A 51,692-nucleotide genomic window follows, 5' to 3' on the forward strand; every position below is an offset into this window, starting at 1 on the left:
GTTTGGCTGAGAGAGAGTAACTGGCCTAAAGTCACCCAGGTGGCTTGCTTAGCTAAATTGGGATTTGAACCCCAGTCTCCTGCTTTCTAGCTTAATCATTTAGAAGAAACTGGCTCTCTGAAATTTCCTTTTCTTGCTGTATCCTGCACTTTCCCCAGGGTTGCTCATATCCAATGGTCTCCAATAAATGGCCTTATTGGACAAGAAGGGGAAAAAAAACCTAGCTGGTGGATCTAACAGAACTGTATTTGAACATCGTTCTGGCTGAGAACTTCATAAGGAGAAAATGGGTGCCTCTTCCATGTTTGGTGCTACATGTTGAATGATTGCTAATTGTTTAGTATCTTCCATAATTTCATCAAATTTAGAGGTTATTGGATGGAGTTAATAGGCAGTAGATAGGGAAATAAATGTCTTCTCTATCTTCCTGCCTGCATAAAGAGGGATACATTGGTTTTAGAATCTCAAAGATATGCCATTAATAATCTCAGTTATGCTGCAACCTCATAAGCTATGATCACATTTGGATCCATTCTACATCTGAGATGTTTCCAACTTTCAGAGCCTTTCCTGTTTTCTCTATTAAACGTTTCCTGTGTTACCGTAGTGAGACCATATCTTTCACATGCCACAACCCTCACTCCTATCTTGCTGTGCTCTGTTCCAGGTTACATATCTGGGACAGCAACTAAATTCAGCAGGGTGATGAAGTTCAGGGAAGGAATTGCCACATTTATTTGTTAGTTTGTTTGTTTGGCTCCTCAACTCATACACAGGTAACTCTCAATGGCTTACAGCATTAAAAATCCACAATTTAAAATCTATACCATCCCCATGGCAGCAACAATTTTTTTAAAAAACCTTTTTTTCCCTTTTCTTTTATATAAAACATTCCATTATTCATTAAACAGTGTGTCATCTTAGTACACTTTTTTTGTGTTGTAACAGTTAAAGCTTACCACCATATTCATTATTTCTATCTACTCTTAGTTTAATATTAATACTTAATACTTAACATATCTATTATCATAGCATTTCTCTTCTTAACTTATTTAACTTTACTATACATTACTTTATTCTCTAACCATTGATAAAATAAATCCCATATATTATAATAATCAGATTCTTCCCTCTAATTGCAACTGTTAATCTATTCATTTCTGCACATTCTAATATTTTCTTAATCACATTTTTATCTGCAGGAATCTCTTCACCTTTCCAATTCTGTGCAAATACAATTCTAGCTGCAGTTATTACATGAATAATTAAGCATACAATTTCTTTACTATAATTCCCTGGTAAAATCCCCAACAAGAATATCTCAGGTTTTAAGTCAATATGCTGCTGTGTCATCATCTCCAATCACATACGAATTCTTGCCCACTATTTTTTTGCTTTTACATATGTCCACCACATATGATAGTACGATCCCAGTATCTGATGGCATTTCCAACATTTAGTTGATTTATCTTTAAACATTTTTGCCAGTCTTTCAGGTGACAAATGCCATATATAAAACATCTTGTACAAATTCTCCTTGTATGCAGTAGACATTGTTAAATTATAATTGCTGTCCCATAGTTGCTGTCATTTATCTAACTCTATTGTATGTCCCATGTTTTTGCCCATGCTATCATTGTTTCTTTAACTTGTTCTTCTTCTAACTTAATACTCAATAAATAGTTATACAATTTTCTTATCACTCCCTCATCTGTTCCTGTTAATATCTTATCTAATTCTGTCAATACCCTATAAAAATCATGTTGTTTTGCATCTTTTTCATATCTAGATTGTATTTGCAGTTGTGTATAGCACACCATATCAATCCCCTGCTTTTCCAAATCCTATTTCATTTTAAATCCCCCCTTTTCTAACAAAATATCCTTATATCTGAAAATATTTCCCATATTGATAATATTTGGATGTATTAGTGCTTCCATTGTCGAAAGCCAAACTGGTATCTGCAAGTAATGTTGTTCTCTAATTTTCTCCCATACTAATAATAAAGCATTTCTTATATAATGTCTTTGAAAGGAACCATGTATCTTATTTTTCCCATAAAAAGGCATGCCAACCCAATTGCAAATCACGTCCCTCCAATGTCAATAATCTTGTATTTCTCAGTACAATCCATTCTTTCATCCATGTTAACACTGCTGCCTGGTAATATAATTCCCAGTTTGGTAGTCCGAACCCTCCTCTCACATCTTGTAACAGTTTTAAGTTGATTCTCGCCTTCTTCCCCTGCCATATAAATTTCATTATTATTTTATTCAAATTTTCAAAATATTTTTTCTCCAATTTTGTTTGGAATAAAAACAATAACCTTGGCAATATGTTCATCTTGTTTGTTGCTATTCTTCCTATTAACGATAATTGCAAATTTTTCCATCTCTCCAAATCTGTCTCAATTTGTTTTATTAGTTTATAATAATTATCTTCCTTAATCGTAACACATCTTGCTGTTAGTTGAATCCCTAAATATCTTACTTTCTTTGTAATCTGAATGTTTAACTTCTTCATTAACTCCCTTTTCTGCTTCTCTGTAACATTTTTCACTAATAACTTAGTTTTCTCTTTATAAATTTTCAATCCTGCCTCACCATATTCTTCTATTCTTTCTAATAGCTTTGGCCCTGTTTCTTGTAGATCTTCTAAGATAAACACCATATTGTTTGCAAATGCCTGTAATTCAGGGGTGAAATGCTCCCAGTTCAGACCGAATTGCCCGATCCAGTAGCGATGGCAGCGAGTGATTCGGAGAACCAGTAGCAAAAATCCCTGCGCCCCGCCACCATGCCCAGCTGAGCCGCGTGATCACCAGAGGCTGTTTTTTTTACTTTTAAAACCATTTTTTCTACAACCTCTTCAGCCGAAAAAATGCTTTTAAAAGTTAAAAAAAAAAGCCTTTGATGATCACGCGGCTCAGCTGGGATTATCAGAGCCTTTTAAAAGCATTTTTTCTACAACCTTTTCGGCCAAAGAGGTTGTAGAAAAAAAAATGCTTTTAAAAGCCTCTGGCAATCCCAGCTCAGTTGCCTGATTGTCAGAGGCTTCTAAAAGCATTTTTTTCTGCAACCTATTCAGCCAAAGAGGCTGTAGAAAAAAATGCTTTTAAAAGTTTTTTTTAAAAAAGTTGGCCACGCCCACCCAGTCACATTATCCCCCCCCAACCCCACCAAGCCACAGAACCGGTAGTAACAAATTTTAGATTTTACCCCTGCTGTAACCTAACTTTAGTTAATAATGTATAATGAATAGATGTTTGAATGCTACCGTAAGAATAGTACCAATAATCAAGCTTGCCATTTGTTTATTCTATTAAAGATGAAAATTATGTGTCCCTGCAAGGCTTGCCTTTTATTGCTATACTAAAGGTCATGTGCGTAACATGTCAATGTTTAAGTTGATATTTGGAGGCATATACTTCTTGTGATAGAGTAGACCTGGAAGAAGATCCAAGAGATAAGCTGAATTTCTGAATGAATCGTCTGTTCAGTAGAAATTTACACATCCCTTGCAAGTCATCATTGAATGTCTTGTTGTTGTGGTCTTGGTCAAGTTGTAAACATGAAGAAATGAATTGGTCCTAAGTGCATCATCTCAACCTTGGCAAGCACTAAATAAATAAGGGGGGGGGAGTCTGCCTATCTTTGAACTCCCTTGATACTCTAAAGCTCATGAAGTTTCTAAGTGTTGAAATGCAAATAAGCAGAATCCATTCTTGTAGCTCTCTCTTCCCTTAGGCTAGAAAGCCTGTTGGAACTATTGAGTAATCAAAACTGAAAAGTGTTAATGCTTTTAAGCAAACAACTGTGACAGCAAAGCTATATGCATTGCTAATATAGAAAAGCTGTGGCTGGATCTCTGCCAGATGATATCTCGCTATTTTAAAAAGTGTTGCATTACAGTCAATATGTGTGTTACAGTCAACACCACTCTGCCATCAAATACCTGCCACTTGATAGAATATACTCTTTAGGAGAAAAGGCTACAAACAAACATTTGATCTACTATTTCTGGTACAATGGCTATTTTTCATACAATGGCTGCCTTCTCTATTATTTGCCTGTCATGTTTATAACCTGTGATTTATGCAGTGTGGAATTCTGCCCTTGATGAATCCTGTCTATCAGGAATAAAAAGGAAACATTTTGCAGTCCTTAAGTTTTATCTTCATCTTCTTGGGTTACTAAAATGTGTTAATGGTCCATACTTCAGAACTTCTTTACTGCATTATAAGTATATCAAACTCAAACCACTTGTTTCATAGAGAACTTTTGGTTAACAAGAGGATACAGACAGCAACTAAATAGTCTTGAAAAAAAATCTCCTGAAAAAAAGAGTTTAGTAAACTTACATGTTGTCATAATGAATCTTAGTCCTCAACTGGCCATAAGTGGTTATTATAATATTTACAAACAGAATGCACGTGCTATGAATCTTTAAAAAGAGGAATTTGTGCATAATGACATGATTTTGCTTGAATATTCATATTTAATTACATGAATATTAGTTAAATAAATGTATATCCTGCTTTTGTTTTTATATGCATTTTCCTTTCTAGAGAAGTGCTTAATGATCACCACTCTTCCTTATGTAATCAAGTTACACCTTGTTAATTCTCTCAATTCTGTTGGTTGACCCACATCGTATATGGTACCTGGCATCAATGTGCTGGCAGGTATTTCCACTGGTAAATCATCAGGTTCCTGACCTCACATTACCTTACTATAGTTATTCTTTTAATAAAAAATTAAAAAGGAAACTTGCATGATGCAGATGTTAGTGCCATTTTTAGGATTCTCTTTATTTACAAGAATGCTTCTCTTAGGTGCTCATAGGACAGGTGCACTTAACCTCAGTGTAAGCTGAAAACCTTTTTAGATTTCAGGATGGTTTCTACCAGTCCAGCTTAGATGTTTCCTTTTTCTTTGTGAACCAGGATTTCCAAGAAAATCCTGAGCTCTTGCCCCTTATCATTTTAAGTTTAAGATCAAATTTGCACAATGTTTTTAATTTAATCAATGGTGAATCCAACAAATCACCCAAATTTCCAAACCAGCCATTTTTCAGTTATAAGAGAGACTGTTATATATCACTTGGATCCAAGTTTAATTGTTCAGTACAGGTAGTCCTTGAGTTATGATCACAACTGAGCCCAAAAGTTATGTTGCTAAGTGAAACATTTGTTAAGTGAGTTTGCCTCATTTTACGACTTTCCTTGCCACAGTTGTTAAATTAGTAACATGGTTAAGTAAATTTGAATTCTCCATCAACTTTGCTTGTCAGAAGGTTGCAAAAGATGATCACATGACCCTGGGACATTGCAACTGTCATAAATATGAGTCCGTTGCCAAGTGCCTCAGTTCTGATCACATGATCATAGGGATGCTGCAACAGTCATAAGTATGAAAAATGGTCATAAGTCATTTTTTTCAGTGCCATTGTAACTTTGTTCACCAAATGAACTGTTGTAAGTCAAGGACTACCTGTACTATATTTTAAGTTGGTCTTCCCATTTAATCCGAAGAAAAGAATGGCATTTTACGTTTACTCTCCCTTTACTCTTTGACACAGCAATGGATATTTATTTATTTATTTATTTATTTATTTATTTATTTATTTATTTATTTATTTATTTATTTATTATATGTATTTATATGCTGCCATTCTCCCGAAGGACTCAGGACAGCGAACACAAGTTAAGAAACATGTATAATAAAATCCCATTTTAAATCAAATAACTAATTAATAATAAATAATAAAACCCAGAATCAGAGTCAGCCTATTTGCTTGAACAGCCAAGTCTTCAGGTCCCGACGGAAGGAGCGGAGATCAGGAGCCATCCGGAGCTCGGTAGGTAATTCATTCCAGAGGGTGGGAGCACCCACAGAGAACGCCCTACTCCTGGGCACAGCAAGACGACATTGGCTCGCCGTCAGAACCCTGAGGAGAGCGGCCCTATGTGAGCGAACAGGACGGTGAGAGGCAGACAGGAGAAGGTCCTGCAAATATCTCGGACCTAAGTCATTTAGGGCCTTATAGGTGAGAACCAGCACCTTGAAACAGACCTGGAGAACCACTGGTAACCAGTGCAGCTCACACAGGAGGGTGTTATATGGGAGTAATGAGGGGCTCCCGTAACAACCCGTGCGGCTGCATTCTGGATCAGCTGGAGTCTCCAGGTGCATCTCAGGGGCAGGCCCATGTAGAGGGAATTGCAGTAATACAAGCGGGAAGTAACCAGGGCATGAATGACTGTGCGAAGATCATCTCGGTTCAGGAAAGGGCGCAACTGGCACACCAGGCGAACCTGTGCGAAGGCCCCCCTGGTCACGGCCGTTAGATGGTCTTCTAGGGACAGCCGAGCATCCAGGAGGACACCCAAGTTGCGAGCTCTATCAACGGGGGCAAGTTTTTTCCCATCTATCAAAAGTGATGGGGCCTCTGAAACCCGAGATGCCGGCATCCACAGCCACTCAGTCTTGGAGGGATTGAGTTTGAGTCTGTTTCTGCCCATCCAGGCCCGTACCGCCTCCAGGCAATGGGACATTATGGAAAGGGCATCTCTGGGATGGTCTGGGGTGGAGATGTATAATTGGGTATCATCAGCATATTGATGATATCTTACCCCAAAGCCACAAATGATCTTACAGTGGCTTCATACAGATGTTAAAGAGTAGGGGGAAGAGAACTGACCCCTGAGGCACCCCACAATTTAGGGGCCTCGGGGTGGATCTCTGCCCTCCCGCCCATACAAACTGAAAGCGACCCGAGAGGTAGGAGGAGAACCACTGTAAGACAGTGCCTCCCACCCCCAACCCCACAAGTCGCTGCAGTAGGATACCATGGTCGATGGTATCAAAAGCCGCTGAGAGGTCAAGTAGGACCAGGATGGAGGAACAACCACCATCCCGAGCCCGCCAGAGATCATTCAGAGCGACCAATGCTGTTTCCGTGCTGTGTCCGTGTCGGAAACCTGATTGGTACGGGTCAAGGTATTCCATTTCCTCCAGGAATTGTGATTTAGAGCATCTGTTAAATGACATTCTTCTAGCCAACTGTTTCTGTTTCCCCTTTATTTTCTAAGTCAGCAAACGGATCATTTCTGGCCTCCGGAGGGCCTCCGGGCAGGTTGGGTAGGCCGTTTTTGCCCTCCCCAGACTCCTAGAAAGCCTCTAGAGCCTGGGGAGAGCAAAAAACAGGCCTTCCCCACCACCCCATTCCCTCCGGAGGCCGGAAACAGCCTGTTTCCCTACTTCTGGTGGGCCCAGAAGGCCTGAATATAGGCTGGCTTGCATGCCCACTGATATGGCTCCACATGCCACCTGTGGTACGTGTGCCATAGGTTCGCTATCATGGGTCTAGTGGTTAAGGCACCAGGCTAGAAAGCAAGAGATCATGAGTTCAAGTCCCACCTTAGACATGAAAACAAGCTGGGTCAGTAACTCTCACAGCCCAATTCATCTCACAGGGTTGTTGTTCCGAGTAAAGTGTCTGTGTGTTTCATTTATTTATTTTGTCAAGTACGTATTAGATAATACAGTGGTGAAATTCAAATTTTTTTACTACCGGTTCTGTGGCTTGATGAGCATGGCTGGGGAAAGATACTGGAAAATCCCCATTTCCACCCCACTCCAGAGGAAGGTTACTGCAAAATCCCCATTCCCACACCATTCTGGGACCAACCAGATGTGGCACTTGCCAGTTCTCCGAACTACTCAAAATTTCTGCTACCAGTTCTCCAGAACCTGTCAGAACCTGCTGGATTTCACCCCTGAGATAATATATATCAATATAAACATGAATTGAATACATAAAATGAATATAAATAAAGGGACCATTAGGACAAGGATGGCAGGCACGCTGATGCTCTTATGCACACCCCTTACAGACCTCTTAGGAATGGGGTGAGGTCAACAGTAGACAGTCTTAGGTTAAAATTTTGGGGGTTTGGGATAAAACCACAGAATCAGGTAGTGCATTCCAGGCATTGACCATTCTGTTGCTGAAATCATATTTTCTGCAATAGAGTTTGGAGCGGTTCACTTTAAGTTTGTATCTATTGTGTGGTCATGTATTGCTGTGGTTGAAGCTGAAATAGTCATTGACAGGTAGGATATTGTAGTAGATAATTTTATGAACTACGCTTAGGTCATACCGAAGGCGGCATAGTTCTAAATTTTCTAAGCCCAGAATTTCAAGTCTGATGGCATAAGGTATTCTGTTTCGAGCAGGGAAGTGGAGGACTCTTCTTGTGAAATATTTTTGGACACGTTCAATTGTATTAATGTCTGATATGTAGTGCAGGTTTCAGACAGATAAGCTGTATTCGAGAATTGGTCTAGCAAATGTTTTGTATGCTCTGGTTAGTAGTGTAATGTTACTGGAGAAGAAGCTACACAAGATTAGGTTTACAACTCTTAATGCCTTTTTGGCGATGTTGATACAGTGGGCTTTGGCACTTAGATCATTAGATATGAGTACTCCCGGGTCCTTGACAGAGTGAGGGTCATCCACAAGGTCGTGTCCACTCAGCTTGTATTTTCTGATTCTTTTTGCCAACGTATAAGACAGAGCATTTGTTGGTTGAGATTTGGAGTTGCCAATTGTTTGACCATTCCGACACAAAGTCAAGGTCTTTTTGAAGGGTAGCAGCATTGTCAGCGGTGTTAAATAGTTCTACATCATTGGTGAAGAGAACGCAGTTGCTTATAATATGATCGCAAAGGTCATTTATGTATAGTATGAAGAATCTTGGTCCTAGAACACTGCCTTGGGAAACACCATTATTAACAGGTGCAGGATTTGATAGGGCGCTCCCTATTTTGACCACTTGTGATCTGTTTGACAGGAACGCAGTTATCCAATTATGTAGGAGTCTGGAGATGCCATAGGATTTTAGTTTTAGAAGTAGTTTGTCATGTACCACTGAATCAAACGCTTTACAGAAGTCTATGTAAATTGTGTCTATTGCTTTGCCCGGATCAAGATTTGTAGTCCATATGTTTTTGCACTAAAAATCTCGATCAGGGCAAAGTGTTGTATACATTCATTGCCTTGAGTTATTTGTAAAAAATATTTGTATTTATTTTCCATGATTAAATAAAATAAACTTTCTATATTCATGAATTGCTTTCCATAATGAATCAATCAATCCAGTGTCCATTGTAAATTTCCTATAGCTTAGTTCAAACTACTGTGGTGTAGGTGTAGTGGTTCAGAGGAACCGGTAGCTTTTTTAACTACTGGTTCGCCCGAACCAGTAGCTTTTTTTTAACCACTGGTTTGCCTGAACCAGAGTGAACCCGTAGCATTTCACCCCTGAGGTGTAGGCTGGGAATTGCTTCTTACCATGCCAGCTTGGAATTCTGGGAGTTGTAGTTCTTATTCCTTGTGACACTCCCAGATTGGAGAGGACTGGCAGACCATAATATTTTCCAGAGCATGTTCTGTCACATACAGGGCAATTATTATCAGGTCTTTTGGGTTCACCTTTGCCCGTTAGTATTTTTTGTATAATAAATAACCCAATACTTCCCTGTGGTTGCATATTAAGATTACAAGTATGGAGCAACCTGTCTTTCAGGAAACAGAACTGTATACCATTACGGTACTGATCTTGTGATAAAGGACCAAATAATACAGGAAACACCAGGGCTGTGTTGACATAGTGGTTTACTGAATTAGCTCAATTGCCTAGATTTGCAAAACAAATTGAAACATATTGTTGGATTTGTCCAATAGAAAAGCCACAAATTAGCCAACTCTAAAGATTTCCACAGCTATTTTTACCCCTCTGTTTTAAAAACAGTTTGAAGCCAACTCTGATAGTCTTCACTGCTGCCAATCCTGAAACACTGTGAACAGCTAGAGAACAAATGGAGTGTAAAAAATCCCCATTCAGTTGATGCGAAATCTGCTGAGACTACAACACCTAGAAAAGAAAAAAAATCCCTCCAAGCTATGCTACTCCAACAAAATAAAACATTTTTCTCGCATTTTCTCGATATTGCATTTTTCTGGCCCTTTGCAGAAGCATCTGAATGGAATTTATGAAAGCTGGCTGGATGACCTTGGGCCAGTCACTCTCTCTCAACCCATCCCACCTCACAGGGTTGTTGTTGGGGAAAAATAGAGGGATTTTTAGATTTAGATTTTATTATATTTTTATACCGCCTTTCTCCCGAAGGACTCAGGGCGGTGAACAGCCATAATAAAACAATATACAAGACAAATTTAAAAACCATATTAAAATAATTCAATTTTGGACAAATTTAAAATTCCCATTCTAAAACCCTTATAAAACCATATTAAAAACCCGTATTTAAAACCCAAATTAAAATTATTGTCCCATCAGACCGGCTTGCTGGAATAACAGGGTCTTCAGCGCAAGACGGAAGGCACGGAGGTCGGGGATCCTTCGTATATCCAGGGGCAATTCGTTCCATAGGGCAGGAGCCCCCACAGAGAAGGCTCTCCCCCTGGGAGTCGCCAGTCGACATTGTTTGGCCGAAAGCACCCTGAGGAGGCCCTCTCTGTGGGAACGTATCGGTCAGTGGGAGGCAGTCAGTGGCAGCAGGCGGTCCTGTAAATATCCAGGCCCTAAGCCATGGAGCGCTTTAAAGGTGGTAGCCAACACCTTGAAATGCACCCGGAAGAGCACTGGGAGGTTTGTTCACTGCCTTGAATTATTTATAAATTAATAAAGGCAGGAAATACATACATGCATACATACATATATTACATACATACATACATACATATGTTGGAAGAAATATTCATCTGGCTCAGTTCCAAGCTGGGAGGAAGACACTGGAAACATGGAGGCTGATTGGAAATATGGTTTAATGATGAACAGAACCAACAGCATTTATGGTTCTAGTGCAGCTGACAAATGGAGTTCAGAGTGGGGAGTTTTTATACCTTCTTTGGGCTTTGTATTTGAGCTTCCTGTTCCTGTGCAAGAACATGTCCTTTAATTAAGGTGACCAGACGTCCCGCTTTTGGCAGGACAGTCCCGCTTTTTAGCAATTTGTCCCGCGTCCCGCGGCGTTTCAAAAAAGTCCCGATTTTTCATTCTGCCTCCTCAGTCCCACTGCCTCTTGAGCCCCAGCTGATGGCTAGAAGAAAAAAAAACTGTTTAAACTCTTGCCCGGGGCTTCAAAGGGCCGCCCTACAGGCAATCAGTGTAAAGAGTTCCTGAAGCAGTTTTTTTTTCCCCTAGCTAAGCTGCAGAAACGAAACCGAAACCAGGATCTTTGGTGGAACGTGACAAAATGAGGCAGAGAGAGATTTATTTTTATTTTTATTTTTCCTCCCCAAAAAAGGTAGGTGAAAAACTGCAAACAATGGGAAATTTAGGAGGAGAGTTCAAGATTTTAAAACACAAAAGAAAAAAAAGCTGTATTTAACTAGGGAATTGTAATAATTGAATTGAGATACTATTAATTGTATATTGTGTTGAAAGCAGAAATGTTTAAGTTGTGGTTCAGAGGAATATATGGGGGAAATTATTTGGTTTATTATTATTGGTAAATATAATTAATTGATTTGTAAGAAATTGGATTGCATGGAAATAATTGGAATATTCATGTTCATATTGATTAATATACAAAAAAGATAGTTTTATAACTAATTGATTTATATTAAAATGTTGAATTTGTATTAAACAACTGTATTACATAATTACATAATTAAACAATGTGAGGATGGATATAAAAATAGATGACAATGGAAAGGGGTATAATATAGAATAGAAGGGAAAAATTGAATTTGATTAAGATTAGAGATGAGGATGAAGGGTAATATTGGTTTTTTAAAAAAAATAGATGAGGAATAAATATGGCAAAAAGGAAATATAGAAATTGTAAATTTAATTGAAGTGACTAAACACTGTTTAAATTTGTGAACCGGCCAAATACTCTGTTCAAAGAAAATAAATTGTATGTTTGTATGTGTGTTTCTAATTACTGCTATTTATTCATATTTGTTCTCTTTTATTCTTTAAAGTTTAACCATTCATTCTTTATCTTAATATCTTTATATTTGTTTGGGGTTGGCTTTCTTCCCTTTCATCTTTTTTATTGTACAGCAATCTTTCTCCTCAAACCTACCACCTCTCTCTTTTCTTTCCTTCTTACTTTCTCTTCCCCCCCTCTTCTTCTTCTCCCTACTTCCTCTTCCTTTCTCCTTCTCCTCTCTTCCTCCCCCTCTTACCCTCACTCCTACTCTAATTTCCCTTCCCTTCCTTCATCCCTCTCTATTGCTGTATCCTTTTATGCATATGGACTACTCAGAGGGCTGAAAAAGTTATTTTTGACTGGTCCTCACACTTTTGACCAGTCATCGAACTTACGACTGTCTTCACATTTTATGTTTTTTGCCCTATCTTATCACCATGGTGAAGAGAAGCAGTTGTGAAATGAGTGACATGGTTGTTAAGGATGCTGCATGGGCATAAATGTGAGGATGGTCATAAGTGTGAGGACCAGTCAAAAGTGCGAGGACCTGTCAGAAATGATTTTTTCAGCCCTCTGGTTAGTCCTTTTGTGCATATGGACTACTCAGAGGGCTGAAAAAGTTATTTTTGACTGGTCCTCACACTTTTGACCAGTCCTCGAACTTACGACTGTCCTCACATTTTACGTTTTTGCCCTATCTTGTCACCATGGTGAAGAGAAGCAGTTGTGAAATGAGAGACATGGTTGTTAAGAATACTGCACGGGCATAAATGTGAGGATGGTCATAAGTGTGAGGACCAGTCAAAAGTGTGAGGACCTGTCAGAAATGACTTTTCAGCCCTCTGAGTAGTCCCTATACACATAGCCATGGCCACCCGGTCACATGACCAGCTAGCCACGCCCACCCAGTCACATGGCCTCCAAGCCACGCCCACACAATAAGTCACGCCCACAATGGTGTCCTTCTTACCAATGTTAAAATCTGTTCACCTTACCCTATACACATAGCCATGGCCACCCGGTCACATGACCAGCTAGCCACACCCACCCAGTCACATGACCAGCTAGCCACACCCACAAAATAAGCCACGCCCACAATGTCCCTCTTTACCAATGTTAAAATCTGGTCACCTTACCTTTAATATTCTATTGGCTGTTGTCAGATTCCTATGGGGTCATGTAGGGGTCATAGCCGGCTCTATAGGCAAAAGAGGAAATGCAAATCCTAGATGTCTGAGCTAATTTTGCCAACCTTTGGCTTATTGGATTGCTCTGGGATGGCGAAATGAAGGGGCTTATTATGTTCTGAAATGTTCTAAGCCTATTGTGGCTTAATGGCTTTCGCCCTGTGTTGGATCTTGGGTGAGGGGCTGCTTCTAATTCTATCATTCTGCCTTTGTTCCAACTTTGCTGCAAGGAGTTTCAAAATATCCTGTCTTAAATGGATTTCTGCCTGCACTATTTGCTTTGCTTATGAATAGAGCTACCTAGATACTTGTCTTCCTCTTTCAATAAGCACTTTATCTCTTAGGTGTTGGCATCTGCTGCGGACTATTAAGAAAGATTTGGGGGCTGCTGCCTGCCTCTAAAAACATGTCTCCATTTTTCATTTAGGAAAATATAATATTCTGCCTTTTTTTAATATTCTTCTAAATATTTCATTCTTCTAGGAGGAGAGGCTTCACACACACACACACACACAGAGAGAGAGAGAGAGAGAGAGAGAGAGAGAGAGAGAGAGAGAGAGAGAGAGAGAGAGAGAGAGAGAGTGAGTTTTAAAAGTGACTACAAGCAAAACAGCAGAATTTATGCGACCAAGTATTGTTCATCGTACTTCCTAACATAACTATTTGTTGCCATAGGACAGAAGAACACACCACATTATGAATTCAAGCTGGTTTAATAATTTGCAGATCCTTACCTATTTCCTAGTTATATAGCAGGCCTTTATAAAGGCACCTAAGAAAGGATCTTTCCTGAGACACTTGAGTCAGGATACAGTTCCTAATTAATACGAGATAGTGTATTTTAGTTTTGATAGTGTGTTGTTGGGGTTGTTTTTGGTTTGTTTGTTTGTTTGTTTTTGCTTTAGAGGTATGAATACTTTTTCATTTGAATTTTTGATTAATTAATTCATAGTCTGCCTAGAGTCATGTTGTTTGAGATGGACAGCCATATAAATGTTCTAAGTAAAAACAATTCATAAATAATAGTCAGAGGGAGCCAGGGAAAGATTGACTAGAATTATGTTTGTTTTTCTCTTTCACGGGAACCGATCAGAGCCAAAATGCTATTTGAGCCTGAGATTTGGAGATTGCCTTCAGCTCCGAAACTCAAGGGGAAGCAGGGTAAGGCAGGAGACCTTACCAAAAGAGACGCTTGTTCATCCACATGCTCAGAATGTAAATAAAACCATGGCTTTGCTGAGATTATAAATTCAGCAAGGGCCAGAAACACATTAAGTGATCCTGCTTTTGCATTGCTCTACTTTCATGGGGTCACTGAAGTCTAGCATTTTGAAGGTGCCTTCCATAACCTCCTCAAACATGTTATTAGGATTGTAAGCAGTTGTGGAGAGTAGAGCAGGACAAAGAAATAGGTCAACTTTTAAATCTCTATAGTCATGTGATGTTATGATACTGAAGTAAATTGGGAGTGGGAAGGACATCACCCAAACCAAAACAAAAGTTTCAAAGGACAAGAAATGTTTCACCCTTGTTTAACAGGGAACTATATGTGGTTTTAGTGACACAGAAATGAGGAAATACATCTGATACATATTTTTAGTAAGAGTGTGATTCTTGACATGTAGCTGGCTAGGAAGGGTTGGTGAGCAAAGGGCAAGGAAATATATATAGTTATGGCAAAAAAGTGGCTTTTCCCAGTCATTTGGCCACAATTTCTCCTTTACACTGCTTGAATATTTCTAACTTTAAAATATAATATTAATTTGACATATGAAATTATGTCAAATTATGTCAATTAAATTGTTATATATCTACATATATATAAAAGCGAAATGCCATTTATGCATCATCACAAAATATCCAGAACCGTAAAGTCTACAAACTTGAAATTTGCTACATATGTTCCTCTTGGCTTCTAGGTGCTCACTAAGAAAGGATGTTTCGAAATGACCATCAGAGCATTAGTATTTCCTATATTATTATTAACATGCTCTGATGCTAAGGAGTTCTACTCCCCCTCCCCACCTGAAAAGAAATCTGTTCCAAATGCAAAACACAAGCAGAGGAGACAAGTTTCAGTTTTACTTTCACAGCAGCAAGCAGGGGGATAGGATAGGGGAGGCTTCTATGGGGCAAGCCTGAGGTAGAGAAGGGGGATAAGATAGAATAGGATAGGTTTCTGTGGGGCAAGGCTGAGGGAGAGAAGGAGATAGGATAGGGGAGGCTTCTGTGCGGCAAACCTGAGGGAGAGAAGGGGATAGCATAGGAGAGGCTTCTGTGGGGCAAGCCTGAGGGAGAGAAGGGGATAGGATAGGAGAGGCTTCTGTGTGGCAAGCCTGAGGGAGAGAAGGGGATAGGATAGGAGAGGCTGGTTGTCACTACTCAACACTGTAAGTGTCGATTTATCAAGCCCAACCACATAGTTTAGTAGCGGAGCATGGGTATTCAGATAGTATTGTTATATATATTGTTCTTAATGTCACATACAGTAACAACAATGAAAACAATTCTTAAACTACAATATAAACTAACTGTGGCATTAATATTTCAGTTAATATTTTTCCCAGTTTTTCTGGTATCTATGACAAAACGTGTAATCTATAAATATGTTCCTTCTGCTAACTAAATTATTTTCAAAGTGATATACCACAATAAAAAATAATACACTCAAATGAAGGGCTAATGTTTCATCTTGTCTTTTGGGATAGAGGACATATCAGAAATAAAATCTTTGCAACAATGCATATAGAAAAACTAATAATAACAAGGAAACCTTAATTGGTGGTTTAAACTTGAACAGTTAGCAGCCAAACTCTGTCCATGACTATTGTTTTAATAAAAATCATAAGTCTTATTCCCCATATAAAGTGGATTTACAAGGGTAATCCCTATTCAGATGACTCATGAACTGGGGGAGCAGGATTGAGCTGGAACTTGCTATCTTTTCTTATTATCAGTGCACTTGGTCTTCTGTTCAAAGCCACAACTGTTCAAAGGTTATGAAAAAAACATGTTCTACATGCTCACAGACTTGATTCAGAAGATCAGATTAACAAAATAAGGAATGAGAGCCTGAGATTGTATATTGATTTAAATGTGATTGACATAGTAACAATTGACCAGATACATACATCTTTTCCAACTTGCCATCTCCAGATGTGAAAGGTTTTTCCAAACAGAATGACCATTAATTGTAAGCTTAAACATGATTTATAAACTGCAGTCCCTGAGTTCTCACAACACACTGAGCCAAAACTGAATAAAACACATATAATGCAGTGGTGGTTTTCACTTACCTTACTGGTTCACTAGTGCACATGCGCTTGTTTCGCTTGTGTGTGCGCCACTTCTGCACATGGGCAGAAACTTCTGCGCATGTGCAGAGTGTATTTGATGACGTCCGGGTGGGTGGGCAGGACGAACCAGGGCAAACCGGTAGCAACCTACCACTGATATAATGGCTTAAAATAAACTGTATACCAATAATCAGAATTTATCAAATTTATTTTTGCATCCCTGTGACTGTCTGAATAGAGCTATTAAGGAAACAGTCCATCAAGAAACTACAGTTATATTAGATCATAAAACCTTTGGGGGGGGAAGGAAATTCACTCACAAACTCCAACAAAGGAATTTTAAATATTTTTTTTTTCAGGGTTCAATGTTGTTTCCAAGTTCTGGATCATTAGCAGTATCCCCAAATATCTCCCCTATTAAACTTTTCCAAACTGACATTGGAACTTATAAATTCTCAATTCCAGATCCATGGTATTCTTGTTCTACCTCTTAGGCGGAGTAATTTATGTATATTTATCACTTATGTATGATTCCTATTTAACTATATTTGCAAATGTTTGCAAAACATCAAACAAAGGCCACCAGAAAATCATTCTCTATCTCTTTTCTAACCAATGGTAAAATTGATCCCATATCTTAAAGTATTCTGAATCCTCTCTTCTTTAATCATCAGAGTTAATCTATTCATTTCTGCACAGTCTAATTTTTTTTAAATTACTTCTCTTTCCAAGGGTATTTTCTCTGATTTCCAATTTTGTGCAAAAACAATCCTTGCAGCTGTTATTACATGTATAATCAAATAGGTATTTTCTTTACTAGTTTTCTCTGGAAGGATATCCAGTAGGAACAGCTCTGGTTTTAAATCTATACGTTGTTGTATCATTTCTTCCAACCATGTCTTAATTTTGTTCCAATAGTTTTTAGCTTCTGGATATGTCCACCACATATGATAATAAGATCCTGGTAACTGGTGACATTTCCAACATTTAGCTGATTTATCTTTAAAAATTTTTGCCAGTTTCTCAGGGGGCATATGCTATCTGTAAAACATTTTATATAGATTTTCTTTATATGCAGTGGACATTGTTAGTTTGTAATTCCTTTCCCATAACAGTTGCCATTTGTCTAAATCAATTGAGTATCCAAAATTCTTTGCCCAAACTATCATTGTTTCCTTTACTTGTTCTTCCTCTAACTCAATGCCAAGCAAGAAATTATAAATACTTTTAATTAATTTGTCCTCTGTTCCTGTGAGTATCCTATTTAACTCTGTCTTTTCTAAGTAAAAACCATGTAATTTAGCATCTTTTTCATATCTTGTTTGTATTTGCATGTACATATACCAATCCATCTCAATCCCGTTGTTCCAGTTCTCGTTTCCCCTTCAATTTCCCCTTATCTGTTAGTAACTCTTTATATCTAACAGCATTTCTAAAATTAGAGATATTTGGGTGTATTAAAGCTTCCATTGTTGATAACTATATTGGTATTTTCACATAATATTTGTCTCTAACTTTCTCCCATGCCAATAGCAATGCGTTCCTTATATAATGTCTATGAAAGTATGTGTGTACCTTACTTCTACCATACCATAAAAATACATGCCATCCCAATTGTAAATCATGACCTTCCAATGTTAATAGTCTTATATTTCTTAATTCAACCCATTCCTTCATCCAAGTCAATGCTGCTGCCTGGTAATATAATTCCCAATTTGGCAGTCCAAATCCTCCAAGCAACTCTAATTCTTGTGGACTTCAGCTACCAGAATTCCCCAGCCAGCCATGATGGCCAGGGAATTATGGGAGTTGAAGTCCACAAGTCTTAAAGTTGCTGAATTTGGAGACCTCTGACTGAGACAGACCACTTGATCTTTGAAATCTTGTTTCAAAATCCTATGAGTCTTGTGTAATACTAGAAAGAAGAAATGCATCGGAGAACCTAGGCTTTCTCTGTGGACTGAGTGAAGCAATATTTTCAGTGAAATTGACTGCTGGAGATTTACATAGAAGAGGCACACCCAGGAATGCTGCTGGCTGCAGTGGGAGTTACCCTTCCTCCATTACCTCGCTCTCTTCCTCCATGTGATGTTTTTAGTCACACCCATCTTCAGACCTGAACTTTTGGTAGCGCCTGATTCCACTTAGAAGATACTTGCTCTTATTTCAACGTTTCCTCTCTGCCCTGCTCCCACAGATGAGGATGCATTTATCCCCCTATCACCCACTAAAGCGAAGCTTGCCTTTAAACTGTTCAGATCTGACTTTCTAATGTGGACAAGCAAGTGGAATCTAAGAAGAGCCGAGTGCTTCTGCCAAGATACTGTTTTCCACCCGTTCCATACAGGTGAGTTGGGCAGCTAGTTGAACACGTGGACAGCTATGGGGAAAAAATACCCTAGCTTTTCTTTTTAACAGTTCGTTTTCCAAAAATATGTATAACTTCCTTTTTCTTCCTTGCCTATTTGAATCTGGCTTTCTTCAGAAAAGTGGTTTTTAAACGGGGGGTAATTATTAGGAGGGTAATTTGGGCATATCCTGGGTGTAATGGAGCGATTTGTAATTGTGAGTTGAGGATCCTTTTTTTTGACTGCCACTGCTGAGACGCTTGTCTAAAATAACAGTCTTTTTTTCTGTTGGGGATAGTGTCATTTAGACCAGGAAAAGGGCTAATTAGATCAAAGAGTTTCTGCTCTAGAATTTATAGCAGGAAGATAATTTTTATTCTTTTATAATTTCTCTTTTAGCTGCAGCTGGTTTAGTTCCAATCAGACAGCTAAATATTTGGTGAAGCTTTATGCAGCAAAATAACGCTTGTATCAAGATCCAGTCAACTTAATACTTTAGAATGTTTTAGTAACAGAAATCACATCTACTCTTATTTTCATCCTCTTCCAGACTTCATAGATAAGTCTTGTTTCTTTTTAGGCAGCCATTTAAATGTGTATGTGACATTTCACCTTATCAAAAGAATGAATAACTCACTGGACTGTAACTAATTCAGTAAGAACAGTTTTCAAGTCCATTAACTATTTTATAGTTCATGAAAATGGAATGCAGTTGTTGGACGTGTGTGGAAAATTTGAAGGGCAATATATGATTTAGAACATACATGAAAACCCAAATAACCTCTGGTGGAAAATTGTAAAGTAGCCATGTCTTTCTCCAGAATCACAGTGCCTCCCCTCTGTCTTTTGTCCAATCTGCTTAATGATCAAGAAGCAGGAAATTGGTATCAGTTTCATTTCATTGTTGTGGGCTATTTTTATTGCAGTAAATACCCAGCTTTATTTGAATGTGTACTTTATTTATCACGTAGGCAAACAGATGCATTTCACTGTACCTGCTGAGCCAATGGTCTCTCTCTTAAGTCTACTTATTGTTCTTTCTTCATATACATCACAGTTTCTTTCCAAATTCTATCAAGGTACCTTAGTTTTTAAAGTATAAATTACAAGGTTACAAAGTTATCTGAAGGTGATAGTTTTCATATCTTACGGGAAGTGTCCTCAATCTTTTTGGGTTCTGGGTGACCACATTGAATGGGAATTTTGAGAACATGATATAACCACTCCCATCCAATTGCTGCCATTTGGGCATGATGGTAATAGTGTAGTGTGGTGAGGTTGCTGCACATCACTGTTTCTCAAATTTGGCAGTTTTTAGATACATTATGTGGGCTTCAATTCCCAGAATTCCCCAGGCATTCGTTTTGGCTGAGGAATTCTAGGAGTTGAAGTTCACAGATTTTAAAGTTGTTGCCAGTGTTGAAAAACATTTCTCTACATCATCCTCGCTAACTTCTGAGAGTGTTCTCTTACTCCTTAAGCCTATTGTCACCTTTCCTTTCTGGCAGATGTTCTAACCAAACCTAGCATGTTAAATAAAATGAAAAAGGTCATGGAATTTGAAAGGCACCAGGGAAGCATTGCTGGACCTAGTGATAGCACTGGTTATCACAGTGAAAACAAAAGTGATAGGAGTTTTGTAAGATTTATAGCAACAGTTTGCAACTTTGCCAGACTTCAGAAAAGTAGAAGGCCAAGGCAAAAAATAAATATGATTTAATTTATTATTACTGTTCTTTGCACACAATCCACCAGATAGTTATTACTGATTTTGCTAGTTTTGACTATTAGACTATTGAATTTTCCTCAAGGATCTTGGATAATTAATGGTATCACAATATATGTTCTTTTCTAAGTAATACATCTTTCTCTAATTGATGAATTGAGGCTCATTTGCGCTTTTCCAGGAATAATAATGATGCCACCACCAATAATAATAATAATAATAATAATAATAATAATAATAATAATAATAGTGTATTTTAAATTGAAGTTAGTGATTCTTTTGCTACATCTTGAAAGACACACAAATGTCAGGGTTTCAAGTAACACCCCCAATGAACTCAAACTCCGAGGCTTGAAGTTCCTCAAAGCTAACTTTTATTAGAGATGTCATATTGGCACATCTGGGAAAACCCAAATCTGAAAGCTTCCGGGTTTTCCTCACCCACAAGAAAGTTCAAGACCTTACCCACATCTCCACATGTCCACACAGCTCCAATCAGTTCTTTCCCAAACAGATTCCAATTTGTTCTTTGCACAGCTGCCGGACACCATGGCCTTGAACTTCTCTTAGAGAAGTTTGTTATGGCTATCTCTACTTCACTCATGCAATCCCCCCTCCCAACTTCCCACGGTATGATTGTGGCAGGCCTGGATCCTCAAGGCACACAGGTAACATGGCTTCCAGGCATGAGAACAAGTCGATTATGGCACAGGGTAGCCTACAGGCAGGAATGAAATTCAGCAGGTTCTAACAGGTTCTGGAGAACCGGTAGTGGAAATTTTGAGTAGTTCAGAGAACCGGCAAATGCCACTTCTGGCTGGCCCCAGAGTGGGGTGGGAATGGAAATTTTCCAATATCCTTCCCCGAGGAGGGGAGGGAATGGAGATTTTTCAGTACCCTTCCCCTGGAATGGGGTGGGAATGGAGATTTTGCAATATCCCAAGTCACGCCCACAGAACCGGTAGGAAAAAAAATTGGATTTCACTCCTGCCTACAGGTAGTGCTCAACTTACAACCATTCATTTATTGACCATTCAAAGTTAACGATTGAAAAAAGTGACAACCATTGCAGCATTGCCACAGTCATATGATCAAAATTCGGATGCTTGGCATTGGCCATGAAAGCCAACTCGGTGATTTTGGCCCAGTCACTCTCTCTCAGCCCAACTCACCTCACAAGGTTGTTGTTGTTCTGAGGAAAATGGGAGGAGAAAGAAACATTAGATATATTGGCCACCTTGAGTTATTCATAAAAATAATAAAGGCAGGACATAAATAAATAAACTGACATATATTTACAGCAGCCGCAGCACCCCAGGGTCATGTAATCGCCATTTGCAACATTCCCAGTTGGCTTCCAGTAAGCAAAGCCAATTGGGGAAATTGGGTTTGCTTAATGATCACTTGATCCACTTAACAAATGCAACCATTCATTTAACCACAGGGGCAAAAAAAGTTTGTAAAATCGGATGCAACTCGCTTACAATGGGCTTGCTTAGTAAAGGAAATTCTGGTCCCAATTGTGGTCATAAGTCGAGGATTACCTGTAGAAAATTTCTAAATAAATAACATTTAATGGTTTCGCATTTGTCATTTGGTGGCAAGTTTTTGGAGGAGTTTTTATGTCTATGCACTGAAAAATGGTTGGGTCCTCCTTAGCACATTCCAGATCTAAAACAATATGATAATATCTGAAGCACAGACAGTTTGAAAGGACTCTAGCAATGTTTTTATATAATTATAAACTCTTTTAGCAAACAAAAAAAATTCTCTAGGATAGTGTGTATCATGAGGAATTCTGGGGATTGTAATGAAACAACATCTGGAAGGCTGTGAATCCTCATATTTAGTTTTTTGTATGGGAGGTGGCTAACTCTTTGAGATAAATCGTTGGGAATCATCTAAGCAGCAGAAATGTCAGGTGTTTTTCAGGTTTAATCCCACTGTGGTTATTCTGCAATCCTATACACATTTGGTCAGAATTATATCGGGGCAGCACTATAGTTCCATGGGCTTTCATAAAGAAATATGCAGTTTGAAAATTACTGCATTATCATCATGGTATTGCAAATAATTCTGTTGACTCAGATCATGCAGAGCTCAATAATCAGAAAACAGTGTGGGAGAGGCTCCAAATTCACTGGAACAGTCATGTATGTAACCATGCACGGACAAAATGGCAAATTATTAACTTCCTTTATAAATAAGTGAGGTAAATTCCAAGAGGCTAAAGAACATCCTGGTTCAATTTCAATTAACAGGACGTTTTTTTATGAACTCCAAAACAGGGCAATTTGTTCTGCTAATTATCCATATTTAAGAATTCATGAGAGAGCCACTTATTGTAGTTATTAAGGCATCAGGATAGAAACTAGGAGACTATGAGTTCTAATTCTGTTTTAAGCACAAAGCTAGCTTTGCGTTCTTCGGCCAGTCACTTTTTTTCAGCCTTAGAAAGGAGTCAATGGGAACCGCTTCTGAGAACCTTCCCACGAAAACTTCAAGAACTTATACAAGGGCTCTCCAAGAATTGAACATGAAGAATTTAGGATTAATTGAAGGAATATAGCAGGGGTGGGTTCTACTTACCTTTACCACCGGTTTGCAACGGGATCGGGCGTGCACGATTGCTTTGCTTGTGCGCGCGCCTTCTGCGCATGCGCAGATCACTGATGACAACATCCGGGGTGGTGGGTGGGGCCTCCCGCCGGCTTTACTACCGGTTCTGGTGAACCGGTCCAAACCGGGGGCAACCCACCACTGAAATATAGGGAATATAATACCAAAGCCTCTTTGGTTGTGCAAAAACCACACTTTTTTCCTTAAGTTTTAGCAGGAAATTATAGTAATTTTATTTTAAAATACAATTAAAAAGATAACAAATACGAACTAAAAAAAGGGGGGAAAAAAGAAAGTGTAGAAAAGAAAAAAATAGAATAGAAAAGAAAAAATAAGAGCATAGTTTTAAAAGGAAAAGAAATATTGTATATAACCCAACTCTTATCTGTAACAAATCTCCAAAACCTCATTGTTCAATCCTAGTTAGCAAAAATCTATTAACGGTTACCAGAGATAACAACATACCGTGTTTCCCTGAAAATAAGACCCTGTCTTATATTTTTTGAACCCCAAAATAAGCGCTTGGCCTTATTTTTGGGGAGGTCTTATTATTTTGGGGCACATGGAGCAAGATGGGGCTCCTCTTGCCATCTTACCTGATTTCCAGTTCTGCGTTTAAATATTTTTGGGGAGGCTTATTTTTGGGGCGAGGCTTATTTTAGTGCATATGCTCAAAAGCCTGATGGGGCTTATTATCAGAGGATGTCTTATTTTGAGGGAAACAGGGTATCTATTTTAGCCTTGATGAAAAACCAACTTTATTTTCCTTCTTTTTACTTTTAATAATCTTGATCTTCAATCTGTTAAATAATGTTTTAGAACTTGATTCCATTTTTTCTTTGTTTCTTCTTTCAACATTCCTCAAAGTTCTAAGAAATCTCCTTTGTAAATCCATTGTAGGAAAGCTATTCAGCTATTTGATTTGTTATTTATAAATTCCTTTTAATTATTAAGACATCAGCTGGTTTTATTAGTATGTCCAACGTAGCATCTTTTTCCATATCATTTTTGTAGCCTATCAGTTTTAAATCCAGTTTTAGCTCAATCTCAGTTGTCCCCTGAGTAAAACCTGTTCCACTTTCAGAATATCTTTTAAATGTAGTCTTATCTATAGAGGCAGACATTCTGAAAATTAATTTGGATCAATTGTCCAAAAATATCCTTCAGTATGTCCATTGTAAAAAAGTATTTTGCTCCGTTCAACTTTCAACGTCTCATCCTATCATATTTTTAAAAATAGAATTCAAAACAAAAGATTTTTCCACAGGAAACTTTCTTATAATTAATTCTAATTCTTATAATATTCTGATTAATTAGAATAAAAATCTTATTTTAAATCCATTTGGATCCTTAGTCTATTTATAACTTTGTAAAACCAAAGTTATAATTACTCTTTATTGGTTTATTCCTAAAGGAAAAAATAATAAGTTCTTAAACTTGATTTTAAATTTTCTTTTGCTAAGGATTGAAGGAAATCTGAAGGAGATGACAAGGTTGAGCTTGAGGGAGGAGTCAAATGTGTTATCAGTCTCAAATACTTTGTGCTCACAAGCGATCTAAGTCCAGTCCACCTTAAATTCCACTGACTCTTATCTACTGCCAACTTGCTTTGACCGTTAGTAGTCATATTCTTCTACACGGCTTTATCATACAATAAACCTATATATTCACTTGAACTGCCTGGACTCCTGATTTCCTGCACTTGACAAAACTTCACCTCATGCTGTAAAACTTGTTGATCCAAAGGTTCCTAATAGCTGAAAAGCAGTTAACAAGCAATTAAGTACGCAAATACAGTGTCCTTTTTTGAAGGTGCTAATAGTGGTAAGGGCAAAAAAAAGGAGGGGGTATTCCCTTGTCTCCCAGAACTCTAAACTTGCTGGACATCACTTTTTTTAGCCATAAAGGTTTAGTATGGCTTACCTTTCCATCAAGGTTTACAAATGCAGCAATTAGATCTATACAAGAGCCTTGGTGGGGCAGCCGACTAAAGCACTGTTAAGTAACACCAGCTGCCTGCAATTACTGCAAGTTCAAATCTCACCAGGCTCAAGGTTGACTCAGCCTTCCATCCTTTCGAGGTAGGTAAAATGAGGACCTGGTTTATGGGGGCAATAAGCTGACTTTGTATAAAAAAGAACACCGCTTTGGGGGGAGGGGGCGAAAGTATGAAGGTTATTGTTTAACGTATTGTAAGCCGCCCTGAGTCTCCGGAAAAGGGCGGCATATAAATCGAACCAATAAATAAACAAATAAATAAATACAAATTGATAAGCCAATCTCAAATAAGATGTATTACCACTTCATACTCTGTCCATAAAGTCCTTAGCTTAACTTGTTTCCCAGAGAATGCAAAAGTCAAGCTTCAAGCATTTTAGGTCATATGTGGTCTTCTGAGCATACACTTGTGTGGGGTTTTTTTGTAATTTTTTTTTATTTTTTATTTATAAAATAAATAAACATTTAAAACATCAATCATCCCTCTCCTGTGACATCTCGGTGTTGACTTCTACTTTTCTTTTTGTTCTTCTTGTTCCAACAGTTTTTGGTTTTTTTAAATTTGATTTATATGCCGCCCTTCTCCGGAGACTCAGGGCGGCTTACAATGCGTTAAGCAATAACCTTCATACTTTTGTATATTTATACAAAGTCATCTTATTGCCCCCACAAACTGGGTCCTCATTTTACCTATCTTAGAAAGGATGGAAGGCTGAGTCAACCTTGAGTCTGGTGAGATTCGAACTTACAGTAATTGCAGACAGCTGGTGTTAATCACGATGCTTTTAGTCTGCTGAGCCACCAGGCCCTTCTCCAGCCACCAGTTTCTTCTATCTTAATCATCATCAAATCCACTGTAAAAGTTCATTCCTGTAGTCATATTCTTACTATCAAATTTTTATACATAGTTATAAAATTAATCATTTATATCACTTTTCCAACCAACAATAAAAATAATTGCATGTTCTAAACTGTTCTGATTCTTCCCTATCTTTAATCAACACGGTTAATCGATTCATTTCTGCACAATCTAAAATATTTTTTATTACTTCCTCTTCCAAAGGTATTTTCTCTTGTTTCCAATTTTGAGCATAAACAATTCTTGCAGCTGTTATTACATGTATAATCAAATAAATATATTCCTTTTTAATTTTATCCGGTGGGATACCCAATAGGAACAACTCTGGTTTAAATTCAATACGTATTTGTGTCATTTCTTCCAGCCAAATTTTAATTTTATTCCAATAATTTTTTGCTTCAGGACATGTCCACCACATATGATAATAAGATACTGGTAGATGGTGACATTTTCAACATTTTGCTGATTTATCTTTAAACATTTTTGCTAACTTCTCCGGTGGCATATGCCATCTATAAAACATTTTATATTGGTTTTCCTTGTATGCAGTGGACATCGTTAATTTATAATTCCTTCCCCATACTTGTTGCCATTTTTCAAGATCAATTGAATGTCCAAAATTTCTTTCCTAAGCTATCGTTGTTTCTTTCACCTGTTCCTCCTCCAATTCAATATATAATAAAAAATTATATTTTTTTTATTAAATTTTCTTCTGTTCCTGTGAGTATCCTATCTAACTCAGTCTTTTCCAAATAAAAACCATGTAACTTAGCATCTTTTTCATATCTTGTTCTTATCTGCGTATACATATACCAATCTATCTCAATCACCTGTTCTTCCAGTTCTCGTTTCTCTTTCAATTCCCCCTTATCTGTTAACAAATCCTTATATCTAATAATATTTCCAAAATTAAAAACATTTGGGTGTATTAAACTTCCATTGTTGATAACCATATCAGTATTTTCACATAATATTTATCTCTAACCTTCTCCCAAACCAATAACAATGCATTTCTTATATAATGTCTATGAAAGTATGTATGTATTTTATTTCTACCATACCACAAAAAAGCATGCCAACCTAGTTGCAAATAATGCCCTTCCAAAATTAACAACCTTATATTTCTTAATTCAATCCATTTTTTCAACCATGTCAGTGTTGCTGCTTGGTAGCATAATTCCCAATTTGGTAACCCAAATCCCCCTCGTGACCTCGTATCTTGTAACATTTTCAAACTTATTCTTGCTTGAGCATACACTTATTAATAAATAATACTAAAATATCTCTCAGGAGAAGTTGGCTTCAGTAAGAATCAAGCTCTTTGTGTTGCTGTCATTATAAAATGGTTCTGCTGCTCCTATTTTGATTCGATACAAAAGGAAATTTCAACAGGTGCAATTTTTTTCAAATTTGTATTATAACTCTGTTCTTAACAATAACATGAACACATTTACGTTAGGTTCTTTTAAATTGGTCAAATTGTTTCAGATTATGGGAGCACTGAGAAGCTTTGACATCCTCAGTGTTTCCCATTTTCCAACTTCAGTCCTCTCCCTTTGAGTCGTCTTTAGATTGCAGTTTCTGGTTCTGGAAACTGGTCCTGGAGAATACCAGGGGGAGAGAGTGGAGGAAAGGGTAACAAAAGGGACAAAGTGACAAAAATAGTAGAACTTCAATTGCATGTTTACCACTGTCATCTTGACTCTTTTTTAATCCACTGCCCTAACAATATCCTTAGCTTGATCCTTGCTTCAGTTACCTGAGAAGGTCTTTTGAAATGATTCTATAGAGATTCTCAGTCATCCAGGTCATGGTTGTGTTGTTTCAAGAGGCAACCGGACTTTCTGGTTTTTCTTTGAAGACGTTTCGCTTCTCATCCAAGAAGCTTCTTTGGTCATGTCAGTCATCCATGTCAGTCACATGACTGAAGAAGCTTCTTGGATGAGAAGTGAAACGAAATGACTTGGATGACTCAGAATCTCCATAGATATTTAATTATGCATTCATCTCTGTATATTTAAAACTTTCTAGGGAACTTTTCTTGATAAGGAGAGGTTGGGAGATTGCTTACATGTGCTCCTGACAGTTTCTCTTTATATAAACCCATAGAATAGCAGCTTTCGGTGGGTTAGAGTATCAGAAGATGACAGGATTCACCATCTTGCTCACAACCATGGTGGAGTCTTTTAAAGGACATTAAGTTCACAATCCTCACTTTCTAATCACTTTCAGAAATTGCTAGTTAACTAAGCAGTTAGACACCTTTGGAACAAGTTTCAAAATGCCAGGTGAGTTATCCTATATGAAAGAAAAAATTATTCATGATCTTAAGTTAAAGAAGACAAAATAGCAAAAAGCCAAATATGTTATGTTATTTTAGAAAATTGTAAATGGACTAAAGTGTAGTTGAATTTGGAATATTGAAACTTTTACAATAAGACTTTGGAATTATGTATAAAGAACAAACAGCTTCTTGTGGGATGTAGATCTGTTTTGGTTTTTGGAAAATATAGCAGAGATAAATAATTTTATGATTTAAAATTTGGATACTCTAGGAAACTAAATATTTAGATAATGGAGAAAAAATGGAAACCTATAAAATGTGAAACATAATAACACTTAAAATACTGAAGAAGACATTTCAAGAATGAAATGAGAAATTAGTATGCAAGATATGAACAATGTCTGCTTCTGTGGATAGGTTATGTTCAAAAGAAATTATAAACATTGAACAAATTTTATTTGACAAGATAGTGATTGTATCAAAAGAAGATACCAGAAGGCCAAGGGAATGTCTTAAAAAAGCATTCTTCATTGAATCTATAAAATAAATTGGCTGATTACTTTTTCCTTTTAAAATTTAAATGGAAAATATAAATTATAAACCAAGAGAGTGACCTGGACTATTTTTTTCCTATTAAATTTACAAAAGAAGCTTGGTAAAACATTGAAAAATAATGTGCAATGTGACAAAGAAGAATTGAAATCAAATCTTTCAACAATATTTGAATGAATTGAAAAGGAAGACTGTTAAAAGTAAAAGATAGGAAAGTAAAGCTGGTTTATTTGATCAAGTTTAAAACACGGTTACTTCCAGCAATCCAAACCTGTAGGTAAATCCGCTTTATGGATTTGCCTATAGGTAAGACATGTAATATGGAATAATTGTTTGTAACCTTAGAGAGGGTGAAGAATCACATTTGTACATACTTGTGATAAAAGTTGGAAATCACTTCCTTATATATTTCTTTCCTCATTCTTCATCGTATTTGTCAGAATATTTTTGTATTCTTTTTTCTTTCTTCTCCCTTTTTTTTTCTTGTAACATTTATCCTTTATTTTTATTCCTTTTTTTAGTGTACTAAATTTTATTATGATCAAAATTCTTAACAAGATTATATATCCACAGCTCTATATGTTAAAAACTATCCCAGCCTAAAATTATATCTAAATTACTACCTATTGAACATGCTTTCATAGCAATTTTCAGATGATAATGCTAAGCACCAAGCAGATCAAATTTCTTTTAGAAAAATAGCTATTTGTACCTGAGAAATTGCAATACAATACAGCTCTATGGGTATGTTTTTGTTGTATAAAAGACAAGCACACAAAGTGCAACTACTTCTAATTATCTGGTTGTGGACCCTTGCAATGCTTTTTTTTAATCACCTGGAGGCTTCCTTTTTCATCCTGTTCTCTTTATGGAATCTTAGCAAATTAAAAACACACACACACAATACTTGCTCCCTTGTTAAGCAACAACTGTTCTTCCAGTTGGGGAGGGGGGAATCCTGCTTTCCTCACCCCCAGTCACTAAGGTAGCAAGCAGGAAAATATTGTTTAGTCAGATTCATGCATAATAGGAACAAAGACATGCTACATGAACTTCATGTGGTCACTAGGAGTTTAAAATGTCTTGATGGCATATAATCAGCCAATTAGTGGGGTTTTTTTCATCAGGTCCCATGTCCTGCATAGCCTTATTTTTTTTAAAGATGGATTTAATTTTTAAAAGGTGAAATCTAGAATTGTTCAACTCAAAAGCTCTTTCTGTCTGCAGGATTGTTAATTGACCCGATCTGTTTTTTTACAAGCATTCCTTCAGGTCCCACACAGAGCTCTGAGACTCTGAAAAATAAAGAATAAAGAATAAAGTAACCACAATTCTTTTGTTCCCTTGAAAAATGGGGGGGGGAGGAACTAATTACAGGTAGTCCTCAACATATGACAATTGGGACTAGAATTTCAATTGCTAAAGCAAGGCAGTTATTAAGTAAATTGTGCCTGATTTAATGAGCTTTGTACTATGATTGTTAAGGAAATCACTGCAGCTATTATGTGATTTGTGTGGTTGTTCAGCAGAGTTGGCTTCCCCCATTGATTTTGCTTGTCAGAAACGAAGGTTGTAGTCAGATGATCCCATGAAGCTGTAACCATAAATACATGCTGGTTGCCATGTGCCCAAATTTTGATCACATGATCATGGGGATGCTCCTAAGTGTGAGGATCAGTTGTAAGTCCCTTTTTTCAATGCCTTTGTAACTTTGAATGGTTGCTAAATGAATAGTTGTAAATTTACTTATAACTTAGTTGTAAGTCTGGGGCGGTTGAAAGCAGTTGGCCTTTCAGTACATAGGGGCTTTGCATGAACTGTGTTGTAAAAAAGTGTTGACCACAAGAAAGTAGCAAATCAATAGAGACAGAAAACTCTTTGCTTCCATCTAATAGTTGCCTTTATTTTAACACCCCAGAGAATTTCTCAACTTCAACAACTTATGTTGTGTGGCTTCCAACTCCCAGAATTCTCTGGAAAGCAGAATTCTGGGAATTGAAGTTCAGACATCTTAAAAGTTGCTGAGGTTGAGAAAAACTAACAGATCATCTAAGTGATCTTTCTAAAGTTTCCTGGGTCCTTCAGGCCCAAAACTTTGCCAACTCTTCAATGTTCTACGGATGATTTGTTTTTGAACTGATCCTTGCATTGACCACCTTATTGATTAGGCCAAAGGTTACATTTACCCCTCCATTCCAGCCAAACTGAGGGCTGGGGGGGCTTTTTATCAGTGTGTACATATTGATGGGGAGTACTATATTTTAGCAGCCTTTTAATTTAGTCCTTTGGCGATTATCTCCTATTTTCTCTCCAGGATCTACCATGTGGAGCTTTTTATGTCTTCTTTTCCTGTTCAAAATTCTAGTCCCTAGTTTTGCTGCCTCCCTCCATAGACAACCTGACCAGGAACAGATTGAAGAAGGTAAAAGAAACTGGAAATGGGGGATTTGTTATCCAAATTTAGTAGCAGATTTAAGGAGAAGGAAGCTTGCATGTTCTGTATATAGAATATTAGAAGATGTTAAGACTAGGCAATAGAGCCAGAGAGCAATATTTTGGACTCAGAGACAAAATGTTTTGTTTTGTTTTGTTTTTTAAGACATGGGGACATTCAAATAACTCCTATTTACAGAACAAAATGTCTATTTTCCCAGGATTGCGTGATAGCTGTAGAAGGTGGCCATACAGTAGGGGTGAAATGCTACTGGTTCGCTCCGGTCTAGGAAAACTGGTAGTGATAAAAACTACTGGTTCAGGTGAACCAATAGGGAAAAAAAGCTACCGGTTTCTCTGAACCGGTATTTCCGATGATCAGCTGTGAAGCGGGATTTAGCTTTGCTAGAAAGCATGAAACTAAATCGCACACCACAGCTGATCACCCCTTCCCTCGCTGTTCTACTTACCTTCCCAAGCCTCCTTTTGGCGCATACTGCACATGCGTGTGCACACAGCACACACCAAAAGGAGGCTTGGGGAAGGTAAGTAGAACAGCGGAGGGGGTGGGAATCACCTGTGCAGCGGAGTTTAGCTTTGCAAGAAAGCAGGAAATCCTGCTTTCTAGCAAAGCTAAATTGCGCACCACAGCTGATTCCTCCCTCGCTTCTACTTACTTCCCAAGCCTCCTTTGGTGCGTACTGGGCATGTGAGTGTGCACACACCGTGCATTTGATGCGCACTGCACATGTGCACGCAGCATGCATTTGGCATGCAGTATGCATGCATGGCCAGTAAACCGGTAGCAAACCAGTTCGGATTTCCCCACTGCCATACAGGGTTAGGAAAAGACAGAGGTGCTTTATAGGGTGGACATCTCAAAGCACCTTTTCCCCTGAAATTCACATCCTGACTATAGAAATGCCAGTTAATTTCCTCCAGTCTCCTTCAATATACTTTAGATTCTACAGCACTGCAACAAACAAAAGCACAGTCACTGTGCTTCTACTTTAACTTTACTTTATTTTTACTTTATTTTGGATTTATATACCGCCCTACTCCCGAAGGACTCAGGGCGGTAAACAGCCAAAGAATAAAACACACATAATACAAAATTTAAAAAACAATATAAAAACACATTAAATAATTTGGCCCACACAGATTAAAACAGCCCTATTGTTTTAAAACAAATTTAAAATTAACAATTAAAAGGAAGTTAGGCCAGGCCAGCCTGTTGAAATAAAAAGGTCTTGAGGGCACGGTGGAAAGTGCGTAAATCCGGGATCCTCCGTATCTCCGGGGGGAGCTCGTTCCAAATGGCAGGTGCCCCCACAGAGAAGGCTCTCCCCCTGGGGGCCGCCAGTTGACACTGTTTGACCGACGGCACCCTGAGGAGCCCCTCTCTATGGGAGCGTACTGGCAGGTGAGAGGCTACTGGTGGCAGAAGGCCAGAAGTACCCAGGTCCTAAGCCATAGAGCGCTCTAAAGGTGGTAACCAAGACCTTGAAGCGCACCCGGAAGACCACCGGGAGCCAGTGCAGCTTGTGCAGGAGAGGTGTTACATGGGAACTCCACGTCACTCCCATAACCATCCGCGCGGCCGCATTCTGAACCAGTTGGAGCCTCCGGGTGCTCCTCAAGAGGAACCCCATGTAGAGAGCATTCCAAGCATTCCCAAGTAATAACCCAATATCCATTTTCTTAGATGCAAATGCTCCTGAAAACTAGGGGTCATGAATGGTAGAATGAATGTCCTCTAAAAGAGCCTTCACTAAACCAATTTTATTAAAAGACATTTAGATATGGCTGCTCTTTTTTTAAAAAAAAATTGTATTATGGACTATAATAAAAAAGGGAGTGAGGGAGTTAAACTGCTGTTCCTGAATGTTGAAGCAAAGTAGGAATCCTATAAAGTCATTTACTTAAAGAGATCATTGTTCAAAGATGCCCAGTGATGATTTCTTTAGTTGCTCAAAGTTGCCCAATATTCCTGAGAAGGGTGTGCAATCTGCAAACTAATACTGCCCTTGACACCTAGCATATGGAGTTATGGGTTTGGTCCTAATTTCTAATCTCTAAGAGATTGATTCAGGGTTTTAACAAGAGTAGGTTGCCCTTATCTACAATAGGTTGGCAAAAAGGGGAGGAAGTTAGAAAACTAGGGAGGAGAGGAAGAAGGGTAGAAAGAACATGGATTTCTTCATTTGTACATCTGGATAGCTTCTACCTGCCTGTCATAGCAGCCCAAGGTTGCCTGAACTGGGAAGACCCATTTAAAGACCATCCCCTCCCATAGTTTCTCATGCATTTTCTATCTAGGGCAAGACAAACACTTTGGTCATTTCCTCCCCAATTGCTACATAAATGCTATTCTGATTAGACCTCAGAGCCACAACAGGGAAACTGTGGCAGTCTCATCCCTGGGCATCAGTCTGACAACCTTCCTTGAGCATGTGTTTAAACATCTTTGTGAAACAGTGCATTTTGGCAAAATGATGTGGGCGGACCATGGACCAGTTTTCAATCTGTTACCTGGCTTGTCCTATATCTCACTGTTCTATTTCATCTAATAATGCATAATTATTACATAAATTCCTCCCTAAATGAGGTAATTGGGACCAGAATTTCCATTACTAAACCTTGCAGTCATAAAGCATGACATCATGTGATTGTGCCATTTAGCAATGGTAGTTCCAGCAATTCTATTTATTGATGTTAAGTGAATATGATAACAGTTGTTAAGCAAGGACCTCACATGACTGCAACTTCTGACTTCCTACCAGCTTCCAGGAAATGAGCAGAGAATGTCACAAATTGTGATCACATGACCACTGAGGTGCTGTGACAGCCGTAACTTTGAATACTGGTGGTAACTACCACTCAGCACTGTCGCAATCTCAAATTGTCACTGAATGAATGATTATTAAACAAGGATCACCTGTACTTGCCCTCATGTAGTGATTGCCTTGTTTAGTGATTGCTTGCAGTTACAATGGTGGTAAAAAAAATTAACTTTACAAACAATCTTCACATTTAGAATCTTTGCAGATCTGTAAAACAAAAGTTGAAGTAAGATTGTAAGCAGTTGCAATTTCATTCATCCCTGCTTCACTTAACTGTTGTGTTGTTGGTCGCAGTTGCAGTTGCTAAACAAAGATTACTTATAGAGCCATCTTATCTATTCTCGTAGGTTATCCTGAAGGATGTATCTGTCACAGAAAAAAAAGTTTGCTAATCTTTGCTCCATTTTCTACATCTGGTCTCTTCTGCTTTAAACATGCAATGTAGCTAAAACCAGCAAGAGGCTGCCTCAATAACTGCCACAGTACAAGCTGTCTGCACATCTCCTCACAATACTAATGATCCATCCACTTCACAAATAACCAACAATTAGTGCTTCTCTGAGTCTTGCAGAACCACATTCCATATGCGGCAGGGAATGCAGAGTGAGGGGGGAAACGTAATGCCTTCCCAGAAAGAGCAAATAATAAGCTTTTGAGTGGTTCGAAGCTCTTTCCTAAAGGAAAGGCTTGGGATTGTGACTGGAAGTAAATTACAAAGACTTATTCATAGTGTTTATGATGGGATCATCTGGAAAGATCTGATAATAGAGGAAGGAATAGAATCTTATAGGCAGAATAGTCAGCACAGGGTTCTCTCCCAAACGCCCCCAAATCTCCAGTCTGTTTACATATGAATGGGGTTACCCAAAATTTATTTGATTTATAACTGCTGCTTGTACCAAAGTCAAACTGGCAACAACCCATCCTTTCGTCTTTCTTGTACAAGATTGTTCTCTTCCAAAATACAAAACATTTGCTAGACCAATTCTTGAATACAGCTCATCTGTCTGGAACCTGCACTGCATATCGGACATAAATACAATCAAGAGAGTCCAGAGAAGAGTCCTCCATTCCTCTACCTGCAATAAAATACCTTATGCCACCAGACTCTAAATTTTGGTCTTAGACAACTTAGAACTACGCCAATTTCAGTCTGACCTAAGCATAGTACATAAAATTATCCGCCACAATGTCCTTCCTGTCAATGACTACTTCAGCTTCAACCACAACAATACACAAGCAAATAATAGATACAAACTCAAAGTAAACTGCTCCAAACTTGATTGCCGAAAATATGACTTCAGTAACAGAGTGGTCAATGCCTGGAATACACTACCAGACTCTGTGGTCTCATCCCAAAACCCTCAAAACTTTAACCTTAAACGTCTACTGTTGACCTCACCCCCATTCCTAAGAGGCGTGCATAAGTTCACCAGCATGTCTACCGTCCCTGTCCTAATATTCCTTTTTACTTACTCTTTTCATATATTCAAATTATGTTTATATTTTTACCTGTTATCTTATATATGGTTGACAAATAAACTTATGATTATGATTATGAATGTAATCTCATTTCAGTACTATTGGTAGGAGAGTATTATTCTCCAGATTTCAGGATTATGAGAAAGGCTGGTGGAACTGTTTTCCTGCAGAGTAAAATGGCTGGAGAGTAGGAGAAAGGGTAAAACAGCTGCTGCTGATCCTACAACAAATGCTGTCTCAAAAACAGGAGTAGATTATCTGCAGGGATCATGTGATTTCCAGTCCACTTTGTTAGATGACCTCCGCTCCCCCCACCCCATGAAATTATGCAGCCAAGTTTTGTTGGCAATCTATTGAAAAACACTGGTGTGGTTTCCTGACTTTTTTTTTTTTTGGCAGGAAAACTGTAAAATTGATGCGTTAGCTTTATTTAAATTTAATATCTCAAAAATATTCTCTAAATCCTATTGGGAATAAAAAGTAACATAAATGTCACTTCTCACTGTAGCACTTGGTTGCTAAAAAAAGAAGCATTTCCTTGAAGAAATGTAACTTCTAGCGAATCAAAGTTTACCCATTGTTATAGTGTCTTAACGGTATAGCTCAGGGATGTCAAACTCGCAGCATCACTTCGTGATCGAGTGGGCATGGCCAGCGCGCAACACATCTGGCTCACGGGCCATGAGTTTGACGCCCCTGGTATAGCTAGTCCTTCTGAAATTCTGCATTTCTTTACTTCTATTCATGTTCCCTCTGTTAGGGAGTAAAAGGGAGTTGGATGGAAATAAAGTCTTCCTGTCATCAGTCAACACTGCTAGATGGCATTCCTTTCTCAGATATTTTAGTAATTCTTGGGTTTTTTTATTTAACAAGCATCTAGCTCTGCAGCATAACAATATAGAACAATATTTCTCAACCTTAGCAGCTTGAAGATTTATGGATTTCAACTCCCAGATTTCTGGGAGAATTGAGGAATTTTGGGAGATGAAGTACACACCTCTTCAACACTGCTGTAGAACAATGTTTGCAACCTGGGCAGCTTCCAGATTCTTGGACTTCAACTCCTAGAATTCTCAGTAATTGCCCTGCCAGAAGGGAGTTCTGACTTTTGAAGTCTATACATCTGAAAGTTGTCCAGGTTCAGAGGCATTGCTCTAGATCTTATACGCTTTCTCTGAGAACTTCGTGCCTGCTCTGAACTTCAGGATAATGTCTGCTGATTCCTGTTCCCAGTGTTCCTGGATGCCACTTCTGCAAACAAATTCTTGAGCCGTAAGATTCTTCATAACCACTGGGATTTCGAGCTGATTGTGCCAGATAACTTGGAGCGTGAATGCAGAGAAGAAGTTTGCAACTATGAAGAAGCTCGGGAAGTCTTTGAAGACGACGCACAAACAGCTGAGTATGGGGAATTGGATGGGTTTAGGATGGCCACTTAAATGTCATAAAAAGAGGACATGCACCCCAAATCAGATATTTATTTGTTTGTTTGTTTGTTTATGTAGTGTACTTACTACTCAATTTCAAAAAGACTCTGAGCAGCTTACAGTAAAACAGAAAGCACTAAAAGAAAAAGAAACTAATTAAATAGCTCAAACCATTGACCTCTAGCTACTGACACACCAAAGCAAACATTACTAACAATAAATGTTCCTTTCATTGAGGGAACTCTCTGTATTATCTCCCTGATCTCTAGTAAGGTTGGTGTTGACCTGATCTTGGATGGAGCATTGTTCCAAAGGATGTATAAATATGAGAAACTTAAAGGAAATGTAACATACCTTGTATTAAAAGGAAGAGATTAACCAAAGGTCCTGTTATTAGACATCTTTACGCTCTTTGTTTTTCTCTTTTTTATTTTTAAATTGGAGACTCCATTAAATAATGCAGGTTTTCAAATGGAGGACAACCTTTATAAACTTGAAGAAATGGCCATCTTAGCCTATAAGTATATTATTTCTATGAAGCAGAGTTTTCCCCAAAGCATACTCTTTATATATGCATACTTAAATGTCCAGAATTCTCAGTAATTGCCATGCTAGCTGGGGAATTCTGGGATTTGAAGTCTACAATCTAGAAATGGGCAAGTTTGAGAAATTTTTCTTTAAAGTACTATATTGCAATTTTCAAATTATGGTTTGCTGATGTTGCACTTTTAACTCTGTCACACTAGTAACTATCATCTTGATTTAGAGTAGCCAAAACTAGTCATCCCTAGACTACTCTTCTCTGGGTCTACTAGAGTACAATTTTCAGAACTTCCATTCAGTAGAGCACATTTGGCAGGTACCAGATTGAAAACACTGAATTTAGGTATAGTGAATATCTTAGTACCAAGAAGTATTTATTTGCTTATTTTACAAAACATATTTATTCTAAAATGTAGATGTTTCCCAGACATAATTTAGCCAAAATAATAGTTAATGAAATATGGATGTGAAGTTTGAGTGCAAATTTGGTTATTTGTTAATCATAATTGGAAATCCTGTACTGAACTGGGCTTACAAAGCATGATGTCTAAATGAACAAAGATACAATAATTATAGCTGTCCTGTGACCCTAAGCACAACAATGTGAGTTTATAAAGCTGTGAGAAGATGGAAAGTTACAGTAGACAAATCATTCTAAGCCATGGTTTGAATAGCAAACCATAATGACCATAATCATGGTCAGGTGAGACATCTGAACTGGAGAGTAATTCTTTCGGCTTCTTAAATTTTAAATGTCTAAACATTTAAAGTTTTGTGGGGTTTTCAGTACTCTTGAGTTTCGTAGTTTTCTGACAGATGCTTCATTATCAAGATAGGTAACATCATCATTGTTTCAAATAATCAGATTTCAAATATCAAATTTAAAGCTTTTTCTCTATTCCATACATTGGCTCAGCAGAAAGTAATATTTATAGGCATATATATGCCAACGTTCAATATCCAAATTCTGTTCAATAGCCTGTTCAATAGCCTGTTGAACAGGAGTGCTGATTTACCACTTTATCAAATACTTAGAGGGCAAGAGGGCTTGGCAGCAGACGCAAGCAACAATCAAGGACTTTAATAGCCAGCATCAACACCCCAATCAACAACTAAACCTACAACAGGCACCATATAAATACCACACACAGAACAGCCTGAAGCACACACTTTGCTAGAGAGAAGTTCCTTGAAGATGCACTCTAGTATAAGTCTGAAAGCTCAGAAGACAAAACCGCTGGTCCCAATTGGATCCTGCAATATTATCCTGGGACACATGTATTTGACTTCATTCGTATTGAATATACCGTTGCATCAGATGTAACAATCATGTCAACGGTCATAGATCATGGTTTAGGATTATAAAAATGAGGTTCAACACTCTTTTCCTTGGGCTTGAATGCAAAGAAAAAAATGGAAATTTCTACTTGTATTTTAGACTAATAGCACTTAGCACTTTGTCATTTGAATCTTAAATACAAGTTAATCATTACTGTGCTTTGTTGAAACAAGCCAACTTCAGAAGTTGTAGCTTTATAGAGTTGGCCATTTCAGATAGTCCATTTTAAGGATTACTGTCAGGTTCAGATTACATTGTAAATTTCTGTTCCTTTAACAAAGAGATTTTCAATTCTTCTTTCTGATTGTATGTTAATAGAGAATAAACCAGCAGGTGCATAGAGAGACCTATAGTTAATCACTATTGCTGGCTGTCCCATTAAAGTTTTTTTATTTTATTTTATTTTATTTTATTTTATTTTATTTTATTAATTTTCTATACCGCCCTTCTCCCGAAGGACTCAAGGCGGTGTATAGCCAGAAATAAAACCATGACAATAGAAAAATTAAAAACAAGTTAAAACAATTAAATCAATTGGCCGAAAATTCTAATAAAACAACCAAAGCTGCAAAATAAATTAGTTCAGCGTTCTCCAACTTTTCCAGCTCAGTGGGCCAGCGGAGATGGCGGCGGTAGGATGGTTTCACGTGTGTATGCATGCCACTTTCACAAACACAGCTGCCTGTGCATGCACCAAACACCCGTGTGCTCTCCAACATTTTCACGGCCTGGTTCCGAATGGGCTGTGGCCAGGAAAGGGCCACAGACTGGGGGTTGGGGATCCCTGACTTAGTTGACTAAGTCAGTTCCCCATGTCAGATTTTTGTGGAGAATTCAAAAGAGATAGATTCATTGTGTAAGCCATAAGCAAGATCTCGATTGAGATCTTGATTGATCGTTCCTAAACGCTACCAGGGGAATCTCTGGCCTGAAAAGGTGGGAAGTGAAACCAGCATGAATGGAAAACTCCTAATATAGCAGTCTGAAATGGTTAGCAGAGAAACAAATTATGGCTAAGTCCCAGATTGTTTTGTATGAATCAGGTCATATGTGTGTCAACATACAAGGAAAACAGTTTGGGCAGAATTTTTTGAGGTTTCTATAATGCTGCTGTATATCTCAATTTTATTTATCTTGTTTTAATAGGTTGATACTTCACTTATAATATAATGGATAAATAAACTAAGTTTCACAAAATACAGCAGGTGGTTTCATCCATCCCAGTAACTCTTTACTAAACAAGCCACATTACTGTTTAACATAAAATGTGGACTTAGTCATTAGATTACTCTTCCTAGTGGAAAATGTACAATCCACCAACCTCTTTCTGACTAAATAAGTTGCTATATTGGGAGTTATATTGGTGGTGTCACTCCACACCAGCCTCTATCTTCCCTTCAAATCTTTCTATGTTGTTACAAATTGGTGTTTGTGGAGACACACCATTTCACTAATAAAGGATATTCTCAGTCAGTCTTTCCCAGCCAGCAGGGGGGGTTATATCAATATAATCTGGTAGGAACTGGGCAAAGGATTTTTTTCTAGGGACAGAGACTGACAGTATATAATTTGCCTCAAATTAACTAACTCTGGCTTTTTCCAGGCCAGCTTTCCAGGCCATTTTAGTCTCCAGGGAAATTCCAGTGCATGCAAACATGGATTTGAATGCACTCTGATTGGCCCCTAGAGAGCTAAATGCATCCAATAAAAATTATTTGAAGCTAATGTATTGGTTTACTTTAATTCTATTTTGATATTAATGTTTGTAAGGTTAATGTTAGTAAGCTACCCAGAGTCACCTCTAGAAGAGATGGGTGACACACAAATCAAAGAAAGAAAGAAAGAAAGAAAGAAAGAAAGAAAGAAAGAAAGAAAGAAAGAAAGAAAGAAAGACACATTCATTTTGGGACATTATTTTTGTGAATAAGATTAAAATAGTAACAATTATCTTATTAATTGCTTTGCAGTGTTCAATTTTATGTTTTTAACTTAGTAAAATTTGTTTTCTACTAACCTGTTCTCAAAAGCAAAGTGCAACTAGTTAGCAATCATACTGCTGGTCAATAAATAAAAATATTTAAGACATTTAAATTATAGTAGGTAATTGGTTAGCAACATGACATTTCCCATGATTTTTTGCAGATGAATATTGATTTAATGATGGGACTGTTGAACAATGCTGGGCCAGTAGCCACATTAGATTTTTGTGGTAATAGAGGTTATGGTTCCTGCTCCAGTATATATGTTAATTTCAGAATGTTAGGATGATTATGTATTCTCTATGACTATTATGATCATTATATTTTTCCATTTAAATTTTAATTGACTTGTCAGATCTCAACTGAATTGTCATATTACTGCTATTTTAGTATACTAATGAGCCTTGTCTATAGGAGATAATGATTTATGCATCCAAGGAAATTAGCTGTAGTTCAAGGAACAATAAATCTAATAGTTTTTAAGGCACAGCTACATAAACAGAACTAACAAGCCACATGCAACATCCTTCTCGACCCCCATTTTTCTGTGGATCTTGACTCTGAAATGCAGCACAGCAGAACACATATGAAAACAAGCGTGAGGCATAAAAAAGGTTTTAGAATATATTTAAAATAATAATAATAAAAAAGAAATAAACCCTCTCATCCAATTGAGTGTTATGGATTCATTTATTCATTCATTCAATTTTTATAACAATTTTTATTGCAAGCCACCCAGAATTGCTTTGCAGAATGAGATGGGAAGCATATAAATATAAGTAATAAATCAATAGATGCCTCTAGCCACTTTCATGTAGTGATTAGGTTGCTGGCCTACAAACCAGAATCCTATGAGCTCTAGGCCTGCCTTAGGCATGAAAACCAGCTGGGTGACTTTGGGCAGTCATTCTTTCTCAGCTCAACCAACCTCATAAGGTTGTTGTTGTAGGGAAAACAGAAGGCAGGTAATAGCTACCAAAGGATTCCAGTTAACACAGGACTCTGTTTTTTTCAACAATGCTACACATACAACTATTCCATATGTTGAGTATTATTTATAAAGAACATGGAAATTCTTTTGAAAGGTGCATTTTTGGAGACATGAGATCTATTTCTGTAGTGCCTTCATGTTCATGTACAGGCAGGCAGCTAAGAAGGCTGGTGCTTGATTTATATTTATAGGTTGAACAACTCATTAAGATACAGCAATGCAATATCTTATGCAGTCTTTCATGTGCATCAGGTAATATATTTCATAATTCCTGTGTATAATCATATGGATGATGAAAGTTTAACTCTCACACATTTACAAGACATGGAATTGGATAAGACAGCATTATCAAGCACATCTTCCACTCTGCATATTTATAGTAATTTGTATAATTTGCATATCTATCACATTCAATAATATAATTTACTCTATATGCTAGATAGTTTTCAGCACCTGGATGGAGAAAGAACGCCTCTTTGTGGATTGGTATTTATTTACTGAAATAGAGAAGTTGTTTGCTTTTTTAAAAAGAAATGGTCAGGTTTTTTTTAACCAAACAGTAAAATATTTGATTTTCAAACATTTGTGAGTTTATTATAGACTGATTACTGTATTTATTGACTGTTGCAGGTTTTCTTTTCTTATAGGATGGTGCCCTCTAGTGTACTTCTTATGGATTGCAAGTATTAGATTCAAGTCAAGATTCCTGAGAAATCTGGCCCCATGGGATCACAGTATAGCAATTTTCTTGTGTCCTAAAATAGAGAAGGCTATAGAGCAACTATGCTGCTGATCCTCCCCAATACCATTTTAATTTTCTACATGTCTCTGACTTATTGTCGTTTTGGGGTAGTGTACAATATTTAAAAGATAGTTGCCATTGGAGAGAATTTCCCTGAGGATGGGCTCCAGCACGAGTCCAAAAGCTCAGAAGACTAAACCTCTGGTCATTGTGGCCATCCCAGATTGGATCCTGCAATATTATCCTGGGACATCTACATTTGCCTTCATTCATGAAAGGTAGTTGGGTCCAGGTCCCCAAAACAGCATCACCACAGGCAAATAAGCCCTTCAAGACTTAGTTTGCTGTTTTGGAGCTAAAGCTGTGTTTTTCCCCTTTAGCAACCAGGAAGCCATTGTACAAAATTATATCATGAGTACAATAGAACATGCTTCATTCATCATTTTATTAATGGTGCTATCGGATAACTCCTAGGTAATGGGATCTGCTCAGTACTTATTGGCTGCTTTAGTCTCCTATGGGAATGCCCTCTCCCTCTGGGCCCTGGGTATTGTTGCATTTTGAACACTGGGAATCAGGCTTACTTTTGTTCCTGGAGGGCCTGGATCAACGAAACAGCAGTTGACCAGCAGTGGCAGTAGGGAATGTATCCAGCATAGAGAGAGAAAGATCCTCTGCAAATCCCATCCTTCAACTTATGAACTATTATTTGGACTGCCAAATGTTCAGGTCGATCCAGGTCTCCAAATCAGGCTTTGGCTGAGAGATGTGAGGCCACACAGTGGTCCTCCTTTCCTGCATTATCTGTTTCCTCTTGCAGTGCCAACATTTCCCAGCTGGGTGAGGTGGCAGGTGAAGGGTTGGTTTGACAGAATGTTGAACTCATAGGTCTGGCCAACTCTCCAAATGAGTTTTTAAAAAAAACAACACAGCAGTTCCTGCTTCAACTCAGAGCCTAGGCAATTGGGATTGACAGTGAGGAGAGCAAAATCTAGTCTAGTTTAGTTTCTGCTATTTCACACATAGGACGAGAAACTTTAAGCAAAGAGCCCAAGGACATTTGTAGAAGATAGTGATTACCTTCTACAACAGAAGACAATAGAAGTAATTTTTGTTATGTTTTGTTGGACACTCAGAAGCTTTTGATACTACCAAGCAAGTGATTTAGAGTCAGGCAACATGAGATAGAATAAAAAAACAAACAATGACTTTTATTATCATATTAACATTATTCCCCTATTTTGATATTCCTTCCAGAAAAAATTTTGGGAGGCCTATCTACGTGAAAAAGGAAAAACAAGTAAGTAAAGGCTACAAAAAGGGTACAAAACAGCAATGGGATGTTCCATATATTTGTGTTTTCCAATGCTGCATTATCCTTCTTGAATCAAGTGTTACCTTTATAGGTAACTAATAACTTGTATGGACTTCTAAAATCTTCCAACCACTATTGTGTATATAACGGCAACAAGGCTGGGCATTCTGCTCCTTCTGCGTTAATTAGGTGACAAAAGACTTTCCAGTTTCTTGAGGTAATGTTGTCCACCACATCCCCCCATGTAATAAGAATTTTGCTGCCTCATTATTAAACCTCATCCTGCCTCTGCTGCCTTTGCTTCAAGTCACTGCAGCCTCCTGCCTTCCTTTCAAAGAAATGAATTACAAGGCCTAAAAGTTTTTGTCATATTCTAAAGCAGAGGTCTCCAAACTTGGCAATTCTAATACTTTAAGCACGGCTGGCTGATGAATTCTGAGAATTGAAGTCCACAAGTCTTAAAGATGCCAAGTTTGTTAGACGCCTGTTAGTCCTTAGAGGTAGTCCAGACAAGAAGTGCAACTATTAATATTAACTCTATCTTTATTGTAAGGCTACATTAACAAAATCTTGCACAACAAAGTATTTCTCCCCTTCTCCCTATTACTCTCCAGAGAACTACTGAGGGTTCCTTCTGAAATTCTTTCCATGCCTCTTCTTCTTCTGTGGACTGAGAAATCTTTTATATGCAGGTGTCTGCAGTTTTTCCTCCTATTTACCAAGGTCATTCTCAGATACCATTAAAAGCTGCTCTTGGATAGTGGCAGCTTAAGCAAGAATACTGTGCTTCAACTCTTGATGTTTAAGTCATTAGTCTTCATGGTCTAAGGACAAGATGCAACAAACATCATGGGAACACAGCAGCACAAAAATGTTGCCACATGTTGTTTGTACTCAGTTAGATGCTAATGGGGAAAGGCTATAAGATTATATAAGGTGGCTTTATTGTAGTGTCTTCTAATATAACCCAACCATTGCTATGCTCAGAAATATAAGCAAAAAAGAGAGGCTTTATATTGCTACAACAATGGGTGGGTGAAACTATAAATTACAAGTTGGGAAGTAGCCTCACTGGAATGAAAATGCCACGGTTCAGTTCCTCTACCCTCCATTCTCCAAATGCCTCTGAATGAGATCTGTAGCCTCAAGACAAAAAAAAGCAATGCTGGTTGAAGGGTATTAGAGTACTCTACTGTAATGGGGAAACACCTTGCCCTATCACACCTTTTCCACTCTAAAAAGGTGTGCTTATACAACTTTCTCCTGCTTAATCAAGTAATTCATCCTAAAACTCTATGTTGACGTAGGTAATCTGTTCTCCACCTCATTGCATGCCATATATTTATACCAGATCAACCAATTCAGACTGTAATTATTGCAAGTGGGGCACTAATGTGACAGATAATAACTTTTGGGGAATTCTCAATGATTATCATTATTGTTTATGATTAAATTGGGTAACATTTTGATGATTGGGGTTACACATTTTTTTCACAAGAGAAAACTGCATTGAAAGGTAGGGAGGAAAGTGTCCGAGACATTCACAATAGCTGAGCCAAGATTCTCCATTTCTGCAGGGTGCTTCCTTTCCTTTTTAAAACCAGTTTAAAGATATTTTAGGACATATATTCCAATTTCCATGTATTTCCCATCCCAGACCAAGAAAACCAAAATTGCTGATTCTCAACACTGGTGCACCTACAATTTGGCAACATTTGGCAAGAGGGGGCTTTGGGATCTCAAAAAGTATGGAGGACATACCTGTGAGCCATCCTTATATCCAGACTGTCCTGACAAATTTGACCTGGAGCTAAAGCTTCTGTTCCAGGTTTATTCCAATACCAATGTGATCCAGACTTTTACCCCAAGATTTTCCAGTTCCAATCTCCTGTTGTTTTAAGTGACAAGAGTCCCAGTAACCCTTCCTGTCTACCTGTTTTCATAGAAAATCCTGGAATAGATGTGGCAGGTCTGGTGGCTGGCCTGATTGCAGCTTTGGTGTCTATTGTCATGTTTATAATTGTGGCCATGTATTGTATCAAATATCGGGCTAAAGAGAGAAATCGATCCAGGTATGTATCAGGATCCACCGGGAGATGTTTTGCGCCCACCTATGTAATAAAGGGCATGAAAGGGGAACATAATTCTAGCACTTTGTCACCAACTAAACATGAAGTCAAAAGCATTTGATTCAGGATTAACAGTTGCATCAGTGAAAAGAACAACAGTATTATGGGGATTTATATCAGCCTTCTTCAAACATGGCTGACCTCTAGAGGAATTAAACTATAAAACTGATCATTTTTAGCTGCGTGCATATTTTCCAAAATGAATGTCTTTTTGAAGTTAATGTTTTTATGCAGTTGTTAAAAATACATTGTTGAACTACAGTTTCCAGCATCTGCTTCCTGCATAAATCTTTCATGGATATTACATGAAATTATTTTTTGAAATTGATTGTTTTCTCAACTTTTTTCCTATAGTGAGTTATTGGACTAAAATTCCCTTAATTTCCAAACAGACTGTATGCTTTCTAAACAGCTGGTGAAAAGTTTGCTAATTTTTTGTTTTGATTAAGTTAGGCTTACAGACAAAAAGCCTGTGAATTGTTCTAGTTTTGTTTTGTTTTTTACCTCCGTCTCCATTTCTTTTTAGAAGAACACAGGATCCAGGGATTCCCCTTGCCAACTTTGATGATGAGCCCAAGCCAGAATCTGCACCTGGACTTCCTTCTTATGAGCAAGCAATGGCATCTTCAGGAGTTCACGACGCACCACCCCCACCTTACAACAGGTAGAATTATAATTGGGATCCTACCTCAAAATTCTAACATTATCTAGGGATTGGGAACCGGATATAGATGGAAAGGAAGGTTTGAGACTCAGGCTGCCTAAAGAGAGCAGTAAAGATCAAGATCCCATCTGAACTGAACCTTGGAAAACATTAGATTATGCAAAGCCTTTTTCCCATGGAAAATCTGCATGAACCTGCAAGAGACCAAAGATCTTTGTTCTCAAGAGGAAAGGCAGTACTGGAGTTGACAGGAAGTTCAGAATCACCAACAGAGCTTATGTTAGCCTCCAATGCGGGGGTGGGAAAGTGCAGATGTTGAACTTCCAGGAATCTTCATCCCCTAACTCTGCTGGCTGGAGCTGATGGGAGTTGTAATTTAGCAACATCAAAAACGTATGTGAATAGGGGTGAAGGCACAGGTTTCCCTTCTCTGTCTCTAGGGAACTGGCAGAAAAAAAATATCATTCTCCTCAGGAGAGATTAGATTCATTCACTCTACTTCAGTCAGCAAGAGAGAATAACTTTAAAATTACCAATTCTCCCCACTCCAGGCAATATGTGTATAATACCCTCCATCTCTTCTAGACTTCTGCTCATTAGCAATTTTGCTTTGATCCATTAACATGTAGTTGCTTGCTCCAGTTTCAGTTTCTGCACTATTTATGGATCATGGATTCTGTCCAGAGCTCCACAAACCTAAAGGACAGAAGAATTTGCTATTTTTCAGCAACAAAAAACTTTTCAGAATGTACCGCCATTGGGGAAATCCATATATACTACACAGAGCTCCATGCAGGTAGAAAACAAATGTGACATGATTAAAAGTGACATGAATGCCAGGCTGTTACCACAATATGAAACAGCAGCAGAAAATGTAACTTTCATCTGGCATTGGCTCTGGTTGCTAAACTGAAAATTGAAAAAAAAAACTTCAATATTTGTCTGGGTATGGAGATGCACACGTACACATGAATACATGAAAATAACAGCATCCTTTTCTTTAATTAACAGTATAAAATTGGTGGGATCATAAAAATTCTAGGATGCTGTGCACTGTAGGGATAGGGTATCAAAAGTAGTAATTGGGTGTTATTTTTTTAGGATCAACTAAAATGTTAATAAAGAAGCAAATTTTCCAGCACACCTTTTCTTCAGGTGGGATAGCGTTGGTGTGGTTACCTAGCATATTTAAGCTACTGCTAGATTTCTAGTTCCACATCCTTGAATACTCTGGTGGCAGAAATAGCAATTTAAATTACTCACAATGTCATCATTGCAAGGTTACCATGAAATATTGCACATAACTTAAATTAGTATTTGCTCCTGCCACCAGTATCAGATCAGCTCAGGATCAGCAACACTAGAGGCACTAGAGACAGATAAGGAGTAGATATAAAGCAAAATGAAGATAACAGGAAGACCTTAGCCATCATAGTAAACCCCCAGATTTTCAATTTTTAATGGTCCTGAAAGTGCAGGAGTGTTAAGCAGATTTAATTAGGGTAGGTCAATCTTTTCCAATCACGTGCCTTTCAAACGTGTTGCTGCTCTGTGATCTTCAGAATTCCCATGCAGCATGCATATTATGGTAAGTACAACATAAATATTAGTTATGAAGAAGCAGGAAATCATTATGAATTCTCAATTCTTAAACTTGGATCTTTCTCTCCAAGACCATGACATATATGACAAAACAGCAGAGGTTGGCACTATATTCAGAATATGCTGTAGCAGAGGACTACTGAAAGGGAGCCAATGATCCCTATGATTATGAAGGCTAGTCTTGAAGGTGGTTCAACATGTTTGGCATTGTTGGATGACTTTATTGCAGTCAAAAGGTATATCTTGCTCAAAAGGAACAGATGAGGGGGGGAAAGGAAGGAGAGAGGAGCTGTATATATAAGGCTTCTGAAGCCTCCAGATAAAACCATGAATCTGAGATTGGAAGCTATGATGAAAGCCTATAGATGATGATAGGAAGAAAAGGAAGAGAAAAATTCTATCAAGGTAGCAATATAGAAAAGGCTGCCAAGCCAACAGAAAGCACACATTATGTTTTCCTGAAACAGTTGCAAAACTTTCATAGAGACAATTATTGTATTAATAGGGAATTTTGAACTATCTCAACATCTGGAAGTCTGCTAAGTCTGGAACAACTCAATAAAATCCTGACTTCCTGGTCTTTCTGCCTCTCAGAAAATAAAGAACAGAACAAAACCTCATACCCTGGATTTAGTTCTGATCATTGGGAAACCTACAAGTGAGATACACATATCCAACCAGTTGAAACAAATGTCAAGTACAATTGTAGATAAACAGAAGTAAAAGGGCAAGGATAGAATGAAACATTGGCTTGGCAGTATGTGAAGGATTTAGGTGTATTAGTAGGTCATAAGATTAAGATAAGCCAGCTGTTAAAAATTTAATTCTAGGTTGCATTAATCAAAACGTAATATTCAACTTGAGAAATGAACAGTTTCATGTTATTTCACATTGGTTGAACTTTAGCTAGTATTGAGTTTAAACTTGGGTACCACATTTTTAGAAGGTCATCAAGGAATTGGATCATACTCAGAGGATGGTGATTCAGATGGTAAGTCCTTCTTTGTAAAGAATTGTTGGAAGAACTATATTGAATCTACAAAATATTAAATATGATAGCAATACTTGTCATGAAGAAATGAAACAGATCTGTCCTCTGCTATTTCAGAAACAGTGCCTACTGCAGAGACATTGTAGGCAAGCAGAATTTGACTTAACCTTTGCAAAACGTCTGCAGTGGTAAATGCTATTCAGCAGTAGTGCAATGTGCCATTGGAACTTATGAGCTATTTCATTGGAGGAATTCAAGTGTGGGCTAAAAACTATTCAGATTTATTTCATATGCTGAGTGGAACACTGGAGTAGCTGAAAATCTTTTTATTTCTTTATACCAGAGGTGGGGAACGAGGGCCTCTTTATGATTTGTGGACTTCAAGTCCCAGAATTCCTGAGCCAACATTCCCAAACATAATCTTAATGTTTCACTTCTTCATTTTCTCAGGAATATTTTTAATCCAGCTAGATTTTCTATATTCACCCGTTTCCATGTATGACTCTTTCTTCAATTACCATGTCTTTCTTTTTCTTCAGGAATAACAATTTGACTCGGCCAACCTGAGTTTTCAACAGCAGGATAAATATTCTTGAAATACCTATTGGCCGCCTTCATCTGTACAAAAGACACTATGCACACCGCTGCATCATAGCCAAGGCAGGGAGCACATGTGACTTTGAAGCATACAATTAATGCATACTGGATATGAATCTGCAGTACGTAGAGACTGCGTATGAGTGTCAGGTGTGTGCAGAAGAAGATATTGCAACATGTTTTTCTTGAGAAATTAAAATCTAAAATTACAAATGTACATATTAGGACTGATATCACTAGGTTAATGTGAAAGTGAATTGCTAATTTGCACAGATTTCCTTCCCCCCATTTTTCCTTTCTTCCATTCATCTTATGAATGAATTTTTTATAACTGTCTTTTCTATCAACATGTGATTATGCAAGGATTATATTGAGGATAAATGAAAATTATTTTTATTTGAAGATAAACATGATTGATCGTGGCAGACTAATTAATATAATAGGAATTCCAAGTTGGAGTAAGAAATCTTAAATAGCTCAAGACAGAGATTCAGTTTGGGGGAACTGCTCTGGATTATGCAAGCTCAGATATTTATTCAACTGCGGAAAGAATAGGGATAATACAAGTTTGTCTTCTGTAATTGGCATGTAGTATAAAAAAACAGGAATGGCTAGCTTGAACTATTCATTGGCAACATTGCATTTTGCCCCTGCTTTTCCAAATAATAGTATTTGTTATGGCCACTGATTTAGCAAAATTCATAATCTATTCTAGAGAATGTTCTAAGAACAGAACATAGAAGAAGCTGACTTAGATCAGATCAGGTCATTTGACCATCTGGCCCAGTGTTACTGCTTGACTCACATCTGCTCTCCAGAAGCCTCAGCAGTGAAAGCCTTCTCCCATCACAGCTGCCTGATCCATTTAAAAATTTGGTCTGGATTAAGTTTGATTTTATTTTCATGCAAAGTGGGTTCCCCACCTCCGAGCTCTGTTCCCCTCTTAACCTAAAGACAGACACGCCCACCCATGCTTCCAAACCGGTCCTGAGAACTTTATTAGGGAAGGCAGATTAGCAATGCAGATTGGACAGTAGCACAGGTATTTCGAGACAAGTAGGAAATTTAGCCAGAAGTGGAGCACAAGTAAGAAAGTCCAATCAGCCACAGAACATGGGTACACCTCTGCAGTGATGTAAGCAAACAAAACATGTTTATAAATACTTCTAAGAGCTATATTGCACAGCTGTCTGTAGCACAAGATGAGAATGAAATGAGAATGATGGTGTAGTTGGACAAAACACTATAAGCACAGATGTTAAACTCATATCTGTCCTGCCTTTCCACTTACTTGTCATGAAATATTGTTTGCTTGCCTGGGAGTACAATAGAGAGAACACTCCATCAAAGTTGTAAGGAAGGGGAAGCAGTTTGCTGAGCGTTGGTGAACAATAATGTGGCTGATTAAATGAGTAGTCTGTGAATCTTCTAACATGATTTCTATGGAAAATAAAACTTTAAAAGCTGTTTTTCATACATCTGAGTGTCTTTGTCAGAAGACATTTTGGTTCAGGATTTAATTTGAACAGATTTCACATATCCATCAGAAGAAGATAGCTATGGGATTCCACGTGATACTAGATTGCCAAGACTCAACTGGCATATTGCTTTCGCAATTGCCAAATTTGCTAACCATCTAGGTAAAGAGGGCAGCCAAAGTACCTGGCTTTAATCTTTCAATTTCTGTCCCCAAAAACTCTTTTTTGTGAATTTAGACTATGTTCTTAGCAGCTGTTATTATGGCACTTTTGTCCCAATGTGTGGATTTGTGAAATACGTC

At 37.8% G+C, this 51,692-nt stretch overlaps 1 protein-coding gene across 2 annotated transcripts; it reads left to right on the top strand.

The window, feature by feature from the left end:
* The first annotated feature begins 18,543 nt into the window (after positions 1-18,543).
* PRRG2 (proline rich and Gla domain 2) lies at positions 18,544-51,388 on the top strand. 2 transcript variants are annotated; one of them, XM_034415379.3, is made up of 7 exons: positions 18,544-18,796; positions 31,150-31,257; positions 36,827-36,990; positions 43,872-43,914; positions 45,875-46,001; positions 46,585-46,722; positions 49,855-51,388. In XM_034415379.3, exons 1-7 carry the CDS (start codon positions 18,721-18,723, stop codon positions 49,880-49,882), a joined length of 684 nt encoding a protein of 227 aa, XP_034271270.2. In that variant the 5' UTR covers positions 18,544-18,720; the 3' UTR covers positions 49,883-51,388. The 2 variants fall into 2 exon arrangements, with proteins under 2 accessions (XP_034271270.2, XP_034271271.2); XM_034415380.3 differs by lacking the exon at positions 31,150-31,257 and having other exon boundaries at positions 18,546-18,796.
* Positions 51,389-51,692: the final 304 nt, after the last annotated feature.

This window comes from Pantherophis guttatus, chromosome 4 (genome assembly GCF_059756535.1).
Source record: "Pantherophis guttatus breed Tessera chromosome 4, ASM5975653v1, whole genome shotgun sequence".
Lineage (NCBI taxonomy): Eukaryota > Metazoa > Chordata > Lepidosauria > Squamata > Colubridae > Pantherophis > Pantherophis guttatus.

What these genes read in the sequence shown, in the direction of transcription:
- PRRG2 (XM_034415379.3), top strand. Translation starts at nt 18,721, where the DNA reads ATGTGGACAAGCAAGTGGAATCTAAGAAGAGCCGAGTGCTTCTGCCAA. An exon ending in TTGAAGACGACGCACAAACA is followed by an intron (nt 36,991 to 43,871) that starts GCTGAGTATGGG and finishes TATTCCTTCCAG; the next exon opens with AAAAAATTTTGGGAGGCCTA. An exon ending in AAAGAGAGAAATCGATCCAG is followed by an intron (nt 46,002 to 46,584) that starts GTATGTATCAGG and finishes ATTTCTTTTTAG; the next exon opens with AAGAACACAGGATCCAGGGA.